This window comes from Schistocerca gregaria, chromosome 2 (assembly GCF_023897955.1).
Source record: "Schistocerca gregaria isolate iqSchGreg1 chromosome 2, iqSchGreg1.2, whole genome shotgun sequence".
Classification (NCBI taxonomy): domain Eukaryota; kingdom Metazoa; phylum Arthropoda; class Insecta; order Orthoptera; family Acrididae; genus Schistocerca; species Schistocerca gregaria.
The window spans coordinates 155,983,668-156,055,756 of record NC_064921.1 but is presented as its reverse complement, the minus strand read 5'-3'; positions in this window follow the sequence as shown (position 1 = coordinate 156,055,756).

Genomic DNA, 72,089 nt, shown 5'->3' with positions numbered 1-72,089 from the left:
ACCGAGGCACACAGGGCCAACACCCGGCATCATGGTGTGGGGAGCGATCTCCTACACTGGCCGTACACCTCTGGTGATCGTCGAGGGGACACTGAATAGTGCACGGTACATCCAAACCGTCATCGAACCCATCGTTCTAGCATTCCTAGACCGGCAAGGGAACTTGCTGTTCCAACAGGACAATGCACGTCCGCATGTATCCCGTACCACCCAACGTGCTCTAGAAGGTGTAAGTCAACTACCCTGGCCAGCAAGATCTCCGGATCTGTCCCCCATTGAGCATGTTTGGGACTGGATGAAGCGTCGTCTCACGCGGTCTGCACGTCCAGCACGAACGCTGGTCCAACTGAGGCGCCAGTTGGAAATGGCATGGCTAGCTATTCCACAGGACTACATTGAGCATCTCTACGATCGTCTCCATGGGAGAATAGCAGCCTGCATTGCTGCGAAAGGTGGATATACACTGTACTAGTGCCGACATTGTGCATGCTCTGTTGCCTGTGTCTATGTGCCTATGGTTCTGTCAGTGTGATCATGTGATGTATCTGACCCCAGGAATGTGTCAATAAAGTTTCCCCTTCCTGGGACAATGAATTCACGGTGTTCTTATTTCAGTTTCCAGGAGTTTAGTTACAGCAGATATTACAGCCAGACATTACAGTTTATCAATTTATTTAAGCGTTATGTAATATCATCCAACTGTGGATAGGCAGGTAGAGGTCAAATTTCTGCTCCTCAGGCAAAAAAAAAAGAAATTATAAAATTTATACCTTCATAAAGAAATCTGAGAACTAAAAATAGGTGTTTGTGCTCACGAAGAGATGAAGATTATGATATGATGTACATTATCTTTGTTGAGAATGATACGACGAGGTTTCCTGCTGAATGTAAGTAGGGGTTAGGATGTGAGAAAAATTGGGGAGGATTTTATGATGGAAACGACGCGTATACCCATGTGGAGACGAACTGAAAGGATGAATGTGAGCATGAAGGACAAATGGGATGTCAGCTGGGCAAGAAAAGGATAGTTTTATTATGATGGTGTGGCATGAGTAGGTTGTTGTTAAATCATGGTTCTCGAAGGAACTGCGACTGAAACTCTATGAAGAAGAAAATGTATTTGGAGATAAAAGAGAAGGCAGCATGAGTTGAGAAAGACGAGCAGCACGCCAGGGTTCTCAAGGACTCCGGAAATATAGCTTGTTGGGGCTCAAGTTTAAGGGAGATGTCGGAGAGTAAAATACGACATAGATGTTGGAGAAGATGAGGAATCTTTATGAATTGCTATGGTATACGAGGTGTGGGCTTAGGTAGTAGGACAAAGAAAGTGAGGCACGGCGCGTGTTTTTCAGGGATTTGAAGGCAGTGATAAAGCTTGCGAAGAGTGGAAGTATATGGTAGATTGACATACACTCCTGGAAATTGAAATAAGAACACCGTGAATTCATTGTCCCAGGAAGGGGAAATTTTATTGACACATTCCTGGGGTCAGATACATCACTTAATCACACTGACAGAACCACAGGCACATAGACACAGGCAACAGAGCATGCACAATGTCGGCACTAGTACAGTATATATCCACCTTTCGCAGCAATGCAGGCTGCTATTCTCCCATGGAGACGATCGTAGAGATGCTGGATGTAGTCCTGTGGAACGGCTTGCCATGCCATTTCCACCTGGCGCCTCAGTTGGACCAGCGTTCGTGCTGGACATGCAAACCACGTGAGACGACGCTTCATCCAGCCCCAAACATGCTCAATGGGGGACAGATCCGGAGATCTTGCTGGCCAGGGTAGTTGACTTACACCTTCTAGAGCACGTTGGGTGGTACGGGATACATGCGGACGTGCATTGTCCTGTTGGAACAGCAAGTTCCCTTGCCGGTCTAGGAATGCTAGAACGATGGGTTCGATGACGGTTTGGATGTACCGTGCACTATTCAGTGTCCCCTCGACGATCACCAGAGGTGTACGGCCAGTGTAGGAGATCGCTCCCCACACCATGATGCCGGGTGTTGGCCCTGTGTGCCTCGGTCGTATGCAGTCCTGATTGTGGCGCTCACGTGCACGGCGCCAAACACGCATACGACCATCATTGGCACCAACGCAGAAGCGACTCTCATCGCTGAAGACGACACGTCTCCATTCGTCCCTCCATTCACGCCTGACGCGACACCACTGGAGGCGGGCTGCAGGATGTTGGGGCCTGAGCGGAAGACGGCCTAACGGTGTGCGGTACCGTAGCCCAGCTTCATTGAGACGGTTGCGAATGGTCCTCGCCGATACCCCAGGAGCAACCGTGTCCCTAATTTGCTGGGAAGTGGCGGTGCGGTCCCCTACGGCACTGCGTAGGATCCTACGGTCTTGGCGTGCATCCGTGCGTCGCTGCGTTCCGGTCCCAGGTCGACGGGGACGTGCACCTTCCGCCGACCACTGGCGACAACATCGATGTACTGTGGAGACCTCATGCCCCACGTGTTGAGCAATTCGGCGGTACGTCCACCCGGCCTTCCGCATGCCCACTATACGCCCTCTCTCAAAGTCCGTCAACTGCACATACGGTTCACGTCCACGCTGTCGCGGCATGCTACCAGTGTTAAAGACTGCGACGGAGCTCCGTATGCCACGGCAAACTGGCTGACACTGACGGTGACGGTGCACAAATGCTGCGCAGCTAGCGCCATTCGACGGCCAACACCGCGGTTCCTGGTGTGTCCGCTGTGCCGTGCGTGTGATCATTGCTTTTACAGCCCTCTCGCAGTGTCCGGAGCAAGTATGGTGGGTCTGACACACCGGTGTAAATGTGTTCTTTTTTCTATTTCCAGGAGTGTAGATAATAAGCTATTTGTGAACAATTAAGCAATATTTACAATTTACAATTGCATGGACTCATACCCTGAGCTGTGGAAGATAGTAAGGAGTGCGGCAGAGTACCGGGGGAATATATTGCAACTCAAGTAATAAAGAAAGAAAAAGGGGAACTAGGTTACATGAGTGATTGGTGACTGCAAGGAGCAATAACGTTAAGTGGTTGAGGCGACTTTATGCGTTGTCTCGAAGATGACTTTTCAACAACACGTATGTCGCTCTTCGAGCTACAAACAGCTGCTGTTTCAGGCCTTGAAATTAGGTGCTAAGCAAGTCCAAATAAGAGTAGTTTTCAGTGATGTCATCTCCGTTAATGCTGATAAAAGAATAACGGTAAGTGATTTAGTAAAGTCGCCATTCCTTAAACAGTTCCGAACGCTATTGTTATGGCAACGTAAACAGCCACAGTTTCACAGCACTCCCAATATTGAGAATAAATTCGGTTTATTTAATAGCAATTTCGAGTTAGTGTTCAAGTGTTATAGCAAAGTTTTGGCTGTGATTAGTGACTCAGATAAATTGTCACCATTAATGTTGATCGCCTGTACAGCGTGAATGGCAATCCACCAGCGACTGCACAGAAAGGCTAATGCTGTCTGTAATCGGAGCAGACATAGCAGAAACCAGATGGCAGTTATAAGAGTCGAGGGGCATGAAAGGGAAGCAACGCTTGGGAAGGGAGTGAGATAGGGTTTTAGCCTCTCCCCGATGTTATCCAATCTGTATATTGAGCAAGCAGTAAAGAAAACAAAAGAAAAATTCGGAGTAGGTATTAAAGTCCATGGAGAAGAAATAAAAACGTTGAGGTTCGCCGATGACATTGTAATTCTGTCAGAAACAGCAAAGAACTTGAGAGAGCAGTTGAACGGAATGGTCAATGTCTTGAAAGAAGGATATAACATGAACATCAACAAAAGAAAAACGAGGATAATGGAATGCAGTCGAATGAAGTCAGGTGATGCTGAGGGAATTAGATTAGGAAATAAGACACTTAAAGTTGTAAAGGAGTTTTGCTATATGGGGAACAAGATAACTGATGATGGTCGAAGTAGAGAAGATGTAAAATGTAGACTGGCAATGGCAAGGAAAGCGTTCCTGAAGAAGAGAAATTTGTTAACATCGAGTATAGATTTAAGTGTCAGGAAGTCGTTTCTGAAAGTAGTTGTATGGATTGTAGGCATGTATGGAAGTGAAACTTGGACGATAAATAGTTTGGACAAGAAGAGAATAGAAGCTTTCGAAATGCGGTGCTACAACAGAATGCTGAAGATTAGATGGGTATATCATATAACTAATGAGGAGGTACTGAACAGAATAGAGGATAAGATGAGTTTGTGGCACAAGTCGACAAGAAGAAGGGGCCGGTTGGTAGGACATGTTCTGAGGCATCAAGGGATCACAAATTTAGCGTTGGAGGGCGGCGTGGAGGGTAAAAATCGTAGAGGGAGACCAAGAGATGAATACACTAAGCAGATTCACAAGGATATAGGTTGCAGTAAGTACTAGGAGATGAAGAAGCTTGCACAGGATAGAGTAGCATGGAGAGCTGCATCAAACCAGTCTCAGGACTGAAGACGACGACAACAACAACATGTATTCCTTGCATTTGTGGCATGTCATACAGAGACCAGACTATCAGGACCGTGGAGGAGCGCTGTACTTAACATAAGCGTCACATATTAACACACGCTTACAAATGGTTCAAATGGCTCTAAGCACTATGGGACTTAACATCTGAGGTCATCAGTCCCCTAGAACTTAGAACTACTTAAACCTAACTAACCTAAGGACATTACACACAGCTATGCCAGAGGCAGGATTCGAATCTGCGAGCGCACTACCAACGCGTTTCCGAACTGAAGCGCCTAGAAGCGCTCGGCCACAGCGGCCGACCACACGCTTACAACAGCCGGGCATATCGGCTATTGCAGAACACTGTCTTGGCACCGGTCATTGTATGAATACGAGGTCTGTTCAAAAAATTCCTAAACTTTGTCTATAAAATTTTTCTACCTGTAGCTATTGCTTACTGTGCATGGTCTCCTTCGAAATACTATCCTCCGCAATTGATACATCGCTCCCAACGCCGTTTCCACTTCCGGAAGCATTCTTGGTAAACTTCGACTGACACGCACAATTCTGTTGACGTTCCTTTCTTGAACTTCGTCGGTAGACATCGAAGGGCGTCCTGAACAAGTTGTTTTTCCGTCCGGCCATTTTTAAACCATGTGACCCATTCCTAACGCCGAGTACGGCTGAAGCACTCATCACCGTAGGCTCCTGCATCATTTGGTATGTCTCTCTAAAGGTTTTCTTGATTTTCACGTAAAATTTAACGTCGACGCATTGCACCTCTAACTCTGCCATACAGAAATTCGCAAACTGTGCGACACAAAGTTCCACTCGATACAGAACTTAATTGTAACTAACAGACATACAACAATGAAACTTCAGGCAGTTACACATTAAATACAGGCGTGTGCACGGATGCCAACTGCATTTCGCTCCAACACATCATTGGCGCGAAATTACGAATGTTCTGCAATTTTTTGAACTGACATCGTATAACAACGTGTAGATCCTGACATCCATTACCAACTACTGGGATTGGTTATTAAGGAGGCAGTTCAGGTTAAATTAGCACGTAACGTTGCAAACAGTTTTGGAAAGGTTTGCTTAATTCTGCGAGGAATCCAGCTCGCTCTCCTGTCAAAAAACAGAGGAACAGAGTTTATGCCATCACATCCACTCTCTATAACTTCTGGCGTGATCATCTCTGGTTCTGTGATTACGTAAGTGTTTAGTGTGTATGTGTGCGTGCGTATTTTATCTTTCCGGAATCGCTCTGTTAACCGAGATTTCAAATTCACTTTTGTCAACTTGTGTTGCAAGTCTCACAAGATCTAAAGTGACCGTTAACTTCCCTATGAAGAAGCCGAGATTATACAGAATGACAAATGGTTCTGCTCCTTAAACATAGAACTATTAAGTCACAGTCGCCCTTACTTTACCCAGTTGAAAATTTACTGTCACTCACACTCTTTGAATACAAATAACACACGTCTACCGAAACAAAAGTAATCGAAATCCATCTGTGTACAGATACGAGTTGTTGTTGTTGTGGTCTTCAGTCCTGAAACTGGTTTGATGCAGCTCTCCATGCTACTCTATCCTGTGCAAGCTTCTTCATCTCCCAGTACCTATTGCAACCTACATCCTTCTGAATCTGCTTAGTGTAGTCATTTCTTGGTCTCCCTCTACGATTTTTACCCCCCACGCTGCCCTCCAATACTAAATTGGTGATCCCTTGATGCCTCAGAACATGTCCTACCAACAGACCCCTTCTTCTGGTCAAGTTGTGCCACAAACGTCTCTTCTCTCCAATCCGATTCAATAGTTCCTCATTAGTTATGTGATCTATCCATCTAATCTTCAGCATTCTTCTGTAGCACCACATTTCGAAAGCTTCTATTCTCTTCTTGTCCAAACAGATACGAGTATTAAAAAAAAATATTTTCATTGTATGTGTTGAGTGGTGGCACATCAAAATGCTGAAAGAATTATACTAAAGTGAAAAGGATTTATATTCGAACTATCCGGGGCCTGGCGGTTCCCAGAATAGGAGCTTCCTGCAGAGTACCAGGGTATTGCGATACTGTGCTCCTCATCATTGTTCACACGCAGTGCACCTCCCAAGTGCCAGTGGACACACGAAGTTAACAACAATACACAATAGCCTCCCATCATTTAGGATGCCAACGCGTATGGCGCCTCTTCAAAGGAGCTTGGCCCGCATACAATATATGGTTCCCAAGTTCTACCTGGTTCCCCTCCCCCTGACGTAGTGGTTGTGCCTGTCCTTTGAAGAGGACTGCTCGCTTCCCCCCTCCCCTCGCCCGCCAAATAGCCGGTCACGGTCTCTCTCTCTCCTGTCCTGCTGCCCTCCGCACAAGTGCAGTCAATAGGATTCCCAACGAATGCCGGACATTTGCCACGCCGGACATTTGCCCCTTCGACGGTTGCGATCCTTCAGGGAAGGGACGCCCTTCCTATTTCTGTCCGCTTTCAAACGGTCGTCTCCACATCCTACTTGATACAACCAGTACGTAAGGGATCTTCTTCTTCGACATCTTGGCCAAATACAGAGCTCCTTTTCCGAAACAGAAATATTTATAACTTATGGGAAACAAAAGCAATACCGACGATTATGTCACTATGTAATTAGTTCTGCCAAGTATAAATATAGGTCCCTCTGTCTGTACGGTAGCTTCCTTTCACGTTTAATGATTGCGGTAGAAACAGTCTATCGCCATGAGAGCAACAAGAAAGGAACGATGTAAAGCGAATGCGAATGTACGCTAATCATTTCTTTTTGATCACTGCATTAGTGCCTACTTTAATGACTACAACTGCTTGCTCAAAAGACAATAAAGAAAGAAGAAATGGGTATGTGAATGTTTGAAAAGAAGAACGACATACTCCATATTAATATACTCTCTCCTCCTAAGAGAATACCTATCCTACGTTACCATCAGGCAAAACTAAAGTAAAAGGAGCAGTATCTCGTAAAGGAGTAGATGTAAAATTACAGACACACTTATCATTTTGTATTGAAGGTCATACGTTCCAGTCAAATTTTTGGATTGTTCCCTTATTGACAATAGACGTTATTTTAGGTACGAGTTTTTTGGTACAACATGAAGCAATTATTGACTTTCAAACTTCCTGTTTAATGTTAAAGGATGAAAATGTACAACTGGCATTAGAATTTCAGCACTTTTTATCTGCAGAAGAACAATCAATTAATCGGACAGAGGTCATTTCTGCATCACGTAACATAGACTGTCATTCCTCATTGTTCACAGATACGTATGTTCACAACTACAATACACCAGACGAAGCCGACTATGAAGTTATGGAAATGAATTCTGATTAAGTTAAACAGAGCAGTGCAAATACAGACTACGAACGTACAGAGCTACGCAAAATTCTTTTACAGCAAGCTCCAGTTTTTGACAACGTCCCTGGTACTATGTCCGGTTTTATGTATGAATTTCAAGTTAAACAGCATGACACATTTAAAGCCAAACATTATCATATTCCGTATATCTACAGAGAACAAGTTAAGAACGAACCACAAGCTATGGTAGACCAAGGAATTATTGAACCGGCAGTTAGTCCGTACATAAACTCGCTCCACATTGTTAAGAAAAAGGATGGCTCACTTCGCCTCGTACATGATTCGCGTCACATCAATGACATTATTATTAATGAAACAGATCGCCCGCAGACACTAGAAGAACTTCTACAGAAATTTCATGGTACTGCTGTTTATTCCACATTAAATTTGAAATCGGGATTTTGGCAAATTCAGCTCCATCCAAACAGCAGTAAGTACACAGCATTTCTCTGTTTTGGTGACTGTTACCAGTTTTGCAAATTACCTTTCGGTTTAACAATTTCTTCAGCAGCATTTATTCGCGGTTTGAATACTATACTTCCGACAGAACTTACAGACAGAATCACAACATATGTAGACGACATCCTTATTGCAGAAGCTAACTGGTCTGAACACAATTTGATTCTGGAACAACTGTTGCAAACTTTTCGTGCACAGGTACTGACAGTTAATGTTAGCAAATCACACTTTGACAAAACGTCTATAAAATTTCTTGGACATGTAATTTCAGCAGAAGGCATAACGCCTGACCTGGAAAAACTTCAAGCTTTACGTGACATTACTGTTTCAACGACAAAGAAACAATTACGCAGCTTTTTAGGATCAATTAACTTTTTGCGCAAATTTATTCATTACTCTGCTTTAGATACACCTAGATTATGCCAGTTAACGGGTGAAAACGCTATTTGGTCCTGGGATAGCCAAGCACCGTTTGAATTTGCTAATCTGAAACATGTCTTGTTGAAAGCACCTCTTTTATCACACTCAGATCTTACTAGAAATTTTTCCATTGCCACCGACAGTTCTAACACAGCTTTAGGCGTACACACATTTCAGGAAATTGAAGAAGACGGCACTACAGTAATTAAAAACATCGCCTTTGCAAGTCGTATTCTGTCACCTGCTGAACGTAATTATTCTGTCACAGAACTTGAAACATTTACGAGATTTAGGCATTTTCTTTATGGAAGACATACGACCGTTTACACAGATCATAGAGCTATACATTTTTTACTTTCCGCAAAATTTACACACGACAGGTTAAGCAGATGGAAACTTTATTTACAAGAATTTAATTTTACAATTACTCACATTCCCGGTACACAAAATATTGTAGCAGACGCACTATCCCGCTCTCTCAGCAACAATCAGCAAGACATCGCAACCAACTTCTGCTAAGCAAATTCTAGCGTCATGTATATTCAACAAGTCACATTTGAAAATTTCATTTCATCGTCATTACGAGACATAGCACAAGAGCAGAGCAAAGACAACGCGTGGAAAGAAATTAAACACCTTTGGCAAGAGAATAATAACGTTACCATTAGAAACCATAACACTGTACGCAATAACATTCTGTTCCGCCGTTCTCACCCTGACAGCAACAACTGGTTATTATCCATTCCTGACGAACTTGTTAACAAATTAATTTGGTATACTCATTTGAGTTACGCACATTATGGAGCCAGAAAATGTTTTCTTATACTGTGACAAAACTGTTATTTTGCCAACATGGAGAAACGTATTCGAAGACTTTTAGCCTCATGTAAAATCTGCCAGAAAGCTAAATCAGACACGACTTCACATATTCCTCCGTTACATCCCATTGTACCTGTTAAATTGAGACACATGGCCGCTGTAGACATTTTTGGACCTATTCCCAGAGCTAATAGAAGTTTTTGCTACATCTTTGTCGCTGTTTAACTCACTTCGAAATTTGTTACCTTCATTCCGTTGCGCAAAGCTACTGCTAAATCTATTTCGAATGCATTTGTAAAACATTTTTTGTTTCATGTAGGGCATATGTTGAAAGTAATTTCCGACAATGGACCGCAATTTCAATCTGCGATACGGACATGTATGTTACGAGCTAGAAACATTTCTCCAATCTATATATCCAGGTATCACGCTTCTTCGAACCCTTCCGAACGACTAATGAAAGAAATTGGTAAACTGTGTAGAATATACTGCCATAAAAGACATATTGATCGGGATACACACATACTCTCATTGCAGGATGTAATTAACTCCATACCAAATGAATCTACTATGCTATCTCAGACTGTTATATTGAAAAATGTTGAACCACCTAACAAAATTAAAGAATTAGTATCTTTTTCTACATCTCGTCGACTACGTCACCATGAAATAATTGACATTGCGCTCAACAACATCAAACGTGCCGCAGAGCGCCGGAGACGACAGCAGAACCAGGTTTGTACACGCCGTGACTTTCACATTAGTACGCACGCATTATTTATCCAACAAAGGAAGGAGTAGATGTAGTAAATTTGAGCTTCTATACGCAGGTCCGTATAGAATACGAAGCATTCCTCACGCTAATCTTGTGCACGTCGAAACTTTGAGAACCAGAAAAAGCAAGAGCAATCACCATGTCTGCAATATTAAACCCTTTATTGAATGAACATACTTTTTGATTTATCACACTGTAATGCCATGTCCAGATATTTATATAACCACTTACTGATGATGATTATACTTTTTTGTTGGCAAGTGCCCGGCAAGGAAAAGTTAGCAGGTCGTTAGACATCAGACCGTGGACATTTTTCTTGTCGTTAGACATTTTTCATCTTTTGTGTGTGTATGATTGTTTTCCTATTGAAAGTAGAATTTTTGTCTGTATGTAGTGTGAAATCTCTAAGATATAACAAACACCAGTTGACTTTGACATGTTGCCTTATGATATCCCAATATCTTGACTAGTCTATATTTTTGCTACTGCATTATAATATTGTGTGTGCATTTTCGCACTTACAAACTGTCTATGTTTTTGACATATTACGTTTTCTGTCATGCTATGCTGTATGCTTAGTTACATCACTAGAAACGAGTTTTTATTTAATGGGTATATGAATTGAATGCAAGATATTAATCCATATTCATCATTTTCAGAAAGCAATAACGTGTAAAAGAAATAAATTAAACAAAACACACTGGCTTACTATGAAATGGAAGTTTAACCATCAGAATGAACGAAAGAAAATGCAATACCTTGTCATGAAGAGTAACTGGATCAGAATTAACAAGCATTTACAAGAATACACTGTACACATCGTATGATAGCAGTCTTGACTAATTATTTTTCTTTCAGAATACAAGGCGATTGATGCAAGCTGTCAGATAGAACTATACATGTTAATTTTAGTGATGAAATATGCTAGAAATAAGAAACTCGATAGTATGAATAGTTGTATGAAGGAAATGGTAGTATGAATGTGAATAATGAAGTGTCTATTTTTTACAGATGATAATAAATGATGATGAATAGTTATATGAAGAATATGCTAATATGAATAATGAAGTTTTTCTTTGCAGGCGATGATAGTGATGAAGTTATGGTAATATGAATAATGAAGTTTTTCTTTGCAGATGATGATAATGATGACGTATATATATATTTACTGTTAGTTAAGAAATGCTATGTAGTTATTTAAGTATTTGTTGCAGTTCCTTTTGACAGCATGTCTTATGTCACATAGTATAATGACTGAATGTTTTGGAAAAGACAGCTACAGTACATTCATATTGAGTACACGTTTCATTACCTGTTAATTCGAATCTCACTACTTTTCAGCATAATATGCATTTCTTCTTTCAGCTCAATAATCCATTTTGTATTTTTTCCAGGAGAAGCTTTTCATGATATTAATATGCTATAAACACTTAGTTATGAAACCTGTTCTAATACTTGAATTTTTTTTTACCCATTTGTGTGTATCATTCATGAATGTGATCACATATACTCTACTTGTTTCATAACCTTGCTACAGCTGACACATGACGAATGATGTTATTAATCCTTATTTCCAGCAATAACTCAAAAGCAAATATTTTCATGCCCTAGCAATTAATTATCGATCCCAAAGCAATGCATTGCTAGCAAAAAAAAAAAGAAAGCTTATTCCCAGTCCCAGCTATTACCGATATACAACTGAATAATGCTACCAGTTGAATATATATTTCTAGTCCTAAATATAATGCAAATTTCTCAGATATATTGAATCCATTATATCTATGTATTATTGGACTACAGACCTTGAGTAATAGTTACTGTGTGTTACATTTTAAATATGTCCTATGTCACTTGAATGATGAGTTCTGAGTAATACTGATTGATGTTTTGTAATAATGCATAAATGCTATGCCAGTGATTACTGTAATGAGATGTAATATGAATGATGTTATGTAACACTGCATAAATGCTATACCAATGATTACTGTAATATGATGACTTGTGCATAAATGCTATGCCAATAATTAACTCTTGTTTTGAATGATGACTTGTGAATAATACTGAATAATGTTTTGTAAAACTATATGAATACTTTGTAACTGGCCAATGAGTGCAAATAATTACTGCAATCAGATGAGTTATGAATAGTGTTTTGTAGTACTCAATATGTGCTACATGTTTAGTAACTGGCCAATGAATGCCAATAATTACTGTAATGAGACGACTTATGATGCCAATAATTGCTGTAATTAGATGACTTATGAAAATGTTGTTTAAAAATGACTGTATTGAGATGCCATTAATTACTGTAATTAGATGACTTAATGAATAATGTTCTGTAATAATTACTGTCATGAGTTGTCTTATGAATGCTAATAATTACTATAATGTGATGACTTATGCATAAATGCTGTGCCAATAATTAACTCTTGATTTGAATGATGACTTCTGAATAATGTATAAAAATGCTTTGTAACTGGCCAATGAGTGCCAATAATTACCGTAATGAGTTGTCTTATGAATGCTAATGATTACTGTAACTATATGACTTATGCATAAATCCTATGCCAATAATTATTGTAATTAGATGACTTTTGAATAATGTTCTGTAATACTCCATACATACTACTTAAATGCTGTGTAAATAGCCAATGAATGCCAATAATTATTCAGATCGGTAGATACACTAGTGTAATTCTGAATGATGACTAGCATAAGACTTAATGTCCCTCACCTTCTGTCCTATTTACCAGCAATTACTGCAATATCGTATGTCCTGCCCATCCTCATGATCACGGAGCACTATATATGGTTTTTGCACTCATTCTACGTTGCTGTAAGAGTATGGATTCTACAATAATGTGCTGTTGACATATCAAGCTGTCCACCACCGTGAACGATGGAGATGTTATTATGGTCCTACTGTTTGGTATACCTAATGTACTACCAAAATGATAACATTGAATATTAATACAACATCTCAGAGTCTTGGCTACACTGATAAGTACTTCGGGGAAGAGAAATTCAGATTGTCTCACTTGGTGTTGTGCTTCTGTAGAATGATATGGACTATGGAGCTATATGCAACCTACTGTGCTACAACCATGATGCAATCCTTCCCATTCCTTTCCTAGTTCTTGAAAATGGTAAAGACTTATACAGTGTGTTTAAATTCTTGTAATATGATAAAGACATATAGAGTGCGTGTGCAGTTTATTTCATTTCTCGATATGGTTAAATTCTTGAAAATGGTAAAAATTTATGCAGTGCATATGCACTTTATTTCATTTCGCAATATGTTTAAATTCTTGTAAAATGGTAAAGACTTTTACAGAGTGTGTGCACTTTATTTCACTCCTTGATGTGTTTAATTCATGTAAAATTGCTAAAGAGTTTACAGTGCGTGTGCACTTTATGTCATTTGTTAATATATTTTGTACTCAGTGTGTATACTTTTTGTCATTTCTTAATATGTTCTGAATTCAGTGCGTGTGCACTCTATTTCATTTCTTAGTATGTTCTGCACTCATCAATAATGTATATACTCTGTGACTGTAGACTTAGTTACTAAATAGATTATAGAAAAATTTGTTGCTCGTGGCAAGCCCAATTGACTCACCATCACTGCCAAATTTTTGTGCCCCCAGTGGAGGGTTATGTAAGAGATCCATGATTAAGAAATTCGTTGCTAGCGCACTTGAGCAGATGTAATTTCGATGGATTGCTCACGCGCTCCCTGCGATATGTAAGGTATAAGAGAATCTCAGACCAGAGAGCAGTGTTGTATGCAGTAGGAACTGTGTGGTAGTTGGAGTAAGTAGTTGCTAGCGAGCAGTCTGGTGTATCGTGTTGGCTGGGCCGGTCGTGGTGGAGAGATGGCGGAGCCTGAGCGTTGCAGCATAAGGTAAAAGCAGCCTCACGCATGTGTAGTATTGTTATATCAAGTTCCATGTAAATGTTTTAAAAATCTCTTAATAATAATCTTTTCCATAAAAAGTAACTTTTACAATCATTCATTTCAATTTAAAGAATTTACTAATTTCTCCAATCCATGGTCATCCCGATTATTGCAAAGAAAAATCAGTTGTTCTTTTTATACATGACAAATGTATCAGCCAGCATTGCACTCGGCTGTGCCAGAAAATTTTCTTATAGGAGCAGATATATATGCTTTATCCGGCGACCTTATTGAGGTAAGAATTTTCAATTTTCTTTTTCTTTTATTCAGAATGATCTTTCAGGGCCATGACGCAACACTGCTGACGTCCAAAATTTACCAGGTTAAATTGACAGTAAATTATTGAAAGGTTATAAGTGAGTCACATTTTTATTATCGAGAGATTAGTCACATTTTATTATTGATAGGTTACGCAATTTTTCTGTTGGTAGGTTATACTGAATGTGAACGACGTGGTTATATTTTTTACTGTTGGGAGGATTAGGAATTTTTCTATTGGTAGGCTACCCTAAGTGTCAATGCTATACATATTGTCACTGTTGGGTAGTTACGCTAGATGAGAAATTATTTATATTATTTTTTGCTGTTGGGAGGTTACGGAATAAATCTGTTGGAAGCTTACACTAAATGTCAATGTTATGGCTATATTTTTTACTGTTGGGAGGTTATTACATGAATATCTTTAACTTTAAACCAAAAGTTTTAACAGTTTACACAAGCACTCAAACTATGCACCCCCCGTAGGAGGGATGGAAATGGTTGGCGAAACAATTGTTAAGATGCTCTACAGTACACAGATACCGCCTCTCAAGATCATAGGCAATAACCGATCGATCCAACCGCCAATGACCATTGTCTGAGCAAACTCGAGCAGACTGGCGGCCTAATGCGCAGATTCAGATGCAGGAACTAAGCCCCGACCGTGCGACCACTCGCTGAGTTCTCTTACAGGCGGAGTGGAAAGACTTTCATTTTGCCGGCTTATTTTTTTAGGTTGATTCGAACAACAAACATACTAGCACTCCGAACGACTGATAGGCACTAACTGCCTAACAAATGCGGACGAATGACCGACCAGCAAGCTGGGGACGAGAGACTGACCCAGACTGTCTGACTGGCGAGCTCATAGCGCCCCTTAAATGCACGTGAACAGGCAACCTTTCCCCTTTCCACCAGAGGGAGACACCAAAGCTGCGACTGCCACAGCGGCGCCACCGCCGGAAACGAAGGCGACTGCTTCACACTACGCGCCTCGGCGCGCTCTTCAAAACAGCAGTTTTTACCACGGCTCAGGACATAGCATTTCCGAGGTAGCGATGAAATGGGGATTTTGCCGTAAAACCATTTCACGAGTGTACCGTGAATATCATGAATCCGAAAAAAACATCAAATCTCTGACAGCGCTGGGGCTGGAAAAAGATCCTACAAGAACGTGAACAACAAGGACTGGGAAGAATTGTTCAACGTGACAGAAAGGCAACCTTTCCACAAATGCTGCAGATTTCAATGCTGCATCATCAACATTTTCCATCGTGCGAACCTTTCAACGAAATATTATCGATACGGGATTTCGGAGCCGAAGACCTGCTCGTATACCCTTGATGACTGCACGACACAGAGCTTTACGCCTCGTCTGTACCCCTTAATACCGACATTGGACTGTTGATGAATGGAAACATGTTGCCTGGTCGGACGAATATTATTTCAAATTGTATCGAGCGGACGGACGTGTACGGATATGGAGACAACGTCATGAAACATTGGACCCTGCGTGTCAAGCTGGTGGAGGCTCTATAATGGTGTGAGATGTGAGCAGTTGGAGTGATATGGGATCCCTAAATGTCTAGATGCGACTCTGACAGGTGACACGAATGTAAGCATCCTGCCTGATCACCTGCATCCACACGCGTCCATTGTGCATCCCGACGGACTTCGGCAATTCCAGCAGTACAATGCAACACCCTACACGTCCAGAATTGCTACAGAGTGGTTCGAGGAACACACTTCTGAGTTTAAAGACTTCCACTGGCCACCAAACTCCCCAGACACGAACATTATTGAGCACATTGTGGATGCCTTGCAACGTGCTGTTCAGAAGAGATCTGCACCCCGTCCTACTCTTACGGATCTATGACCGGTCATGCAAGATTCATGGTGTCAATTCCCTCCGGCACTACTTCAGGCATCAGTAGAGTCCGTGACACGTCGTGTTGCGGCTCTTCTGCATGCTCGTGGGGACCGTACACGATATTAGGCAGGTGTACCAGTTTCTTTGGCTGTTCAGTATATATATAGTCGCGGTTATGAGGGCAAAAAGAGGGACACATACGAGAAGAGGTGTTGTAAGATCGAAATCGGTTGACCGTGTGATGGCCTGTAATTCTCTCCTTCACAGTACATGCTCCTTAACCAATAGGTCACTCTGTCTTGAAACCCAGTGTGTAATGCCGATATTCAAAGTCGATGGAAAACCCGATTAGTTCAATCTGTTTCTGATTTCGTTCCGACGTAAACTTGCATTACTGTGTCGTCAACTGAGAAGTGGCCATGTCACACTTCAAAGGCGTATTAGAGGCAGCTTGGGCACCTCGGTACTTCTGGCACCGTCGAAAACAAAGATCATCGTTCTGCACCAATCTTCGTAACCTCACCGTTATTCAGTGGGACATTCAGTGCGGTGATAAAGTTCCACTGGAAAGACGATAAGGTATAACGACGAACGAAATGAGTGACATAGAACAATGTAACAGGTAAATCATGCGAGCATAGACAATGTTGCAAAAGCATATAACCTCGGTAGAGCTGAGTTCCTCAACAAACGCTTTAGTTTAATGAGTTAGTAAACATGAGGTTATGCAGTCGTTTGACGTTCCCTTGTCATCGTGCTCCTCTACTGTATGTCTGATGAAGGGTAGGTGTCAACAGTTATCACGAAGGCGAGGTAACTATGAGGTTCGAGAAGTGGGCGTGAGATGCTTGTAGCTGTGGAATATTTTCAAGGAAGATGAACTCACGGATTTTCCTCGAGAACTGTCCAAGCGTCAAGGTTATCCTGTTATGCACCGTGCTGCAATTGCTTACCAAATGATCGTCACGCTACCCTTAGCGCCGAAGCAGAGCTGGCTCTAACGCAGTTGCACCACGAACTGGTACCACACCACGCCCTGCCAATAGTCCACCGCTAACCCAATGCAACGTTATCACAAAGAAACAAACAGCATCTATAAACAAATATATTTTCTGCGGTTATCGTTTCAGGATATTCCGCGTCATCGACTTCACCTATGCCAATAAGAGACTGTTTTAAAAGCAGAATATCTAACAGTAAACAAATTGTTTCTTAGAGTGACGAATTGGATCTGTCGACCTGTGTCCTTGTGAGCGCTAATTTGGGATGATGGTGAGACGAATGAGCCGGCCGAAGTGGCCGTGCGGTTCTAGGCACTTCAGTCTGGAACCGCGTGACCGCCACGGTCGCAGGTTCGAATCCTGCCTTGGACATGGATGTGTGTGATGTCCTTAGGTTAGTTAGGCTTAATTAGTTCTAAGTTCTAGGCTACTGATGACCTCAGCAGTTAAGTCACATAGTGATGAGAACCATTGGAACCATTTTTTGAGATGAATACGATCCATACGTTGTTACATCCACTGGGATCTGACACCCGATCTTGTATTAGCAAAACTGTAGGATAGCAATGGTGACATGGTAGCAAAAGCCGTCAGTGTGATGATTCTTGCTGAGGAAAACTCCAAAAGTAATTTGGAAAAAATAATTTCATCATCTGGATAAGGGCGTCATATAATCTGCCATGGTTGAAAAGACCATACACTTATACTGAAAGCGAACACTTCAACACTTTCAGTAGTGAAATTAAGCAAACTGGTCCACAATAAGAAATTCTGCCGTCAGATACCTAGTCATCCTTTAGAAAGACCTACAAAATTATGGTGTGTATACAGAGCAAGTGTGCACTATTGGTGTGAATGTGTAAGTAGGCGGTTTAGGTTTTTTTATTGGTAACGCCAACGCCACTTAGCGCTCTGTAAGAAAATCACTGGCTGTGCTGTGTGCAGTCTGTGGCTGGTTTGCATTGTTGTCTGCCATTGTAGTGTTGGGCAGCGGCAACTGGATGCTAACAGCGCGTAGCGTTGCGCAGTTGGAGGTGAGCCGCCAGCAGTGGTGGACGTGGGGAGAAAGATGGCGGAGTTTTGTAATTTGTAAGACTGGATGTCATGAACTATCATATATATTTTGACTATTAAGGTAAATACACTGTTTGTTCTCTATTAAAATCTTTCGTTTGCTAACTATACCTATCAGTAGTTAGTGCCTTCCATAGTTTGAACCTTTTATTTAGCTGGCAGTAGTGGTGCTCGCTATATTGCAGTAGTTCGAGTAACGAAGATTTTTTGTGAGGTAAGTGATTTGTGAAAGGTATAGGTTAATGTTAGTCAGGGCCATTCTTTTTTAGGGATTATTGAAAGTCAGATTGCGTTGCGCTAAAAATATTGTGTGTCAGTTTAAGCACAGTCGTGTATAATTTTTCTAAGGGGATGTTTCATATGGCGACCCTGCCAGGATACCTCACTGGAATCTTCTGATTTTTTCCTTGTAGTTTGTGTAGTTAGTGTAGCCTTTGTTTATTGCTAGCGCGTAATTGTAGAGAGAATTTCCTCTTTAGCTGTAGTTTTTCATTGTTGTACAGTAAATCAGTTGTGGCATGCATGTAGATTTGCACCAAGCGTTTCGCAGCTGCGCTTGCAATTAACTAGATATTATTTTCAGTGCTATGTTAATGTGTTCTCTTATTTTTGCTCTTCAAATTGTTTTTCTGTGTTGTCGTGTGAAATATTGTGACAAAAATGGCGTGTGAAGAACGGAATACTAGGCTCCAAAGTAAACTGAGAAATGACAGTGAAGACGAAAGCAGTGTGTCTGCACCACCGAGTAATGAATTAACTAATGTTCAAAGTAGTAATTTGGTAATTGTAAATAGGGAAATGGAGCGGGCTGCAAACAATGGTGTAGACAGTGAAATAATTAGTGAACAGGGAAGCATTATCGATCGATCGGTTGGCAACCACTCGCCTCAGGAGTCCGAAATGACAGGACACATTCTTGCAAATACTGTAGATTCAAGTTTTGCGTCCTCACCGGTTTCTCAAATAAGTAAAGACACATTTTCTGTTTTTCAAACTGCGAATATTGCCAGTTCAAATACATTGCCGAATAGCACTAAGGAATATGTTTCAGACACCAGTGCATTGTTATTACAATTAATGCAACAAATGGGACAAAAGCTTCAAAAGTTAGACACAATGGAACAAAATCAGAGACAAATACAGCAACAGTTGGACACAATGGAACATAATCTTCAAAAGTTAGACACAATGGAACAAAATCTTCCGAAGTTATACACCACACTTGAACAAACACATGAAGATTTAACTACTGAGTTACATAACATTGAATCGAAATGTCAAAAAATCTGTAATGACTTAAAAACACAAATTTGTGAGCATTTTCAACCTATTTTTTCGCGGCATGTAAACGCATTACAGAATCACGAAGCAGCCATAAAAGAATTGCAAACTGTTGTTCGTGAAAATCACGACATCTTGCAAGCTAAAATGGACTCAGTTGCATCCACCGATTCGGTTACGCAACTTGCAAGAACTCAGGAAAACTTAAAGGACACAGTAGATTCGATTTCAACACAAATGGACATTCTGAAACTTGGTTCAGAAAAACACACTGAGGAAATGTGTTCACTATCGGAGAAAGTAGCCGAACTTTCGGATCAGTTCACTAATTTATCTACGAAGGTAGATGATAATCTGAATGACAGAAAACCGGTAGTCTTTAATGACACAGAAGAGTTCGAACAAATTAGGAAATTCAAACAAAGTCTGAATCAAATTAGTACGCAACACCAAAGAGAAATCCGGGAAGTTCAAGATCAGCTGACACAGGTAATACAACAATTACGTATTTCAGAGGACACTCGCGCTCCAATACAGGAAGAGGGACATAGAAATACGGAACAGCCACAAAATAATAACACAGGGCACTTCGGAAATTATGAAAGAAATTGGCAAGGTACACCGAATTTTGAGATTGAACCGGCGAAACGACGTAACCATGACCGACATGCGACTCGCCGATATGATGATTTTGACTATAAGCTGTTCATTACTACACGTAAATTCAAAACATTTAAGAATTCTGGCAACGACATTCATCCACAAGCGTGGCTTCATCAATTCTCTCATTGTTTTCCTCCCAACTAGTCATTAGAGCACAGATTAGAATTTATGTGTGGCTATTTAGAGAATGAACCAGCTGTAAGAATGCGATCGGTCATTCACGATTACCACAGTGAAGGAGAATTTTACCATGCCTTCCTCTCAGCATACTGGTCTCAAGCCACACAAGACCGAGTAAAACATGGCATCATAATGATGAAAAATTTCGAACAATCTGAATTTTCAAGTCTTGTGAAATATTTTGAAGACATGTTACATAAGAATCAGTATCTTTCAAACCCATGCAGCCCGTCAGAACTAATCCGCATTTGCTTAATCAAATTATCTGAACATTTACGACATATTATTTTGGCAGGACGTTGCAAAGATGACATTGAGGCTTTTCACGGATTGTTACAAGAATTACAAATTGACACTGACAATCGCGGAACGCGAAATCAGGCACACAAGAATTACAGGTCACATCTGTCGCAATTCCGCGATGAAAGAAATAATAACTGGACACGACAAGCCTGTTCTCACAACACAAATCGTGACCAAAACAGACACCACCCGTATGACAACCACTGGCAGAGTAATAGTTACAGAGAAAAAAGATCGCATTTCCGTAGTAATGAATATGACAGAGACAATCATAGAAACAGACAATTTGTCAACCAGAACTATTAATATCATGGGAGACAATAATTTCAGACGCAAGGGTCCACCGCGCAGTGATAATTCAGGGAGAAATTCTCCACCACTTAACCGACAAGAAAGAAACTACAGGAACTACCGACATGACGACAGACAATATAATCATAACGACAGACCGGAATTTCATCAAAACTGGCAGGATTCAAACAGGGCTCGGCCCTCTCGGCAAGTTACGTCTCCTAATCCCAATAACGACGCGAGCCAACAAAGAAACAGACAATGACTCGCACCGCAGGCAGCCGCGTGCGCCGGCTGGCTCAGAGAAAAATAACATAAGCTAACCTTGAGCAAAATTCCTGTGTTCTTTACTGCCGTATACCACATGATTATTGACTTCAAGTTGATTTGCTGCATACTGAGGAAGAGTAAAGGTTTACACCACATTTCACATGTAAAACCGTTTATTGAAATATAATCTGCTTTTTAACTTTGTCTTTGCCATAAAACATTTCACTTCACATTTCTAGTATGCTTTGTCACACTGAGAAACTGTTAACATGCAACAATGTTTTGAAGTTAACTATACAGTCTAGAACCTAGGGAACATTTTTAAACAGAAATTACGAATGCATTGTAATAGTGAACAGACGACACAGTGTTGTTATTTGTACATTCATGCTTGTTAGTTGCACGATTACGTAACGACTATAAGGCTTACATACTTAGAACATATACTGTTAATGAGGTTTTAATGCAACATTTTGGTTCAGTTGAAAAGACATTCTTTATTTGAAGTACTTTCTGTGAGATTAAAGATGTCTTAGCATTTGGTTTCTTTGATAGCTACCCGATTATATCACGACGCTGCTAATGTGTGACACAATTTACATTGTGCTTTTGCGGTGTATCTGTTTTATATCTGCACAGTTTTTCTGAATTATTCTGGAAAGTAAAACATGTTTTAGTGGTAACTTTTGTGGTATAGCTACAATTACACAGCCTTTTCCATAGCACAGCAATACGTTACAGCACAGCACTTTCTTCATCACGGCAATAAGCGTAATAACTAAGATATTTATAAGCAAAGCAATTCACTTCATTTATAACGAGGTAAGTACATTGACTTCAGCAGAACTTTGCTTACAGAGGACGATAACTACGACACTTCCACATAATTATCTTACAACAAGACGCACAGTTTATCGCTACAGTACAGGTATTTGAGTGATTAATTTTGTTCTTAAAACATTTATTTTTAAAGATATTTGAAGTACAATGATACAAAGGTTTTCCGTGATACATTTCATTCCATTGCTGTAATCTGTAACACCTGAGGATATAATTACATTAATCCTCAGGGGGGTACACGCTTACTTTGTGTACCATGTGTTTGGCAAGCACAAGGAGCAGTAGCTAATATGGTATTTACTTATACAACTTTACACATCGGTACCATATTTCTCTAACACATAAATTACACAGCTATCTGATAATTTAACTGAGAGACAAACTTTTTTTTTACTACATCAGTGACAGATGTTTTCGTAATTACACAGTTCGATAACTTCACACTTATGAAATTGTATTTGTCTGTACTTGGTGAACTGTTCATATTTTTTTAGAACCATTGTGATACTATGAGAGCTGCGAATGATGTATTTGGTATGGGATCACGATTTTTAAAGTACGTTTGAGGTAGATGACACTTTTGACATGAACAGAGAATTTTTTTAGGTTTTGAAATTATTGGAGAAAGCTATGACGTTTTTGAGATTTGACTGAGGTGTTATGATGTTATTATTACGATAACTATGTGTATTATGCTGTTGTGGTATGTTTATGGTCAATAAGCTGATGCTATATGAGTTATTTGATTATGCTATGTATCTGTTATGATGAAATATTGAAGAAATGTCGACGAATAAGGTAAGAAATAAAGAGTAGTGGTTAGGGACTCTGGTTTGTGAAAAAGGATGTCGGAAACCGAGAATCGTACTTTAAGAGTTATGAAATGTATGTAAATGCGTGAATGTATTAGAATGCCGACGAAAATTTTTTGGACACTGTTATATCAATAGGATTTTGTTTCTACGGATGTGTAACGCAAATTCTTGACCTATGAAATATTTTTTATATGAGACTGTCACTGTAGCGGAAACTACTGTCGTAAATATTTCGGTATGAAAGGTAAGTGACCGTGAGGTAATGCGTCGTGGGCACCCAACTGTGCGATAGTCGCCTGGGAAAAAAACCATTAGTGTGTGCCTTTCAGAGGCACAGGTAAAAAAAAAAGCCATTATCCTCGCTATTGACATTACTTTGTAGAAAGCATAGTAAATACGACAACTTCAAACTTGAAAACATGATTACACTGTAGAGTTCTTAATTTATGATATTTACTGAAATGAAATGATGAGAAACGTTTCATGTCTATTGTCTTGCTAGTTGAAAGATTGTTTACTGCACTATGAAACGCCATATGGCTAACGAATGACTTTTCACGCCTTGCTTTGCCTATTTTGTTTTAATATCTAGTTTATAGCTGCACTGCAGCATTGGTTACTATAAAATTTAATGGATGTACTAATATAAATATTTTATGCCTATAGATCCAGTAAATAATAACTTTATGATGCACATAAAAAAAACGAATGAGCTCAAAAAGACATTTCCCTTGACAGGAATTGCAAAAATAATTTTTTTACGATTTGGTAACTTATCTGCTAGCGTATGTTCTCGTGATGCATCGCTCTAGTGTTAAGATGTGACTTAGGTATTAAACATTTTACTGTAATTTTTTTTCTGCTTGTGGGTTTGTCATGTTTAGATATAAGTTATTACATCTACTGCTGCTTGCTTTGCCAATTTCTATTTTTTTTGTTATTGCTGTTTGTATTAATTGTTTTGTGCTGCTGCATTGCCTCGTCCCTTAGTTTAGCATCTGAGCTCAGTAGGTTTAAGTTAGCTTAAGAGGGGGTAGACTATATAAGAAACTAACTATGATGAATTGGAAGAAAAGCATTGAGAAGCTATAAGAAAATGGTTTGGCCAAAAAAAGTAGTGTACAGTGGAGGAAAACTATTTTTGAAAGAGGATGAGAACAGAATACAGAAAGCATGCTTGGATAGGATTTTTTTTGGCTGGATCAAATGTTGAAATAAGAGGGGCGATCTATGGAATGAAGTTTTGGGTTGGACTCCAGTACCAAATGTTACCCTGAAAATAAACCCTGTCCTTTCCTTTTGTGTTATCCCACTATGTGTTTGTGTACCCTTGTGTAATTATTTTCTTCCTGTCTCTGTGTACTCTTTCATAGAATTTTTTCTCTTATAATACTGAGCTACATTCACTATGGTGAGGAATACTGTTATCTTCAAATATAATTTGCATTAATAACATGTTATTTACTTCATAAAGATGTTTACACATTATTTATTCTGTTTTCTTCTAATGCTCATCTGTGAAGTTGAGGTTTCAAAAGTTATTCTGATCTTTTATGTATGTACTTAGGTCGTAATTTTTGTAACACTGATGTATTTGCTATTTCGATTCTTTTGTAAAGCCTGTACTACTGCAAATGTTATCTGTATTGTTATTTTCTTTAAAGATGTATTTTGTACCTTTGTTATTGTGTTCTTATGTTATAAAATTGTAATTGACACCAGTTCATCAAATTAAGTAACTTGTAAATTATATTTCACTGCACACGTTTCTGTTGGTCATAGTATATGGACAATATGTGAGAAGTAGGGACTGATAGTGTTTGCACGAGTGTTAATAATTCAGTAAGGGACTCGATAGCAGCATTGCTGGTTCTAAGGACATTTCAAAAACAATTTTTGTGAGTGCACAAGTGGTGGTTATGGACTTGCTATATTATCTGCAAGACTCTTCAATGGTGATTGTGCGCCTGCACAGTCAAACAGATGGCTGCTGGCCATCTCTACAAGGACTACAGTGGGTCTACACCTTTGATGACCGACCAGTACCATTATTTCTACAAGGTCTACAGTGGGTCTGCATCTCTGGTGGCCCACCAATACCGTAATGTCTACCAGGCCTACAAGGGTTCTACTCTGTGATGACCTACCTACCAATATTCTTCAAAACTTCGACTGACTCTGCTGTGGGTTTGCTCTGTTGTGGCCCATTACCTGTCTGCATGTCAATAGTCAGCACTGTCTTTCCGTTGGAAGGACAACACTACTTCTTCAAGACTGCATGGAAATCCACTACTTCCATGTGCATTTCCTTCTACTACTCAGACTTTGAGAAAAACACTGCAATTTTACTTTGATGAATGATCAGGACTGTCTTTATGGACTGTGAGAAAATTTTAGATTTTGACCAATATTGTATTAAAAGTGTGTGCATTTGATATGTTTCTTACAGTAATTATGAAATTTTTTTAAATCTGTATTGGCCACTGCCCAAAACAATTTGTAAAAATTTTTGTGGGGAGCATGGGGGCTATGTAAGTAGGCTGTTTAGGTTTTTTTATTGGTAACGCCGCCGCCACGTAGCGCTCTGTATAAAAATCACTGGTTGTGCCGTGTGCAGTCTGTGTTTAGTCTGCATTGTTGTCTGCCATTGTAGTGTTGGGCAGCGGCAGCTGGATGTTAACAGCGCGTAGCGTTGCGCAGTTGGAGGTGAGCCGCCAGCAGTGGTGGACGTGGGGAGAGAGATGGCGGAGTTTTGTAAGTTGTAAGACTGGATGTCATGAACTATCATATATATTTTGACTATTAAGGTAAATACACTGTTTGTTCTCTATTAAAATCTTTCATTTGCTAACTATACCTATCAGTAGTTAGTGCCTTCCATTTTTATTTAGCTGGCAGTAGTGGTGCTCGCTGTATTGCAGTAGTTCGAGTAACGAAGATTTTTTGTGAGGTAAGTGATTTGTGAAAGGTATAGGTTAATGTTAGTCAGGGCCATTCTTTTGTAGGGATTATTGAAAGTCAGATTGCGTTGCGCTGAAAATATTGTGTGTCAGTTTAAGCACAGGCGGGGACGTTTCAAATGTAATGAACAAAATTATTATCACAGGCTACGGAAGCAACAAAAACAATCTATTAAGTGCACAGCTGCATACTGCGTCAGTGCTTGGGCGCAAAAACTGCTGTTTTTAACACCAGCACGGGCAGTTAAGAAGCTGGAGAGCAGATTTCTTCTTAGGTTAACAGGTACTTTTGGTATAGCATAAATGAGACTTCCGCTAATAATTGGAATATATCCACTCTGTCTATAAATGCGAAGGAAACAGTGTATTGGCTGAAGGTGGAAGAGTACCATCAGGGCCAGAACGCAACAGGAATATGGGCCCCATACAAACAGCAATATCGCAGTCAAATGATCCTCCACTTGCATAGACGATGGGATGATACACAAACAGCGAGGCTCACTTGCAGCTTCTTCTTCGACATAAAACAGATGAGGCAGCAGAATCTGTCAGCAGCACTCACTCTGATATTGACGGTACACTGTGATTAACCCACCTATCAGTATCCAACTTGGAGAGGAAAAACCTTCGGGGTATGTCTCCTGTATGCCTATGTCGTCCATGCAGTTTGGCAGCAGCTGAATCGTTATGAACTACCTTACGTCAGGGAGTTAGAGCATTGCAGCACAATATTGCAGATCGAGAGCAACATTGCCCACGCATTTCAAAAATGTGTGTGAAATCTTATGGCACTTAACTGCTAAGGTTATCAGCCCCTAAGCTTACACACTACTTATCCTAAATTATCCTAAGGACAAACACACACACCCATGCCCGAAGGAGGACTCGAACCTCCGCCGGGACCAGCCCGCACAGTTTATGACTGTCGCGCCTTAGATCGCTCGCACGCATTTCAAGAAAGGCTTGCATAGCGACATAGTATTTATCAAGTCACACCTGCACCATTTCCGGAAGATTCCATGAAAGACCAACGAACAGTGCAGTAAAGGCTATTGAGGTCAATATGCACTGCAGACGAACAGCCAACAACACACTATCGGTCGACGCAACGGCAACATTAGATCGGTAGCCAAATCGTGGACCTTTGCCTCAGTATCCAAGGGTACAAGGTTGGTAGGCGGCGCTTTACGTAATGACACTGCTGTGGAATTGGGTAGTCATCCCCTGCAACCAGTGAGGCAGAAAACAAAACTGAACAAGCAGATAACACTATAACATCCTCTGCAGTCCTCAAGAAACCCTCAGGATGTTCCTTCCAGGGTGCGATGGGATGCTTTGTTGTATCTGGTGCGAATAATCTGTTTTTGTTAATTCCAAAATATGTTTGTTACGTAAAGATACATAAAAAAGTTGCAGATTGCTATGTTTCTTAAGGCAACTTATTTCAGAGCTACGGAGCCCAGCCACCATTATCATGGATAAATTAACAATGTATTTCAATTAGACACAGTGTGCAGTGTAGATAGACGGTAGTGAAAATATTTGTAGTGCAATAGTAGTCGTAGATATAGATAACTGTAGTAGTGCCTGTTGTCTTAATTAACATTACGACTGTCATAGTGATGAGGAATTGAATCAAGTTAGTTATAGTAACATGTATGAGTAGTTTCATTAGTTGCTGATGTATGGAAAATAATATTAACCTTTGAATATAATACGAGGGCGTGCTAAACAGTAACACGTACGAATTTTTTATGTGGAAACTCATAAAGGTTTTTAAATAAAACAAACGTTGTGAAAATTCCACATCTTTATTGTTCATGTGTACGTATATATTTTCAACACAGTTACCCTGCCGACGAAAGACCAGTTTGTTGACACCGTCACTGTAGAATGCTTGTTGGCGGAGCCACAACGTCACCTCTGCTTGCACCGCATCATCACGATCAATATGATGTCCTCGAAGGTATTCTGGAAAAAGGTGAAAATCGGTTGGGTCGACGTCGAGATTGTATGGAGGATGATCGCTGTCAGAGAATCCAAGGTGTCGTACTGTCACAGATGTCCTAGCTCTCGTGTGTGGTCTAAAATTGTCATGTTAAGGGAGTGGGGGCTCAATGTGTGGACGAGCTCTTCGAATTCGTAACTTGATTGCAGAGCACTGTATTTCACGTACCGATACAGGTACGATACACAACGCCATGTTACACGCTACAATTAGGAGAACTGTAGTGGCACAAGGCTGAAGACACACTGGTGAACCAAAACATTTTGACCACTGCTCATTGCGAGGCTAAATGCCTCCTGGTGGTGTTGCAGGCGCAAGACGCAGAAAGGAGAGAATGTAAGCGAAGGAGACACGAATTGGCAGTTATTATAGCGACGATACGGTCCACAAATGCTGGAATTCACTGGTAAAAGCGATTTTGACAATGGGCCCATTAGTGTGGCGCCACGACTGGAAACGAGAATCTCCGAAATGATGAAGCGGGTTTCCTGCTGGCGTACTGCTGTCGTGAGCACCTACAGAAAGTGGTTTAAGGCTGGTGGAATAACGAGTAGCCTGTATGAGACGAGGGTTGCCCAGAAAGTAAGTTCCGACCGGTCGCGAAATGGAAACCACAGTGAAAACCGGAAACGTTTTATTTGCAACAGTTACGTACACATTCCACCTACTACTCTAGTCGCCGCTTCAGCTTCGAGTGTTGGCGTAGTGTTGTATCAACTTCCCAATATCCTCGTCATAGAAAACAGCCGCCTGTGCTTTCGGCCAGTTATCTGCACTGGTCTGCAGCTCGTTGTGTGTGGAAAAACTTTGTCTTCATAGTCAGCGGTTCTTGTGAGCAGAGACGAGACTCATGGCGAACCAATTACTGACTGTATCGTGGGTGGTCAAACACGATCGACGGGCATACTAGAGACACGGCCCAACACATCAGTGCAAAGCTTTACAAGATCGACGGACATGCTAGAGACACTGCCCAACACATCAGTGCAAAGCAGTGGTTTCCATTTCGCGGCCGTTCGGAAGTTACTTTCAGGACAACCCTCGTATTCAACGACCACGTCTGATCATCAAACGCAGAGAGAGGAGGATCCCCCACTCTCCCATCCAGGATAGGCAGCGATCTAGGGCAGATTTCACGACAGAGTACAGCGCTGGTCCATTCACACGTATTTGGGGGCACGCCGAGAGGCAATTGTTGAACATGGAGCTTCACGTTACACGACCCCCTAGGTGTTCCTATTTTGACCCAACGACGTCGTCAGTCATGATTGCAATGGGCATAGCATCACTGTTTTCATCGTGCATCGATAGAAACGTGTCGCCTGTTGAATGAAACGCATTTCTTCTTACACCAGGTTGGTGGTTAGGTCCTTACATGCCTTCATCCAGGCGAATGGCTGCACGTCACACATGCAGGCCGGTGAGGGCAGAATTATGCTATGGGGCACATTGAGTGGGGCTTCCATGGGATCTGGTGTGGTACTCGAAGGCATCCTGACAGCAGTAAACTACGTCACAAGTACTGAGGACCACCTGCATCGCTTCATGCTTGAAGTCTCCCCCTACATCTACATCTACACGGATACTCTGCAAATCACATTTAAGTGCCTGGGAGAGGGTTCATCGAAACACCTTCACAATTCTCTAATATTCCGATCTCGTATAACGCGTGGAAGGAACGAACGCCTGTATCTTTCCGTGCGAACTCTGATTTCCCTTATTTTATCGTGGTAATCGTTTCTCCCTATGTAGGTCGGTGTCAACAAAATATTTTCGCATTCGGAGGAGAAAGTTGGTGGTTGTAATTTCGTGATAAGACTTCTTCGCACCGAAAAACGCCTATCTTTTAATGATGTCCAGGCCAAACCCTGTAACATTTCTGTGACAATCTCTCCCATATTTCCCGATAATACAAAACGTGCTACCCTTCTTTGAACTGTTTGGATGTACTCCGTCAGTCCTTTCTGGTAAGGATCCAACACCGCGCAGCAGTATTCTAAAAGAGGACGAACAAGCGTAGTGTAGGCTGTCTCCTTAGTAGATCTGTTACATTTTCTAAGTGTCCTGACAATAAAACGCAGTCTTTGGTTAGCCTTCCCCACAACATTTTCTCTGTGTTCCTTCCAATTTAAGTTGTTCGTAATTGTAATACCTAGGTATTTAGTTGAATTTACGGCTTTTAGGTTAGACTGATTTATCGTGTAACAGAAGTTTAACGAATTCCTTTTAGCACTCTTGTGGATGACCTTACACTTTTCGTTATTTAGGGTCAAATGCCACTTTTCGCACCAGTCCGATATTTCTTCTAAATCGTTTTGCAGTTCGTTCTGATCTTTTGATGACTTTATTAGTCGATATACAAAAGCGTCATCTGCAAACAACCTAAGACGGCTCCTCAAATTGTCCCCCAAATCGTTCATATAGATAAGGAACAGGGAAGCGCCCATAACACTACCTTGAGGAACTCCAGAAGTCACTTCTGTTTTACTCGATTACTTTCCGTCAGTTACTATGAACTGTAACCTCACTGACAGGAATTCACAAATCCAGTTAGCCGGCCGGAATGGCCGTGCGGTTCTAGGCGCTACAGTCTGGAACCGATCGACCGCTACGGTCGCAGGTTCGAATCCTGCCTCGGGCATGGATGTGTGTGATGTGCTTACGTTATTTAGGTTTAATTAGTTTTAAGTTCTAGGCGACTGATGACCTCAGAAGTTAAGTCGCATAGTGCTTAGAGCCATTTGAACCAGTTTTGAACAAATCCAGTTACATAACTGAGACGTTATTTGATAAGCACGCAATTTCACTACAAGCCGCTTGTGTAGTTCAGTGTCAAAAGCCTTCCGGAAATTCGGAATCGATCTGAAATCACTTGTCAATAGCATGCAACACTTCATGTGAATAAAGAGCTAGTTGTGTTTCACAGGAACGATGTTTCCTAAACTCATGTTGACTGTGTGTCAATAGACAGTTTTCTTCGAAGTAATTCATAGTGTTTGAACACGACATACGTTCTAAAATCCTGCTGCATATCGACGTTAACGATATGGACCTATAATTTAGTGGCTTATTCTGACTACTTTTCTTGAATATAAGTGTGACCTGTGCAACTTTCCAGTGTTTGGGTACGGATCTTTTGTCGGGCGAACGGTTGTAAACGATCGTTAAGTATGGAGCAATGCATCAGCATACTCTGAAAGGAACTTAATTGGTATACAGTCTGGACCAAAAGACTTGACGAATTCTTGAATATTTACTTCGTCTTCTTTTGTGAAGGCATTTCGGAAGGCTGTGTTTAGTAACTCTGCTTTGGCAGCACTGTGTTCGATAGTATCTCCATTGTTATGGCGCAGAGAAGGCATTGATTGTTTCTAGCCGCTAACATACTTCACATACGACCAGAATCTCTTTGGATTTTCTGTCAGGTTTCGCTGTGGAAACTGTTATCAGAATCTCGCATTGAAGTCCGCGCTAAATTTCGAGATTCTGTTAAAGATCACCAATCTTGGGGATTTTGCTTCTGCTTAAAGTTGGCATGTTTGTTTCGTTGTTTCTGCAACAGTGTTCTAACCCGTTTTGTCTACCAAGGAGAATCAGCTGCGTCGTTTGTTAATTTATTTGGTATAAATCTCTCAACCGGTGCCGATACTGTTTCTTTGAATTCAAGCCACATCTAGTCTACACTTATATTATTAATTTGGAATGAGTGGAGATTGTCTCTCAGGAAGGAGTCAGTTATCTGATTTTTTGAATAGGTCGATGACATCTTCCAGTAGGATAACTATCCTTGTTGCAAGGTCAGATTATTGCTACAGTAGTTTGAGGGGCATTATAGTGAACTCACATAGATGTCTTGGCCTGAAAATGTGCCTCTGTACCTATTGGAACATATATCGGGCACCAACTGCGTGTCTGTGAACTACCATCCAGTAATTGCATGACCTGAGTGTAGAAATCTGGAGCCACATTCTTCTGGAATCCTTTCAGGGACTTTTAGAATATATGCCTATCAGAATCTCTGTTATACTGTGTTTGAAAATGGAACAATATGCTATTAAACGGGAGTTCATAATGTTGCTCATCGATGTATGGGGACATGAAGAATACAGATATACAATGCACAGCCAAAGAAACTGGTACATCTGTTAATACCGTGTAGGCTCCCGCGAGTACGCAGGAGTGCCGCAACACGACGTGGCATGGATTCAACTAATGTCCAGAGTAGTGCTGGAGGGAACTGACACCATGAATCCTGCAGCGCCGTCCATAAATCTGTAAGAGTGCGATAGGGTGGAGATCTCTTCTAAACAGCACAGTTGTGCTCAATAATGTTCATGGATGGTGAGTTTGGTGGCCAGCGAATGTGTTTAAACCCAGAAGAGTGTTCCTTGAGCCACTGTGTAGCAATTCTGGACTTGTTGGTTGCCGCATTGTTCTGCTGGAACTGCATGAATGAATGCAGGTGATCAGACAGGATGCTTACGTATGTGTGACCCGTCAGAGTCGTATCTACACGCATCAGGGGTTTCATATCACACCAACTGCACACGCTCCACAACATTACAGAGCCTCCACCAGCTACAAAACTTACCTGCTGACATGCAGGTTCCCTGGATTCATGAGGTTGTCTCCGTATCTGTACACGTCCATCCTCTCGATACAATTTGAAACGAGACTCATCCGACCACGTAAAATGTTTCCAGTCATCAACAGCCCAGTGTCGGTGTTGACGGTCCTAGGCGAGGATTAGATTAGATTAGATTAATACTTGTTCCATAGATCATGAATACGACACTTCGTAATGATGTGGAACGTGTCAGGTTAATGAAAGATGTCTGTGCAAGATATTACATTACACAAAATATTGCATGACACTAATGCTTAAGTTAGTTTTTTTCCCTCCCTTAATTTATATATAAAAATTCAGCCAATGAGTAGAAGGAGTTGTCATCTAGAAAGTCTTTTAATTTATTTTTAAATGTTGGCGTAAAGCTTTGTCTCGTGAGGTCGCAAGGGTACGCGAGTGGGCCTTCGGCTCCTAAAGCCCATATCGATGATGTTTTGTTGAATGGTTTGCTCGCTGACACTTATTGATGGCCCAGAATTGAAATCTGCAGCAATCTGCGGAACGGTTGCGCTTGTGTCACACTGGAGGATTTTCTCCAAACGTCGTTGGTCCCGTTCTTGCAGGATCGTTTTCCGGCCGCAGCGTTGTCGGAGATTTGACGTTTTACCGGATTCCTTATATTCATGGTACAGTCTTGAAATGGTCGTACGAGAAAATCCACACTTCATCGCTACCTTGGAGATGCTGTACTCCATCGCTCGTGCGCCGAATATAACACCTCCTTCAAATTCACTTAAATCTTGATGATCTGCCATTGCGGCAGCAGTAACCGATGTATCAACTGCGTCAGACGCATGATGTCTTATATAGGCGTTGTCGACCGCAGCGCCGTATTCTGCCTGTTTATGTATCTTTGTATTTGGCAACAAGTTTCTTTAGCGCTTCCGTGTAGAATGTTAGTAAAGTTTGTTTTATTTAAAAAGGTTTAAGAGTTTGCTCATAAAAGATTCGGAGGCATGAATTTTCAGCACGCCCTCGTAATATAAGCAAGGATGAGTACAGCTTGTGTTTTAATTATAGCCAACACGCTACAGTGTATGAAATAAATAAATAAAGAAATTCTGTTCACAAGTATTTTGCCACTCTAAGAACGCTTTGCAGGTAGGAGAACGTATTATTTTTATGGACTAAGCAAACGCTCTCATAGACATTTATACACATAGCATCAAGTGTAAGTTTCTTGTTTAGTGTAACTCATAATCGATGTTTACCACGTTTGTGCTGTATTATGCTTAATGTTTTATTCGTGTTTGCCGTATATCTGACGAAGAGCAGCAGCAAATATTTCTTTTAACTATAAAATTTATTACAGTCAAATACTCACATACAATGTATTTCTGGCCAGACCGGTTTCAACTTAGGTTTTTTTCAAAAGTCCTAAGATAATCAAATAAAAACTGTGTCACAAGCAGAAAAAATGTGTGTTAGTCTTTAAACATTTTAGGCGTATTGTAAATGATATAGTTTTAAAGCCGCTTAGCCTCGAAAATATCTTATATGCATATTTAATTGTAAAAACTGTACGTTTTATCGCTGTTGATGTTAGTTCCAGTCTTGGATCACAGTATTTATTTGTAATCAGGTAATTAGTTTCGTCCGGTACCATCTTCAGAGGAAACGTGTGGCAGTATACATATCACTCCATTATATGTGGTGATACACACGTCCAAATAATTAACCATAACATGTAATGGCGTGATATGTATTATGCAACACGTTTCTGCTCGGGTCTGAAGATGGTCATTACCGACCGAAATAAATTATCTGATTACAAATAAACATTGTGAGCGAAGACTGGAAGTATAATAAAGCAAATATTTTCCCTGTTTTCTGAAGCCTCTTTCGTGAGCATGTCACAACTTGTAAATTTCAATTTCTTGTTCTTGGCATTATTCTAGATTTATGGAAATGAATATAACTATGAGGGCGCATTCAAATGATTGATTCCAGTTCGCGAGGACTCTTCTCCTGTGATCTGAGGACGTTTGCTGGTGTACAGCATAGGAAGCATCAACAGCGATGGTATGATAATAACCAACGCTGTCCTTAGTATAGCAGCCGCGTTAGGTCGTTGTCTTTGCAGGGTCACCGAGCCGTGCGGACGGCCCTTCTGAAGGGCAGAGCACGGAAGACAGCGCCTCCGACAGTTACTCGTCTTCCTCGGTGACTGAGGTCGTCGGGAGCACTGTGTATCTCCAGTGTCGCCTGCCCAACATTGGCGGCGATTCACTGGTGACGTTCTGTCTAACATAAATACTCGCTACACTCATTTTTATGTATGTTGTTACCATCCGACAGCTAAGCTGTGATAAAGTCGCCTGTCGCTTAACAACATATGCGCGCTGTTGTTGAAATCAGTTCTCTACCTTCACAATTTCCGACATAGTTACTACACTGACGGAAAAAATCGCAACACCAATAAACAGTTGTGTGATATTACCGAAAGTTGTTAGGCGTTTTTCTACATCTCAGAGATGATGTCTATTCAGATTTCACACCTGTCGCATGAAAATGGTGTTATAGTAAAACTTCGTTAACACGAATCCGAAGGGACCGAAAAATCAGGAGTTCGTGTTAAAAAAATTCGTGTTATGTGAGAAACACAGATTTTAATAAGTATACACGTACAACAGTACACTAATGTGTAATACACTACACTACCAATCACGTTATTGTAGACTTATGACACTATAAACAGATTGTACAATCCAAGTCCTCACAAATTATGTACGTTACTTTCTTGGAAAGAGTTCGGTCATGGTTCGCTGACGTTCATGGGAACGATAATATTTTGTAATTTCACTGTAAAGTGTCAGGCAAATCCTACACCTTCCATGAAAACCCTGACATGATAAGCAAATCCAGTAGTATGTCACATAGCTCGGAATAAATCGTGACATTAAATTAACCAAGTAATACGAGTAACGAGTGAGCAAATGGAATACCACAGACTAACACAAGAATGCCTAAATGCAAGTCGTACCTTCCCACCGTGAGGCAGACGCAGTTCCGAGGGGAGAAACGAGAGCAGAAGCCGAGAGCAGAACCGTGTTAAGCTAGAAGGCCCTACGATAAGGGAGGACGGGCCAGACTACCTGTACGACTACCACCCGCACGTTTTAGCGTGAGGCTGTTTCGCGTCTCAGGTACGTCAAGGACAACCCCCAGCCCATGTTAAAAGCTAGAGCCCTCCAGAAAAGCAGTATAGATCTTACGATAACACAAAAAGGGCCACTACCACCCGCAAGTTTTAGCGTGAGACTTTTTCGCGTGTCTATTACATTAGGACAATCCTCCAGCCCATGTTAAAATATAGAGCCCTCCAGAAGAACAGTATAGATCTCACGATAACGCTAAAAGGACCACACCAGCTGCAGGTTTTAGCGTGAGAGTTTTTAGCGTCTCTGTTATGTTGCAAACTTTAAAAAACATTGCCCCACCACGAAAAGTATAACGTTTCTCATTGGATAGACAGAATTTTTGTAGGCGGAGCTTAAGGTTAACATTGAGACCCTGATTGGTCAGATGAAAACACAGCCAGATAGTTTTTTTAAACCAACTTCGGTAAATTGTAGTAAGGAGAAGTCAGGAGAGTTGGTTCCGAGACGGCGAGCTGGACGGCTGGTGCGCCGGCCGCTGTCGCCCTGACGCTGCCTAAACACCGACAAGGTAATGAACGCACGCGATGCCGCATTTTTGAGCGCGTAAGGCTTCACTCAGAACTGCAGAAGACTCATCTGTTACACCCCCTTTTTTGCGTAACACTAGTGTCGATCGTTAATTAAAACTCATGGTGTTCACATTTGCCACTTGAAGTAAGGATGTGAAACGCGATGATTTTTCTATTTTATAGTTATTGAGAAGCCACATCAGCCACTGTAATTTACGACAGGTTAGATAAGTAAATAAAGATAATTGAGGGTCACTGTAGACCATTTTGATAGTTTTCTCTTTTGTGAAACTTAATTTAAACCAAGATTATAGATGTGATATGGCATAGGTCATCCTTCGATCGATTGTAGAACTTGGAAACCCATTTAGGGAATATTCGTTCACATTTTTGTTGAACGCAGTTGGTTTTTACCATCCTGTATTAAAACATTTCCTTTTATCAATAGTGCAATTTATAAACGATGTTTTGTGAGTAGAATAAAATTTCCAATGGTAAACTTAAGTGCTTTTTCGACGTTATTTTACCAACTAACTAAAAATAGGAAAGCCTTGAACCCTTTCCACTAAATTTAGTTAGTATTAAGATTCTTTTACAGGGAGTGCAGTGGAGCTGACGCTGAGATCATTTAGTATTTGGTTATATCATCGCTAGTCTCACTGAACTCTTCTGAATTCTACATGTATTGTGTGGTCTGGCGTCTCCTTACCAGCAACAGGTCCCAGGTTCAAACTAGTTAATTCCCTAAAAAACACGCTCAGAGCGTCGTTGCGCGAAAGTGGTAGGGAGACCCGATATAGAACAAACAGACACCACCATGAATGTTTAGATCACAACCAAATGTAATGATAGCGTCCGTAAACCCAGCATTGACGTCGGATGTTGAAGCGAACCGTTCTAAACATCCAAGGCTGTAAAAATCTCCTGATAGGTAGGTATTCTCTTCCTCTTCACTTTCTTCTGATGGCCCTTCTTGCACCTCGATCACAGCTTTGGGCACATCTGATTCCACAGAAGCACATACGGCAACATCGTCGTCTACACTAATGAATTCTTCGAAACTAATCCCAGGCTTCGCAACGTCCTGCAGAACTGTCCATTCATCAGGTGAAGTGACATCTTCTAACTCGTGGACATCGTCAGTGTTGCTATGTCTCCAAGCTCTGCTAAAGCACTTCCGTATACGATGTGGCGATACTGAGTTCCAGGTTGCTGCGATGGCTTTTATTGCGTCAAGCAGATTCCAATCTGAGGTTGCAGGAGCACGAATTGCAGCTCTTACAAGTCGCTTACGATAAGCTCTCTTTATGAGAGAGATTATGCCTTGCTCCAAAGGCTGAAGGCGGGTTGTGGCGTTGGGTGGAAAAACTGAACTTTTATGTTTGATAGGTTCAGATCATGAACGTTATGGGCAGTACATCTGTCCAATGTAAGAAGAACATGTCTATTTTGAGCAACGATTCGACTGTTGAAACGAAGAAGCCACTTGCAAAATGATGTGCCATCGATCCAAGCTTTCTTGTGGTGAGAGTAGATGCAAGCTAAAGAGTCCAATTTATGTTTTAAAACAACGTGGTTTCTGGGATTTATCGATAACCCAGAGGCGAACTTCTCACCGCCGTCAGCATCGCAGCACAGTACAACAGTCACGCGTTATTTGCTTCATGCTCCACCTTAACACTTATCACCTTTTATCCCCAGGGTATGATTTGGAAAAAGATTGTAGAAAAATCCAGTTTATCCAGTTAAACACATCACACGAGGCATACTTTTCCCTCACTCGGTTGAATTCATGCAACCAGCTGTTCGCACTTTCTTCATCAACTTTATTAGCTTCACCACAAATTTGTACAGATGAAATTGTATGTCTCTTTTGGTACCGATACAACTAACCAGCAGAACAACGGAAGTCTTCGATACCCATATCTTTAGCAGTCTCATTTGCTTTTGACCGAATCACAGAGCAAGTTAAAGGTATGTTAGATGCAAGCATGTGACTGAACCATTCTAGCAGTAACGTCTCGATGTCTTCATACTTGGCGGTACGAAGTCGTTTCCAGAACCTGATGCTGCAGCAGTAATAATTTTTTCTCGATTCATAATAATCGTAGATAAAGTAGATTTAGGTATTCTAAACTGCTCTGCAATTGCTGCTTTCTTGGTACCACGGTCCACTTCATCTACAATCTTAAGCTTTAACTGTACATTTAGAGCTGTCTGTTTCCTCTTTGCCAGTTTCGCATGCTACGGTTGTAATTGTGGTTTTTATTCAGTATTCCAACTCGATACGGCTACAACTAACAGAACACCTGTCGAATCTGGCACTGAGTACATTCCTAAATGCTGGTGCACACATTATTGAATGTCTTACAATGTACAGCATACGCTGATTGTTGAGGTGATAATCGCGGCTACCGACCTACAATACGTTAAAAACAAGTCAACAATAAGTAAATTAGCTTTGTAGCTACATTTCCTACATTCATTTCGGAAAAAAATTACGCTTTAGGATACTCTAAGGTCGTAAGTTTGTGTTACAGTGAAATTTAATTGCTCTAGGAACTGAAACAGAGTTCGTAATTCGCCTTAACCGAAATTCGTGTTAACCGATAAAACATACCATCAGAACTAATGTATTCCTGGCGGGACCAATATTTTTTTCGCGTTAACCGCGAGTTCGTCTTATGCGAGTTCGCGCTAACGAGGTTATACTGTAGTAGCGCCACTATGAGGATGCTAATAAGGTTTGCTTCAAATACACACCGTAACGGTCGTGAGTGTTAGTTACCTTTGAGACTGGAAGCGACGAGTCGCCTTTAAGGCTAAAAAGACCCTATAATCAACACCCTACTGAGTTTGAACGAGGTCGTTTAGTGGGGCTACAGGAAGATGAATATTCCTTCTGCGGTACTGAATAAAGATTAGAAATGTAGCTACTATACATGATTGCTGGCAGCGATGATCACAAGAAAGTACGGTCGGAAGAAGCCAAGCTCCGGATAGCCACGTGGCACTACCGAGGGAGGAGACCACCGTGTCCGGCCAAAGCCTTCTAGATACAAGGCTTACGCACAGCGGCCATATTGGCACGCGACGTCACAAACTGTTGGCCATCTTATCTTCAGTCGGCAGTCCTGTTGGCGTGTATGTTGTGTTGAAAGTGTGTGACACTTGAAAGTGATATATATTTCATACAGTATTCGCCTACAGTTTTTCGAGGTATGGGAAACAAATGCTGCGTTCCCTTTTGCCAGGGAAATTATAAATCCCAAAAAGCCATGTTTCGATTTCCCAAACGTATGAAGTTCAGAAATCGCTGGATTGCAGCTATTCCCACACAGGAATTTGTGTCTACGCATCATTCAAGAGTAAGCAAATGACAAAAAAATTTTAGCGTGTTATTTGTTTCCATTACACCACATTTGCCAATTGTTTTTAAAAGCAGTTATGAATCACGTACCAGTATCATTTGTTTCTTAATTCTGGAGCATTGCTGCGAGGTTTATACGAAGCTGGCTGTGAAATGTCTCTCATATCTGCAACTATTGTCATACAGATTACTTATATTAATTAGTGTGACTCGAAAATGTTTAGTATTCCTTATCAAACCTACCAGATTATTGAGATTCCAGTAATTTTATTTGGAAGAGCTACAGAATGATTTTGTTCAGTTTTACATATACAGCTATTCGGAAATAATTTTAATTTCAGTAAACTACCTTAGAAAATTGCTTTACTGGATTCAGTGTTGGACAGATTAAGCAGTATAGAAAGCAGAATTTCGAGGTAAGTGAATTATGATTAAATTAACAGCACTCTGTGACGCAAATTTCCATCAAGGATATAGGATAAACGATCTTTTTATGTTTAAGGTTCTAAAGTTCTGAAGAAACAGGGAAATACTGTTTCGGGTTTTTTGAATTATTAAATATTATGTCAGGGTGTGCTCCATTTCGTCGAATGATCTGAGTTTCGTGTGAGATCAGCAAATTTTCAAGTGGGGAGGAAAATTTAGGAAAATAACCAGGGAAATAAATTCTTAAATTCTGTAGGAGCTCAAGCTGCTTTATTTAAAACCGAAAACGTCTGCTAGTTGCTGCATATTGCCGATTTTTTACTGCAGGAAAGCGTAGCTCCTGAGGTAAAAGACAGAATTTGAAATTGCAGTTTGTATTCAAGCCTAGAAACGCGTATTTAGGGGAAATCGCGAAAATGATTGTACATCTTGCAATAATATAGGACAGTTTTGTTCAGTTACTTTACGCACTGATATAAATTTCCATTCTTTCATTACAAGGACATGTAGAAGAGGAAAGCACGAGAATCTCTATGCGGTCTCAGCTCTAAAACTCGTAAAGTTCGTATAGCTGCAGAGTGCTTAACACGAGCGTTCGATACAGACCCGGCCATCAGTATGTGACGTCACAAGTGTGCGCGCAGGCCGGTAGTCTATGTGGTGTTGGTCCGGCATAGGGCTCTGGCGAATTGTACCGCATCTGCAGTAGCAATGTGAGCAACAGTTGGCACCACAGTGACATAACGAAATGTTACAAATTGGTTACTTCAAGGACAGCTCCGAGCCAGACGCCACGTACTGTGCGTTCCACTGACCCCAAACAAACGCCATTTGTGACTTCAAACGAGAGCTTATTGGAGGACGGGTTGGAGGTTCATTGTGTTTTCTGATAGAAGCTGGTTCATACGACAGCAGGAGCACTCTCGTATTATTCGACGCGCTCTGACTGCAAATTTGAACCCCACTCTAGTTATTCTGCCTGTTGTTCCAGTAGGTGTTCTCAAACAGGATAACGCTCGTCCATACACCGCTGTTGTAACCCAGTATGCTCTACGGAGTGTCGTCATGCTGCCTTGGCCTACTCGATTACCAGATCTGAGTCCAATCGATCACATACATCATCGGACTACAATTCCAGGATCATCCTCAAATTGATTTTCCATCGATGTACTGAATGACAAAGTGCAACAGGCTTGTAACTCTATCCCACAAATTGATATCCAACACCATTGCAACACAGTCCGTGCACGTTTGCATCCTCGCATTCAATATCTTGGCGTTTACGCTGGTGATTAATATACCAGCATTTCACATTTGCAGTGGCCTATCTCGCCCTTACATTAATCCGTGATCTTGCAATTTTACTCACTTAAATATCATACCTAGACAAATGTGTTCCCGTAATTTCATTACTCTACATTGATTATTTTTCGTTGTTGCGTTTTTCTTTTCCGTCAATGTATGTTTTTGCGTGCCAAGCATAAGTAAAAGGTCAGGAGACAAATGGTTCAAATGGCTCTGAGCACTATGGGACTTAACATCTGAGGTCATCAGTCCCCTAGAACTCAGAACTACTTAAACCTAACTAACCTAAGGACGTGACACACATCCATGCCCGAGGCAGGATTCGAACGTGCGACGGTAGCGGTCGCGCGGTTCCAGACTGAAGCGGCTGGAACCGATCGGTCACAACGGCCGGCGTCAGGAGACATGAATGATCGTAAAATTAATGCAAAGAGAAATTGAAATTCCTTAATGCGATGACATAAGGTACAATATACCTCTAAAGAAATGTTTCTGAACTCTCTGTCATGTCCATGTTGATATATTTTCGCAGAAAACGCGACATTCTCGTGAACATTAATTCGCTGCTGAAACACTGTTTAGCAAAGTACATACAAATATGGAAAATAGGGAAAACATTGCACTGTATAACGGCTATTATCTCTGTTACTAGACAACTTGGAGCATCTTAAATGTTTGACAGCATGAGTAGTGAAGAATGTCAGCATTTATAAATCCCTAACCCCTTTTTCTATTTTGTATTCAGGAGGTGGAAACTTAATATTTTCTGTAAATATATTGCAGTGTTTTAGGTCACCTTGGCTGTGCACCATTTGCATATAATGAAACGCTTTTGTCCAGCAGGAAAACGTGTATCCGTGTAAGATTTTTCTAATGAGGAAGTGACAAGTGACTCAGTGCTTGGACTCGGTAACGTAAGACCGGATGAGACATAACGGTAATCGATTGTACGAGTGTAAGGTGGCGGAGTTTGGCACCTTACATGAGATTTATTCTGAAAATAAATGAAAAATACCACGCGGACAGGTATAGCGGTTAGACAGAATAATACTAATACCAACACACCAAGGTTCATACTGTTACCTTGGATTTGAGAACTGTGCGTATTATCAATGGGAAGGTGGTTTGGACGGACACAGGAAAGAGCTGTTTTGAGCTGTAGAACAAGCGAGGTGGCCGGTGGCTGGAACTTCACACGGCAGCTTCTTTGGCGGCAGAGAGACACCAGTGACCGCAGGGGTCATCGGGCGGGCCTGAGACCACACAGGTGGAAGGAGAGAGAGAGAGCGTACATGCGAGACAGAGAGAGACTGCTTCTCGCCGTTGCGGCAATACAGCGGTTGGAACGGGACACAAACACGGCGCGCCCATGACAGGTGGGAGAACAGCGCCAAATTTCAGAGTCCTGATTGGCCGAAAACGCGTAGGGATACAAGAGAGAGGAACTGGAATTTTGGCGGCAACAAGAGTAAGGACTCTGAAATTTCCTGGAAGATCAGAAAGGCAAAGGTCCCGAGTTCGAGTCTCGGTCCGGCACACAGTTTTGATCTGCCAGGAAGTTTCATTTCAGCGCACACTCCAGTGCAGAGTGAAAATCTCACTCTGGAAACATCCCCCAGGCTGTGGCTAAGCCATGTCTCCGCAATATCCTTCCAGGGGAGCTAGTACTGCAAGGTTTGCAGGAGAGCTTCTGTAAAGTTTGGAAGGTAGAGGACGAGGTACTGCTAGAAGTAAAGCTGTGAGGACGGGTCGTGAGTCGTGCTTGGGTATCTCAGTTGGTAGAGCACTTGCCCGCGAAAGGCAAAGGCCCCTATTTCGAGTCTCGGTCCGGCACACAGCTTTGATCTGCCAGGAAGTTTCATATCAGCGCACACTCCACTTCAGAGTGAAAAATCTCATTCTGGTAAGGACTCTGGTGTCTGGTGTGGTGCTGGGCAGACACGGAGTGTCTGGTCTACGAGTGGGAGCCTAGTCATAGATTTGGAGATATTGCTGGCACTGCGACCAGTGATCCTTCTCCAATTGTTCAGAGTTAGTGCATACGTCTCCACAAAAGCAGAATCATCTGTTGCACTGAGACGAGGAAACAGATTTGTGCTCACTTGTGGCGTTCGAATGCAACATCAAGTGTTTCTTTGGTACCGCGCATTTGAGTTTACCAACTACTCCTCGCATTTGTGCAAGTAGATTGTGTATCGACTCGTGACGGACTCAGCAACTGAGCAACTTACGGCCAGGAGTTTTCGGACGGAAATCACGTGCACGTCTTTAGATGAAGTCGACCTTTCGCAGAGGAAAGACGACATCACGCCGGTGCCTGAGACGACCGTCGTAATCTTCGTACTGAATTATGGTGATATTAGCGGAAACAGCTGGCAAAGTAGGCCACTGTAATTGTAAATGAGTACGTATTTCACTATTTCTTTGCTTGAGATGTCTGATTCTGTGTCCGTCTAGGTGGAGCTACAGTGGAACAGCGATTTGCGTGACCCGTATGAACCAACGTAAGTTAGGAAAAGGGGCGCGATAGCGAATAGAGTTTCCATTGCGCCTATGGTAGGATAGTTACTTTAGGGAGTTAATTTAATTGGTGTTGGAATGTGTTAAAATGGTTCAAATGGCTCTGAGCACTACGCGACTTAACTTCTGAGGTCATCAGTCGCCGAGAACTTAGAAACAATTAAACCTAACTAACCTAAGGACATCACACACATCAATACCCGAGGCAGGATTCGAACCTGCGGCCGTAGCGGTCGTTCGGTTCCAGACTGTAGTGCCTAGAACCGCATGGCCACTCCAGCCGGCTGGAATGTCTTAGGTTAGTAACATTGGTCATCCTGTGTTTAATTATTAAACTTGTTATATGGGCCGGCCGGAGTGGCCGTGCGGTTCTGTGCGCTACAGTCTGGAACCGAACGACCGCTATGGCCGCAGGTTCGAATCCTGCCTGGGGCATGGATGTGTGTGATGTCCTTAGGTTAGTTAGGTTTAATTAGTTCTAAGTTCTAGGCGACAAATGACCTCAGAAGTTAAGTCGCATAGTGCTCAGAGCCATTTGTTATTTGGTTACATACTGTAATTAAATTTATTATCATTTCCGTAGTTTGCAAACCACTTATTGAGAATAAAACTTTTAATTAAGAGAAATTATCATTCAAAATTGAGGCAAACGGTATTGTAGGTATTACTCGCGCACGTAACAAAGCCAGAGTCGGATAGCACTAAATAAGTAAGGATGTTTGATAAACATTATATCCCTGTATGTTTCACGAGTGGTAATTTCGCATAATAGAAGGCACGTAAATTGTTGCTGAAAGTGAGAAGATTGTATACAGAAGGCAGAATTACAGTAGGGAACCGCAGGAAAGAGTTTGAATGCACAGAAAGTAGCAGAATGTAGAAGCTTATAATAACAGCTTTGTCACACTGGAAAATTAAGTCTGGAGAGAAAACTTGGCTTGCCATTATCAACAAAGGAGGTCAAACCCAAGAAGGAAGGATTAAGGCAACAAGATTCAAGAAAGGTTTGTTAAGATATCGGAGTAGAAAACAACGGAAGGTCAAGATTGACAATACGCTGGGAAGAAAAGAATTACAAGCAATTTCATCACGAAAACGTGAGTATACTGTCATTACGTGTAATTAACAGCTACCAGTTATATTTTGATTGAGAAGAGAACGTGTATGACGTCGGCACCATAGGCTGTCTTAGGAGAAGTGACTGTTACAGATTATTTAGAGCACAAAAAGACTGGACAGTGAATAGTTTCGCTATAGTTAAAGTTCTAGGAGTGAACATGAAACAGTACATTGATTTTGAAGGACAGATATCAATAAAATGACGACTCTCCTGTTAAGTATATCATTCGATGGTCGTCCATTGGTTCTGTGCGTGAAACATCGTCCATGCTTCAGTCTGAGCACATCAAAAACCTCAAAGACCTTTATCGAATAATTTAAGGAGATAGGGCTTCTACGAGTAGATGGCTCATCGGAGGAGCGCGGGAATTTATTTTGTGTTTTTAAATTATATCTTCCACTGATAAGGTAGCACCCGCCACACTGTCTCTGTTCGGTGAATCTGAGAACATCTGCCACATGAAGATGCCAGCGATTGTCAATAATAGTAACAAGTTCCCATGTGAGCAAAGCAAAAATTACAATGATTAACATCTGAGGCGGAACATTGTTTTGTATCTCCATAAGGAAAAATGTAATACTAGATTGTAGCCTGCAAATTAACTAAAGGTCAACATAAGTCATGGATGGTGAAAATCAAAGATAGTTATCTAAGAGAATGATAGTTAGCCTAAATAGATTTATTTTCCCACTCAGACGTAAATTTTCCCGCAGTTAAAAGTTGTTGCCGCACTACTGAAGTTGATTGTGAAAGCAAATATGTCATACTAGACTTACAGTGCAAAAACGAACTGCTACTTCTGTAGATAACATTGCAAGCGTAAAATCTCCTATATTTTTTGCGATAGTTTATATTCATATGTACGTAATAAAAACAGTTTGAGCAATACGCCCATACCATACAATAAAAGTTTCATAACAGGCGTTCCATGTTACTACTTCGTTTCTATCTACAAACTGTCAAGGAAATAATTCTGTAAATAACAGTAATTCTTAGCTCTATCCTGGGAAAGCCGTGTACATTTATCTAATATCAATATTTCGCTAGAAACGCATATTGCTAAGCTCATACCTACCGTCACTTTGACTTCTATACTCTGAGTTCCATACGGTAAGAGACATGCTAAATATATTCACACACAACAATTCCGAAGAATCCAGAGACCACTTTATCTGCCCAAGTTCAACTATGTAGAATATTTTCTCTGCTATTTCGAACGTACTACACTCCTGGAAATTGAAATAAGAACACCGTGAATTCATTGTCCCAGGAAGGGGAAACTTTATTGACACATTCCTGGGGTCAGATACATCACATGATCACACTGACAGAACCACAGGCACATAGACGACACAGGCAACAGAGCATGCACAATGTCGGCACTAGTACAGTGTATATCCACCTTTCGCAGCAATGCAGGCTGCTATTCTCCCATGGAGACGATCGTAGAGATGCTGGATGTAGTCCTGTGGAACGGCTTGCCATGCCATTTCCACCTGGCGCCTCAGTTGGACCAGGGTTCGAGCTGGACGTGCAGACCACGTGGGACGACGCTTCATCCAGTCCCAAACATGCTCAATGGGGGACAGATGCGGAGATCTTGCTGGCCAGGGTAGTTGACTTACACCTTCTAGAGCACGTTGGGTGGCACGGGATACATGCGGACGTGCATTGTCCTGTTGGAACAGCAAGTTCCCTTGCCGGTCTAGGAATGGTAGAACGATGGGTTCGATGACGGTTTGGATGTACCGTGCACTATTCAGTGTCCCCTCGACGATCACCAGAGGTGTACGGCCAGTGTAGGAGATCGCTCCTCACACCATGATGCCGGGTGTTGGCCCTGTGTGCCTCGGTCGTATGCAGTCCTGATTGTGGCGCTCACCTGCACGGCGCCAAACACGCATACGACCATCATTGGCACCAAGGCAGAAGCGACTCTCATCGCTGAAGACGACACGTCTCCATTCGTCCCTCCATTCACGCCTGTCGCAACACCACTGGAGGCGGGCTGCACGATGTTGGGGCGTGAGCGGAAGACGGCCTAACGGTGTGAGGGACCGTAGCCCAGCTTCATGGAGACGGTTGCGAATGGTCCTCGCCGATACCCCAGGAGCAACAGTGTCCCTAATTTGCTGGGAAGTGGCGGTGCGGTCCCCTACGGCACTGCGTAGGATCCTACGGTCTTGGCGTGCATCCGTGCGTCGCTGTGGTCCGGTCACAGGTCGACGGGGACGTGCACCTTCCGCCGACCACTGGCGACAACATCGATGTACTGTGGAGACCCCACGCCCCACGTGTTGAGCAATTCGGCGGTACGTCCACCCGGCCTCCCGCATGCCCACTATACGCCCTCTCTCAAAGTCCGTCAACTGCACATACGGTTCACGTCCACGCTGTCACGGCATGCTACCAGTGTTAAAGACTGCGATGGAGCTCCGTATGCCACGGCAAACTGGCTGACACTGACGGCGGCGGTGCACAAATGCTGCGCAGCTAGCGCCATTCGACGGCCAACACCGCGGTTCCTGGTGTGTCCGCTGTGCCGTGCGTGTGATCATTGCTTGTACAGCCCTCTCGCAGTGTCCGGAGCAAGTATGGTGGGTCTGACACACCGGTGTCAATGTGTTCTTTTTTCCATTTCCAGGAGTGTATAAGTCCCTCCTGAGATGCACATTTTTTATCGATAGTTATTGAAACAGTCATAGCCAAGCATCCAATGGATCCAAACGAAAAAAATCTCCCAGTAAGATAGCAAGAATCTTGCGGATTGAAAATAAATCATGTAACTCACCATTACTCATACTATCTTTGTTCACTTCTTGCATCAAATCTGTCCTCAAATCTTTCATTTTAAATATCTCGGTAGTAATAGCATCACTGGAATTTTTCTTAAGACAAAAGAATGACAAAAAATGGATCCACGCAATTCCAATTAAAAATACTTTTATCACACAAATAACGAATGTATTTCTATCAACTTTGAGAAATGTTACTTGCCGGTTTTTCCGCCACACTTGCATCTTCTGCAGTTGTATTTATATTCAGTAACCTAATTCCAACTACATAAGTGCTCCCGACATGCGTCCCAAGCAGAAAATCAAAAACCTTGCTTCTTGCCTTCATGTATCCCATTAGGTTTCCCTTTAAGGTAACTGACATCAATGAGCATTGTATCCATTTCTGTGGCGGTATCGAAAATCCGTTTTTAAACAAATTCTGAAATAATAAAACACATTTAGACAGTAAGTACTTTAAAGCAACAAGTGATAGTGCCCATAAAGTGTCGAGGTCTTCGCACAGAAAACACCAGTTATTTGAGACCGGCAAGAGACTCTTTAAACGGGGCACAAAATAATCCGAAAAACAAAGAAAAAACACCGACTGTGGAGCAGATAGTAATCAACATTCACGGAATTTGTAATTACACAAGAGACATTAAATAACAGAAATGTCTTGAAACATGCACAACCTCACGTTTTACCTGCCGTGGCATTCTGATGTTGCATAGCAAAATATCTAAAGCGTTTTTTTTTTAATACCTGGAGCCAGTACTTTTTACGGCGTGGTTGCCTTTCTGTACTCGCTTTGAATGACGTTCCTCTTGCTCTGTACTGTTATAAAATTAGGTACTGTTCTTCTCCCGTAAAAATTCTACAGAGATTTTCATTAATTGCACATGCTTACGCTTCGCTCTATGTTCCAACACATGAATAATTTTAGTTAATCTAACTACACCACCTTCAAGAGAAACCTAATTAACGAGTCAGATGTTTGTGGCTCTGATGTAGCCACAACAGTGGGATTGGTTTCTTCTGTGTTGGGATACAATTTTATTGCTTTCGACATTTTACTGTCACGTTTGTGTGGCAGCTTCTCTTTAAGCACAGATGTGGAAGCTTTCTCGCTGCGTTAAATAATTCGCATATTGAGTGTCCTTTTTTTCACGTTCATGACTTTGGTGTGGCTCGCAGTGCAGCAAACAGAACATCGCGGTGTTTTGTAGATATGCAAAACGCCATGTCCTCTACTATTTACTTGTTATTTCATTCTCCGAAAAGGAAACCTTATTCTTTACTAAATATTTGCAGGTTTCAAGATAATTATAACGAAACAGTCCTCCAGAATTAATTTTCACTCTGCAGCGAAGGACGCTGATTTGAAACTTCCTCGTAGATTAAATTATGTGCTTGAACCGATAACAAAACCTATAACCTTTACCTTTGCCGGGTAAATACTCTACTGCAACGGTTCTTTGATGTAGCGATTCATGAATCTCATGGTCCCTAGAAACCTGATGAGCAAGAAATGTGTAATTAATAACTGATACAATCTTACATTTGATTTCATTACGTGGCAGCCTAGGCTATGTAGATATTTATCGTTATTCAACAGATAACGGTGTCTTCAGTGGCTCTTCGGCGATTGCCACTAACGTTGCTAAAAGATAGTATTTCGAAAGTGACCATTAGCACATCATAATTTGCTTTTGTGTAAGTTGACGGTTTCCCATGCTGGATAAGGTTATACCTGTCAAGAAGTCCCTAATCTGGTGTGAAACTAAGGTAGACGTACTACGCCAATGTCTTTCTTTAGCGGGCATTGCTGCGTAATTGAATCGAAACCTTTGTGAAAACCTAAAAATAATGAAACCATTGGGCTACCTCTATTTACATTCCAGCCTCAAGAAACTAATTCAGCTTAGAAACAGCCAATAATGTCTTACACAATTTTCAACACTCGAAGACGATATAGACTTCTAAACCAGCGGTCGGGAGGATATGAGCACCAATCGCCCGCATTAGCAAACGATTGCTATGTTTACAATTGCCAACACAATGTTTCAAAAGTTTTAAGCGAGTGATATGTTAAAATTCAACAACTTTTATAGTTTTATACTAACAGTCTTAGAAAACAGGTCAAAATGAAACTTGTTTATTAATTTAGTGGAAGAAAAGTGTTAACTGTTTTAAAGCAGTATTTTACACTAAGAAGAAAAAAATCATATTCATATAGGTTATATAGCTACGATATGCAGTATTATTGTAGTTTAAGGGGGAAAAAATAGGGCAATATGAGGAACTGGAAAGAAAGTTTGGCTGTATTCTGTTGTAGTTGATTTACGATCTTATATTTCTGGAAGTATTATCCCATCTGTCATTGCTTAATGTTACCAAGAGCAGTTTATGCGTCTTGATTCTAGAATGAGATTTTTCACTCTGAAGCGGAGTGTGCGCTGATATGAAACTTCCTGGCAGATTAAAACTGTGTGCCGGCCGAGACTCGAACTCGGGACCTTTGCCTTTCGCAGTCAAGTACTCTAACATCTGAAGTACCCAAGCACAACTCATGCGCCGTCCTCACTGCTTTACATCTGCCAGTACCTCGTCTCCTGCCTTCCAAACTTTACAGAAGCTCTCCTGCGAACCTTGCAGAACGAGTCTCGGTCCGGCACACAGTTTTAATCTGCCAGGAGGGTTCATATCAGTGCACACTCCGCTGCAGAGTGAAAAATCTCAATCTGGAAACATCGCTCGGGTTATGGCTAACCCATGTCTCCGCAATAACCTTTCTTTCAGGAGTGCTAGTTCTGCAAGGTTCGCAGGAGAGCTTCGAAGTAGGCTGTTCAGGTTTTATTGTTGGTAACGCCACGTAGCGCTCTGTATGAAAATCGCTGGCTGTGCTGTATGCAGTGTGTGGCTAGTTTGCATTGTTGTCTGCCATTGTAGTGTTGGACAGCGGCAGCTGGATGTGAACAGTGCGTAGCGTTGCGCAGTTGGAGGTGAGCCGCCAGCAGTGGTGGACGTGGGGAGAGAGATGGCGGAGTTTTGAAATTTGTAAGACTAGATATCATGAACTGATATATATATTATGACTATTAAGGTAAATACATTGTTTGTTCTGTGTTAAAATCTTTCATTCGCTAACTATGCCTATCAGTAGTTAGTGCCTTCAGTAGTTTGAATCTTTTATTTAGCTGGCAGTAGTGGCGCTCGCTGTATTGCAGTAGCTTGAGTAACGAAGATTTTTGTGAGGTAAGTGATTTATGAAACGTTTAGGTTTATGTTAATCAGGGCCATTCTTTCGTAGGGATTTTTGGAAGTCATATTGCGTTGCGTTAAAAACTATTAAATGTCAGTTTAAGCACAGTCATGTATAATTTTTCTAAGGGGACGTTTCATATGTCGACCCTTAGCCAAGGATACCTCACTGGAATCTTCTGATTTTTTCTTGTTGTTTGTGTAGTTAGTGTAGCCTTTGTTTATTGCTAGCGCGTAATCATAGAGAGAATTTCCTTTGTAGTTGCAGTCTTTCATTGTTGTACAGTAAAACAGTTGTGGCATGCATGTAGATTTGCACCAAGTATTTCGCAGCTTCGCTTGCAATTAACTAGATATTATTTTCAGTGCTATGTTAATGTGTTCTCTTGTTTTTGCTCTTCAAATTGTGTTTTTCTGTGTTGTCGTGTGACATATTGTGACAAAAATGGCGTGTGGAAAACGTAATACTAGGCTCCAAAGTAAACTGAGAAGTGACAGTGAAGACGAAAGCAGTATGTTAGCGCCACCATGTAATGAATTAATTAATGTTCAAATTAGTAATTTGGTAATAGTGCATAGGGAAATGGAGTGGGCTGCAAATAATGGTGTAGACAGTGAAACAATTAGTGAACAGGGAAGCATTATCGATCGATCGGTCGGCAACAGCTCGCGTCAAGAATCCGAAATGACAGGAAATACTGTACATTCAGGTTTTGCGTCCTCACCATTTTCTCAAATGAGTCAAGACACATTTTCTGCCTGTCAAAATGTAAATGTTGCTGGTGAAAATGCACTGCCAAAAAGCATAGAAAAACAGATTCCAGACACTAATACATTATTATTGCAATTAATGCAACAAATGGAACAAAATCAGAAACAAATGAGGCAAAATCTTCAAAAGTTACACACAATGGAACAAAATCAGAGACAAACACAGCAAAAGCTTCAAAAGTTAGACACAATGGAACATAATCTTCAAAAGTTAGACACAATGGAACAAAATCAGAGACAAACACAGCGAAAGCTTCAAAAGTTAGACACAATGGAACAAAATCTTCGGAAGTTAGACAACACACCTGAACAAACACGTGAAGATTTAACTACTGAGTTACATAACATTGAATCGAAATGTCAAAAAATCTGTAATGACGTAAAAACACAAATTAGTGAGCATTTTCAACCTATTTTTTCGCGGCATGAAAACGCATTACAGAATGAAGCAGCCATAAAAGAATTGCAAACTGTTGTTCGTGAAAATCACGACACCTTGCAAGCTAAAATGGACTCAGTTGCATCCACCGATTCGGTTACGCAACTTGCAAAAACTCAGGAAAACTTAAAGGGCACTGTAGATTCGATTTCAACACAAATGGACACTCTGAAACTTGGTTCAGAAAAACACACTGAGGAAATGTGTTCACTATCGGAGAAAGTAGCCGAACTTTCGGATCAGTTCACTAATTTATCTACGAAGGTAGATGATAATCTAAATGACACAAAACCGGTAGTCTTTAATGACACAGAAGAGTGCGAACAAATTAGGAAATTCAAACAAAGTCTGAATCAAATTAGTACGCAACACAAAAGAGAAATCCGGGAAGTACAAGATCAGCTGACACAGGTAATATGACAATTACGTATTTCAGAGGACACTCGCGCTCCAATAAGGGAAGAGGGACATAGAAATACGGAACAGCCACAAAATAATAACACAGGGCACTTCGGAAATTATGAAAGAAATTGGCAAGGTACACCGAATTTTGAGGCCGAAACGACGTAACAATGACCGACATGCGACTCTCCGACATGATGATTTTGACTATAAGCTGTTCATTACTACACGTAAATTCAAAACATTTAAGAATTCTGGCAACGACATTCATCCACAAGCGTGGCTTCATCAATTCTCTCATTGTTTTAATCCCAACTGGTCATCAGAACACAGATTAGAATTTATGTGGGGCTACTTGGAGAATGAACCAGCTGTAAGAATGCGATCGGTCATTCACGATTGTCACAGTGAAGGAGAATTTTATCATGGTTTCCTCTCAGCATATTGATCTCAAGCTACACAAGACAGAGTCAAACATAGCATAATGATGATGAAACACTTTGAACAATCTGAATTTTCCAGTCTTGTCAAATATTTTGAAGACATGTTGCATAAGAACCAATATCTTTCAAACCCATATAGCCCTTCAGAACTCATGCGCATTTGCATAATGAAATTGCCTGAACATTTAAGGAATATTATTTTGGCAGGGTTTTGCAAAGACGACATTGAAGCTTTTCAGGGACTCTTACAAGAATTAGAAATTGACACAGACAGTCGCGGGATGCGAAAACAGGAAAACAATCACTACAGTTCACATCCGTCACAATTCCGTGACGACAGAAACAATAACTGGACACGACAAGTCTATTCTTACAACACAAATCGTGACCAAAACAGACACCACCCATATGACAACCACTGGCGGAGTAATAATAGTTACAGAGAAAGATCGCATTTCCGTAGTAATGACTATCACAGACACAATCAGAGAAACGGACAATATGGAAACCAAAATAATTATTATCAAGGGAGACAGAATAACTTAAGACGCAACGGTCCAGCGCGCAGTTACGATTCAGGGAGAAATTCTCCACCACGTGACCGACAAGAAAGAAACTATGGAATCTACCGACATGACGACAGACGATATGGTTGTAACGATAGACCTGAATTGCAGCAGAACTGGCGGGATTCAAACAGAGCAGGGCCCTCTCGACAAGGTGAATTTGTAGAAGTTAGGTCTCCAAATCCCAATAACGACGCGCGCCAACAAAAACACAATAGGCAATGACTCATACCACTGGCAGCCACAAAACGTACACATGAAACTGACGACTCAGCTGCCGTAGCTAGTAATTACGTAAAAATGGAAGACATTAGGGACATCTTACTCCAGGAACACGACGTAAAACATACCGACATTGCATATCCTGTGATTCATATTACTGTAAATGACGTAAAATTTACGGCAGTACTTGACTCAGGCAGTCCCATTTCAGTAATTAGTGAAACAGCATTTAGCAAATGCAACAAATCGAACGATTGCCCCACGCTTCCGTTACGCATAGAATAATTTCTTGTGGTGCACCACTTTAATGACATAGATATTAATATGTGAATAGACATTTCCCTTTTCTGCATTGTTGTCTTTACTGTAATATTTTTTCTGCTTGAGCTTTGTCATCTTTAGTTATAAGCTGTTGCATTTGCTGCTGCTGTGTGCCAGACATAGTGCTACTGAATTTCACTTTGTATTACTCTGTTAAGCCAGTTTTACTACTGATTTATTTTTCTTTTTTGCTACGCATTGCCTTATATTAGTTTTAATATTGCTGCTTGCTTTGACAACTTCCATTTTTTTCATTGTTGTTTGTATTAATTGTTTTGTGCTGCTGCATTACCTCGTACCTTAGTTTAGCATCTGAGCTCAGTAGATTTAAGTTAGCTTAAGAGGGGGGACTATATAAGAAACTAACTATGATGAATCGGAAGAAATGCATTGAGAAGATATAAGAAAATGACTTGGCCAAAAAAGTAGTGTACAGTGGAGAAAAACTATTTTTGAAAGAGGATGTGAACAAAATACAGAAAGCATGCTTGGATAGGATATTTTTTGTGGGAACAAATGTTGAGATATGACGAAAGATCTACAGAATGAAGTTTTGGGTTGGACTGCAGTACCAAATGTTACACTGAAAACAAACCCTGTCCTTTCCTTCTGTTATCCCACTATGTGTTTGTGTACCCTTGTGTATTTATGTTCTACCGGTCTTTATATGTTTATCTGATAAGACTTATGTTGCAGAATTTTTCTAATACTCAGCTACATGAACTATGATGAGGAATACTGTTATCCTCAAATATAATTTGCATTAATAATATGTTATTTACTTTGTGAAGATGTTAGACATCATTAATTCTGATCTGTTTTAATGCTCATGTGTGAAGTTTATGTTTCAAAAGTTATTCTGATTTTTATGTATTTACTTATGTCGTAACACTGATGTATATGTTAGTTCAATTCTTTTGTAAAGCCTGTACTACTACAAATGTTATCTGTATTATTATGTTTTTAATGATGTTTTCTGTATCTTTGTAATTGTATTCTTATGTTTTAAAATTGTAATTGACACCAGTTCATCAAATTAAGTAATTTGTAAGTTACATTTCGCTGCACACGTTTCTGTTGGTCATAGTATATGGACAATATGTGAGAAGTAGGGACTGATAGTGTTTGCACATGTGTTGACAATTCAGCAATGGACGGGTTAACAGCATTGCTGGTTCTAAGTATAATTCCAGAAATTTGTGAGTGGACAAGTGGTGGTTTATGGACTTGCTATATTATCCACAAGACTTTTCAATGGTGATTGTGCGCTTGCACAGTCAAACAGATGGCTGCTGGCCATCTCTATAAGGACTGAAGTGGGTCTACAGCTTTGATAACTCACCAATACCATTATTTCTACAAGGTCTACAGCGGGTCTGCATCTCTGATGGCCCACCAATACCATTATTTCTACAAGGCCTGCAGTGGGTCTGCATCTCTGGTGGCCTACCAATACCATAATCTCTACTAGGACTACAGTGGGTCTGCTCTGTGATGACCAATCTTCCAATATTCTTCAAAACTTCGACTGACTCTGCTGTGGGTTTGCTCTGTTGTGGCCCATTCACTTTCAGCATGTCAAGAGTCAGCACTGTCTATCCGCTGGAAGGACAACACTACTTCTTCAAGACTGCATGGAAATCCACTACCTCCGTGTGCATTTTCTTTTACTACTCAGACTTTCAGAAAAACACTGCAATTTTACTTTGATCAGGACTGTCCTTATGGACTATGAGAAAATTTTAGCTTTTGACCAACATTGTATCGATAAGTGTGTGCATTTCTTTGTTATTGTAATTATGAAAAAAAATTTCAAATCGGTATTGGCCACTGCCCAAAACAATTTGTAATTTTTTTGTGATGAGGATGGGGGCTATGGAAGTAGGCTGTTTAGGTTTTTTTTATTGGTAACGCCACGTAGCGCTCTGTATGAAAATCGCTGGCTGTGCTGTATGCAGTCTGTGGCTGGTTTGCATTGTTGTCTGCCATTGTAGTGTTGGGCAGCGGCAGCTGGATATGAACAGTGCGTAGCGTTGCGCAGTTGGAGGTGAGCCGCCAGCAGTGGTGGACGTGGGGAGGGAGATGGCGGAGTTTTGAAATTAGTAAGACTAGATATCATGAACTTTATATATATATATATATATATATATATATATATATATATATATATATATATATATATATATATAATGACTATTAAGGTAAATACATTGTTTGTTCTGTATTAAAATCTTTCATTTGCTAACTATGCCTATCAGTAGTTAGTGCCTTCAGTAGTTTGAATCTTTTATTTAGCTGGCAGTAGTGGCGCTCGCTGTATTGCAGTAGCTTGAGTAACGAAGATTTTTGTGAGGTAAGTGATTTGTGAAACGTATAGGTTAATGTTAATCAGGGCCATTCTTTCGTAGGGATTTTTGGAAGTCAGATTGCGTTGCGCTAAAAACTATTGTATGTCAGTTTAAGCACAGTCATGTATAATTTTTCTAAGGGGACGTTTCAAGCTTCTGTAAAGTTTGGAAGGTAGGAGACGAGGTATTGGCAGAAGTGAAGTGAGGACGGGGCATGAGTCGTGCTTGAGTAGCTCAGATGTTAGAGCACTTGCCCGCGAAAGGCAGAGGTCCCGACTTCGAGTCTCGGTCCGGCTCACTGTTTTAATCTGCCAAGAAGTTTCGTCTTGATTCTGTTTGAAAACAGAATAAAATCTACATACACTAGCGGAGAATGAAAGAAAAAGAACACCATGAATTATTCGACTCAGCAGAGGAAAATTTTATTGACACTTTCTTGAGGATATATTCAAGAAACGATAGAACCGATAGAACCGTACTAGTCTAAGTACAGTCGACAGGGAGGGCGAAATGTCAAAGCTAGTGCCATGTATACGCTCCTTTTGCAGCAATGCAGGCTGCAGTTCTCACATGGAGACGATCGTAGGGGTAACATAGTCTTCGGGAATGGCCTGCCATGCAGTTTCCACCTGGATCCTCAACTGGACCTTCTTGCCGGTCTTGGAGACCGCGAAAGATGACGTTTTATCCAGTCCTAAACATGCTCAATGGGGGGGATCGTGCTGGCCAGGGCAATTGAGGCACGCTTTGGAGTGCAAATTATGTGGCTTGGGATATATGCGGACATGTGTTGTCATGTTGGAAAAGCATATCGCCTTGTTGGTACCGAACGGTAACACGAGGGCTTGAATGATGTTTTAGATGTACGGTGCACTGCTTAACCAGAGGAGTTGCAAGATATGGCTCTCCACACCGTAAAGCCAGAAGCTGACCCTGTTTGCCTCTCTTGTATACACTCCAGACGTTGGCGCTCACTTGCAAGACGCCACATACGCTTGCGACCATCGTTGGCACCAATGCAGAAGCGAATCTCATCACCGAAGAAAACAAGTCTCCATTCGTCCTTCTATAAGCACCTACTGCGAGATCACTGGAAGAGAGCTGCATGATATTGGGGAGTGAGCGGAAGACTCCCAAACAGCTTGCCAGGATCCTAGCCCTGCTTCACGGAGACGGTTGAGAATGGTCATCGCAGCGACATGCCCCCCCTCCCCCCCCCCTTCCCCCCCCCCCCCGCAGTAACAGTTTTCCTACTTTATTGTGAAGTCGCGATGCGGTCCGATACGTCAGTTGCGACGGACTGTGCTTAATCGATCCCCGGACTCAGACTGACGGGCATGCGCACCTGCGGCTTTTCAGTGGTGACAGTATCGATACTCAGTGCAGACTTCTCACCCCACGTGTACTACAATTCTGCGCTGTAACCGTTGTAAGATACCGCAGACTCAGACTCCGTCAGTCCGCAGCTCGTGGTCTCGCGGTTGCGTTCTCGCTTCCCGAGCACGGGGTCCCGGGTTCGATTCCCGGCGGGGTCAGTGATTTTCACCTGCCTCGAGATGCCTGGGTGTTTGTGTTGACCTCATCATTTCATCATCATCCAGGAAAGTGGCGAAATTGGACTGGGCAAAGGCTGGGAAATTGTACGGGCGCTGATAACCGCGCAGTTGAGCGCCCTACAAACCAAACGTCATCATCATCAAACTCCGTCAGCTGCACAAACGGCCCATGTGCATGCTGTAGCGGCACGCTAACAATGTTGCAGTAACACACGGAGCTCCGTATGCCACGGCAAACCAGCTGCTACTGGCTCTGGAGGTGAACAACTGCTGCGAAGCTTGCAACATTCCACGACTGCTATCGCGGTTGATGGTTTGTCCACAGTGCTGCGCGTTCGATCATCTCATTAACTGCCCTCTCGTAGCGTCCTTTTCAAGTACGGCGTGAGTTAATTACTTGCGTCAGTCATTCTTCTTCATTTTCTAGTAGCGCATCTTGGCCATCGCGGTGTAACTTGCTGTCCAGGTTTCGAGAGGGTGCGTTTCTGGATGAGGTATCGAATATATTGATTCCCCTACTTATACCTCCAGAGGAGATCATGAATGTAAAATTAGAGGGATTCGAGCGCGCAAGGAGGCTTTCCAGCAGTCGTTCTTCCCGCGAACCATTCGCGTCTGGAACAGGAAAGAGAGGTAATGACGGCGTCACGTAAATTGCCCTCTGCCACACACCGTTGTGTGGCTTGCGGAGTATAAATGTAGATGTAGATTTTTTTAAAAAGTTGGGTGAAAGAGGTTCACTATACAGGAAATAATTTATGATATTCTTGTTCTTAAACATGTTTCGGTACCAGTGCATACATAGGTCACAAAGCTGATTAAGGGCAGGATGTGGGTCTACCTTGACAATGACGAAAGCATGAAATTTCGATTTATAGTTGATTGTTATGCTTTGAAGGATGCTTTGTTTCGCACAAAGCAGTCTTCAAACAATCATAATCACATATAAATCGAAATTTTGGACCAAATCTTCGTTTAAAGGTCCCAGATGTGGGCATAAATGGCAGCTTGTACTTCGTCATGGAAATTTTCTCGCGCTCATCTGAGCTTTCAGGGCTGGCCGTGGTGGCCCAGCGGTTCTAGGCGCTACAGCCTGGAACCGCGTGACAGCTACTGTCGCAGGTTCTAATCCTGCCTTGGGCATGGGTGTATGAGTTGTCCTTAGGTTAGTTAGGTTTAAGTAGTTCTAGGGGACTGATGACCTCAGAAGTTAAGTCCCATTGTGCTCAGAGCCATTTGAACCATTTTTTGAGCTTTCAGGAATTAACTACGCTGTTATCTTGTATTCAGGTATTTCCTATAGTAATAACGAAACACGTGTCAATTTTGTTTCTTGGCAAAGAAATACCGTGATTGGCCTCAAAAACTCTCAAGAAATGCTCTATAGGACATGGAAGAAGGAAAAAAAAGTGATTATAATGAAGACAGATTAGGATTAAATATGGCACATGTACTATTGGAAAGAGGTCAACAGTAGGGAAAACCTTTTTCAACAGAACATGCTAATAAATCGTAGGAAGATATAAAATTAAATACAAAGAGGAGGTGGCATCATAGCAGCGGTCAGAAAATCTATCAGACGAGTATAAATTTCTTTGTCCCATTTTGTTCCGTTGTACACAAAGAACGGTTATGAGGTAATACCATCTTAAATAAAGTCCATGAAACTGTAACTGAGTACCCACATATTCCAAACATGGCTACACAACATTATTCAGAGTAATATGAGATAATTAAACATACTCAAACTAACCGGTTGTGACCATAACTGTCTACATAATTATCTACACAGCATTATTTCAGTTGGTTTGTAGTGTACTCTATCACTCATTGGCAACTGTAACAGTAATTAGAATCATAAGGACCTGTACAAAATATGTGTCTTGGAACAATATGCTGATCATGTGTCGACCTGGCTGCACGAAAACAGTCTTTGAGTACAGGGAATACGTAAGGTAATCTCACTACACATCCAAGACTCATAGTCCTAATCAGTAACTGTCAGGCAATATCAGAGAATCAAAGCCTTAATTCGTTGGATATATAGGCAAAATCGGTCATCAGTAATGAAACAAATTTTATTACACCACCACACACAACTGACAAATATAGTCTATGGTTTGGCAGCCACAGATCTCAGACTACTTCACTAAAATTAAAAACAGTTATTACTTAGGCACAATCATAGAAAATTATGGCATCATCATTTAAATAAACCCACTTCTCAGACAGATAGAAATGAAAGAACAGAATATGATATATTGTACTTCACAATTATCCAGTACATAACTGCGAAGGAAACTACCTGGTAAATATTCAAGATCATCCTGAAACTGTAGATTAGCCTTCATTTTATAACATCAATTCGGTGCGTTGCCTCATAATCAACAATGAACTATACTTGGTCCAATCAATGCACACCTTCACTCGTCTATTCACCTCTCGACTTCTTGGTTATTTAAAGTGGTAGTTCAGATTGGATGGTCTCTTGCCAGTCTCAAACAGGTGGAAATCATTATACATTTTGTCAGTGCTCCAATTTCACCCATTTTCTTGTCTCCAAACAAAATTCTAATCACCTACATTCAGTATTGGCATCGCTTCATCTCATCTAATTTTTAGTACATCAAAGGATTCCAGAATTCTAAAGTACCTCATCTAGTGGATCGGTCCATTCAGCAACAGACAAAACGCAATATCCTCATCGGTATCGTCAAAGCCTTCATTACAGTAACTTCAATATAACTAAATCTTCAATCAACATGGTGCTCCCTAACATCCAACAACCACAATACACTCCAGGATAAGTTCAAATACTGGTTGACTTTTTCTTCAATAATTGGCCTATTTCAACCAATATAAAAACAAGAAGGAGCCAGCTCTATAACAGCCTCGACCTGGAGGGAACCAGTAAACCACACACTTCATTTCTGAACAGTTTATAAGAAAATTGACACCACAGCTTCGAGTATAAACCTATAACAATAAAACATAAGAACTGAACTGGACAACCACAACACAAGATTTCGGTGACAAAACATTCCTTCCCTGACACTCAACACAGATCACCTAGTACGATTCATAACCAATCTTTGTAACATTTTAACCTCTCGTTATCCAATATTATCACATCACAATTATTTTCTGTTTTGCAATACAAGATAGACTGGTAATAGTAGACCTATATTGATATATAGACAAAGGTAGGAAGCAATACAGAAAGATAGACAGTGAAATAGTAGTGTCAGAGTTTGGGGTCCTGTGTTCGCCTCACACATGCACACATGCCTATAAAAGAATATCAGTAATTCCTGAGGATTGCAACAATTGCAATTGTCAAACTAGCCTTACATGATCCAAATGCCAAAGCAATATCTCCTATCCACCGAGTAAATAATCATCCAACTAGATCAGATATATCAGGAGAAAGAAGTACACCTATACATTTACACGTAAATGAGGGTCAATTCTTAATATCCAATGTCATATTCTGTTAAGCTGCACAGCAAAGTATCAGGCGAGAAGCGGTATCTCCTAGCATTGCAGCACCGGTCCCTGGGCGTCTGTGCACGCTTGTAGCACGAGAGGACACCGTTCATGTGTAGTCTACGTTTCGCGTATTATTTAATACAACTCCAGAAATTCCTCAAAACTGTTAAACGCTATCTACACAAAAATTACCAAAACTGCTCGTACCGAACTCGCAGACGGTTATTTCAACAACTGCAATAATGCAAATGTTGGATAGCCAGTTGGGAAGAATTTAGTTCGGAAGCAGTATACTGGTTGACTATATCAGGAAAGCACACTCCCAGTGACAGCTCTTCTTAGGTTGTCCGCTATTTCTTTTATCAATAATTTCTGTTAAGGGCCCTAGACTGACGAGTAATATTTAAGCATCGCTCGAACGAAGGTTTTGTAAGGTAACTGCTTCGTGGGTGGGTACCACTCCCTGAGAATTCGTACAATGAATATCAGGCAATCTGCCTCTCTTAGTTTTATGTGGTCGTTTCATTTTAAATCGCGCTGGACGCATACTCCCAGATATTAAACGAATGGCTTCCTGTGCTTGTCGGACAATTGTGTAATCATACAGCAGGCAATTCCAGTTATTTGTGCACTGGGAAGATTAGTCTGGATTCCGTATAAATGTTGGAACACGTGAGGCAATGCTGACCCTACGACCTATCCTAGAAGAAAGATTAAGGAAAGGCAAACCTACGTTTCTAGCATTTGTAGACTTAGAGAAAGCTTTTGACAATGTTGACTGGAATACTCTCTTTCAAATTCTGAAGGTGGCAGGGGTAAAATACAGGGATCGAAAGGCTGTTTACAAATTTGTACAGAAAGCAGATGCCAGTTATAGAAGTTGAGGGGCATGAAAAGGAAGCAGTGGTTGGGAAGGGAGTGAGAAAGGTTTGTAGCCTGTCCCCGATGCTATTCAATCTGTATATTGAGCAAGCAGTGAAGGAAACAAAAGAAAAGTTCGGAGTAGGTATTAAAATCCATGGAGAAAAAATAAAAACTTTAAGGTTTGCTCATGAAATTGTAATTCTGTCAGAGACAGCAAAGGACTTGGAACAGCAGTTGAACGGAATGGACAGTGTCTTGAAGGGAGGATATAAGATGAACATCAACTAAAGAAAAATGAGGATAATGGAATGTAATCGAATTAAGTCGGGTGTTGCTGAGAGAATTAGATTAGGAAATGAGACACTTAAAGTAGTAAAGGAGTTTTGCTATCTGGGGAGCAAAATAACTGATGATGGTCGAAGTAGAGAGGATATAAAATGTAGACTGGCAATGGCAAGGAAAGCGTTTCTGAAGAAGAAAAATTTGTTAACATCGAGTATAGATTTAAGTGTCAGGAAGTCGTTTCTGAAAGTATTTGAATGGAGTGTAGCCACGTATGGAAGTGAAACGTGGACGATAAATAGTTTAGACAAGAAGAGAATAGAAGCTTTCGAAATGTGGTGCTACAGAAGAATGCTGTAGATTAGATGGGTAGATCACATAACTAATGAGGAGGTATTGAACAGAATTGGGGAGAAGAGAAGTTTGTGGCACAAATTGACTATAAGAAGAGATCGGTTGGTAGGACATGTTCTGAGGCATCAAGGGATCACCAATTTAGTACTGGAGGGCAGCGTGGAGGGTAAAACTCGTAGAGGGAGACCAAGAGATGAATACACTAAGCAGATTCAGAAGGATGTAGGCTGCAGTAGGTACTGGGAGATGAAGAAGGACAGAGCAGCATGGAGAACTGCATCAAACCAGTCTCAGGACTGAAGACCACAACAACAACAACATATTACATTTGTTAGCATTTCGCAATATTTTTCTGGCGTTGCAATTTTTCTGTTCACAATGGCGTCATCGGCGAACAGCTTCATGGTGCTTCCACGTTCTGAATGTCCGTCCTAAGAGTTGTCAGTCGCATTTTCTCTGGTGTTTCGAGAAATATTTGCAACTTGGAGCTGGAGACTGGCTATCAAATACAGCTCATTACGTCTCTTAGACGACGCCTAATGTCACCGGAAAGTGTCGGTTCGTTTCCATTACAAATAAAAATATTTTTAAAGCGCGTTTTTACATGCCCATTCGATAGAGCAGTACCAGATTAGTTTAGTGCGGTATTCGTTTTATCGATTTTATGGATATGTGTTAACAAACAGTAGAACACGAAGAATAAGCAACACACCAGCAGTGACAGGGCCTACCTGGTCAGCACTGCTACTGAGTTGCAGCAGTGCTGCTCAGTCGCTATTGGAGTACTGGTTATTTTTCGTGTTTTGCTATCCCTGTTAACATATATCGATAAAATGGAAAAAATGAATGTCGCACTAGAATAATTTGGAATGCACAACGGCCTAGCCGCAGTGGATACACCGGTTCCCATCAGATCACTGCAGTTAAGCGCTGTCGAGCGTGGCCGGCACTTGGATAGGTGACCATCCAGGCCGCCATGTGCTGCTGCCATTTTTCGGGGTGCAGTCAGCCTCGTGATGCCAACTGAGGAACTCCTCGACCGAATAGTAGCGGCTCCGGTTAAAGAAAACCATCATAACGACCGTGCTAACCACACGCCCCGCCTATCTGCATCCTCAATTGAGGACGACACGGCGGTCGGATGGTCCCGATGGGCCACTTGTGGCCTGAACATGCAGTGCTATAGAATGCACACGTTGAACAACGCCATTTTACACGCTACAATTCGGAGCCCTCTAGCGGCAGTAAGCTGCGAATATGTAGACATGAAAAAAAAATGTATAGTATTATTAAGGTTTATTTTGTTTAAAAGCTTTTATTACACATAAAAATTTGGACACATTAGTTCTTAGCATGCCCTCTCTCTATTCGAGAAATGAGACTGTCGGATTGTGAAAACTATTGTTGTGTAAGCATTCAGAAGAGCTTCTATAAAGTTTGGAAGGTAGGAGACGGATACTGGCAGAAGTAAAGCTGTGAGTACTGGACGGGAGTCGTGCTTCGGTTGCTCAGATGGTAGAGCACTTGCCCGCGAAAGGCAAAGGTCCCGAGTTCGAGTCTCGGTCGGGCACACAGTTTTAATCTGCCAGGAAGTTTCATATCAGCGCACACTCCGCTGCAGAGTGAAAATCTCATTCTGGATTCTTTATACTGTCTGCAGAGTGTACTCCAAAAACATTACAAGAAGAACCAGCACAATTGCTGAGATTGAAAATATGCTGTCCTTTTATTAAATTTAACCTAATAGTTTATATAAGATCACTCCATGGTTTTACAACCTAAAATGTTACCCATTTGTGTCAAATCTGACCAATATGCAAATAAACGCAATAACGCAATGTGACAATGATGACTGAAGTTTCGGAGTGACAAGCTATTTCGCAAAGTGCAGCAGAAGAGCGTGAATAACCAGGGTTAATGAAGACGCAACCGAAATTCGAATCGACACCATAGACCTCACACATCTACTATACCGTACAGATACGATCTGTACAATGCAAATGTTTTTGACATCTGTTTCTCCACGCTACCTAATAATAAGAAAAACTCTTATTATTTATGGTAACAGAAATTATCATGCATGCATGGATCTCGAAGCTCCACAGTGACACAGACTTAATTGTAAGGATGAAATTGATTGTGATCACTCCTTAAAGCAGACTATTTCATCCCAGATTGAAATAGAAATAAAAACGAATGGGGTGGTTTCGAAAACGTAATACTTGAACACATCCATTGGTGTGGGACAAGTGGAAAAATGTGTTAAACAATGAGCAGGTAGAAGAAATATAAATTCGTAAGATCGCAACTGCACTCAAATTTAATATAATGATCAGTGTTCCTATGAAGGGCTTATTTCAATAGTGGTACAAGTCCATTACATCCACTTTTCTGTCTATAATGCTTCTGCAACTAATGATCCAAACAAACAGAAAGAAAGGTTCATCTCTAGCAAGAAGCCATATGCTTGGATATTTCTGGTATCTCAACTGCAGATTTTTGAGCGCTCATTAGCTTTAGGACTCTGTATCTCACAATGATAAAAAATGGACTTGTACCTCTATTGAAATAAGCCCTTCATATATGGCGTAACATACTTTACAGATAGATACTGGAGAACAGACCATGTCCTTATACATTCCCCACTGGATACGATAGGCAAAAGAAAATTACAGAATGTTGTTCCTGAATCTTCTTCTTACCAATGCAGTAGCGTTGAAATAAGTAACTGGAACCAGTGAAAGGTTAAATAAGAAACGGATGAAGATTCCCACATTGAAAGTGGCGAAAAACATTCTTAATGTCAAATACGACTGAAAAGAAAACTAATCCTTCATGACGTGAAAGGCCTATGTAATTTACACTGCTGGCCATTGAAACTGCTACACCAAGAAGAAATGCAGATGATAAACGGGTATTCATTCGACAAATATATTATACCAAAACTGACATGTGATTGCATTTTCACGCAATTTGGGTGCACAGATAATGAGAAATCAGTACCCAGAACAACCTCCTCTGGCCGTAATAGCAGCCTTGATACGCCTGGACATTGAGTCGAACACAGCTTGGATGGCGTGTACAGGTACAGCTGCCCATGCAGCTTCAACACAATACCACAGTTCGTCAAGAGTAGTGGCTAGCGTATTGTGACGAACCAGTTGCTCGGCCACCATTGACCAGACGTTTTCAATCGGTGAGAGATCTCGAGAATGTGCTGGCCAGGGCAGCATTCGAACATTTCCTGTATCCAGAAAGGCCCGTACAGGACCTGCAACATGCGGTCGTGCGTTATCCTGCTGAAATATAGGGTTTCATAGGGATAGAATGAAGGGTAGAGCCACGGGTCGTAACACATCTGAAATGTAACGTCCACTGTCAAAGTGCCGTCAATGCGAACAAGAGGTGACCGGGACGTGTAACAGATGGCACTCCATACCATCACGCCGGTTGATACGCCAGTATGGAGATGACGAATACACGCTTCCAATGCGCGTTCACCGCGATGTCGCCAAACACGGATGCGATCATCATGATGCTGTATACAGAACCTGGATTTATCCGAAAAAATTACGTTTTGCCATTTGTGCACCCAGGTTCGTCGTTGAGTGCACCATCGCAGGCGATCCTGTCTGTGATGCAGCGTCAACGGTAACCGCAGCCATGGTCTCCGAGCTGATAGTCCGTGCTGCTGCAAACGTAGTCGAACTATTCGTGCAGATGGTTGTTGTCTTTCAAACGTCCCCATCTGTTGATTCAGGGATCGAGACGTGGCTGCACGATCCGTTACAGCCATGCCTATAACATGGCTGTCATCTCGAATGCTAGTGATACGAGGCCGTTGGGATCCAGCACGGCGTTTCGTATTGCTCTCCTGAAACCACCGATTCCATTTTCTGCTAACAGTCATTGGATCTCGACCAACGCGAGCAGCAATGTCGTGATACGATAAACCGCAATCACGATGACAACAACGTTTCACAAGGCAACGCCGGTCAACTGCTGTTTGTATATGAGAAATCGGTTGGAAACTTTCCTTATGTCGGCACGTTTTAGGTGTCGCCACCGGCGCCAACCTTGTGTGAATGCTCTGAAAACCTAATCATTTGCATATCGCAACATCTTCTTCCTGTCGGTTAAATTTCGCGTCCGTAGCACGTCATTTTCGTGGTGTAGCATTTTTAATTGCCAGTAGCTTACAATCATATAAAAGCAGCGACAATTTGCAAAACCAATAGCAATCTCATCATAATCCAGAACTAAGTGGGTGGAATGTGTACATTTCACTATCACAAATGAATGCATTACAGTAACAGGATCAGATGCACAGTGTCCGTTTGTGCTGTGGCTACGAGGCTTCCAAACCGAAATACAGGGTGAAGAAGAAATACTGCACTTGGCGATTGGCATGACATTCCTCATCTCAGATCAAAACAAAAGTGTATCTAGCAAAACCTAGTCCCGCCAATAGGTTCAATAGAAATGCGATTTAAAGTGGGAGATTCTTGCAACGCTATAACAGCGTGCAGCATGGCCAAGAACAGGTAGGATGCAGTGTGCCATAACTGTCCCATTAGTTCACTCAGACGAGGCAATGCTGTGGAGAATGGAAATGTAGACTCACTGATGTTCGAGTTGCGTTCACACCAAACATTTTTTTCATTTAAATGATCAATTTGCATTCAATTTAGACCATCACAATGAGATACCTTGTGTATTTCTTTTTGTTACTATTACCATTATTTGAACATTAAGAGATAACTTCTTAGAGACATAAATGACCATTTTGTTTCGTCGTGACACAAATAAAGCCAATAGAAAATAATGACAGATACAGTAAGAGCGTCTCTAGTTAATGAGGCACAAAATGCACAATAGGTAGGCTACACTAGACTGAACATTATGCTACGGGCAAAAATTCCATTTTATACATTTCACGTTCAAGCTTGTCTTCAAAGAGCCGACACATATGGGTAGAAGCAATGTTCACCTTAGAGAATATGTTCGAAGCAACCATCCTTGCATTTGCAAACACTTTGCCACTCGCTAGGTGATACTTCTCTGGACCCTCCGCAGCAAACCTGCATCTACAATTGCTGAAGTGACACGCACGCAAGCTGTTGGCTCGTGTACATCTATGGCTGGACTGCTATAAGCTTCTTCCTTTAAGTGTCCCTATAAATAAAAGTCTAATGGATTAAGGTCCGAGGAAAGAGGGGGCCAGAGTGTTGCACCTCTATAAACTTGTTCGTTTAAGTGTCCCCCCAAATAAAAATCTAATGGATTAAGGTCCAAGGAACGAGGAGGTCAGAACATTGCACCTCCAAGACCAATCTGCTCCTCTGGAAACTCTTTATTTAAATAGTTACGGACATTTATTCTAATGTGTGGTGGTGCACTTTTCTAATGCGTAAGGCAAAGTACTGCAAAGAAACCTGCAAGCTTGCTACTCACTGCTAGAATCTTTACTTTAATAAAAATGGCAAGGTACTGTTAATCAGAACATAGGGACAATGTGTGATCGAAATGACAATAGATTTATTCATCCTTAACACCACAAGACAACAAAAAATGATTAAAGAAACGTCAAACAAACATTTTTATTTGACAAACGCTTACACTAAAATGTGGTCTATGGTGGACCATGTGATCAGCTGGGGATCGACACACTACACTAACCAGAACAATAATCACTTTATCTGACTTCATACACGTAAATCCGAATTATGGCACAAAAACTATACCACCATCCAGCACCTATACTCTACTATTCCAAAAAAAGAAAAATATGGTTCGAAAGAACAGGGTGCTGAGAAACATACATTGTAGCCCTATGCTGCAGAAACGAATACTTTACCCACGTGCTGGTCAGGACAGCACGCTAAGATGTACTCACCGACTGAAGTCATGGACGACCGCAATCTATTATTAATGGCGCTTGCCCGAAAAATGCAAACACGCTGTCTCATTTTCGGTTAATTCAGAACGCAGGTACTTCTCTATGAGCCTCTGAAACCCCCAGCGGATTCCATTGTGCAGGTGGACCCGTTTGCTGGTTGACTCCGTCCCACGACTGTGCATGACGGAATATATCAAATGTTTAAACCGCCGACTCAAGGACAAATAAGTACACCCACGCATCACTTGTTGAGCATGATGATAGAAGCAGTACCTCTGATGGTTCAGAAGGTGACTGTCACAGGCTCTAAGTGGCATACTAGCAAAGGACACAAGTCTCACCATCTAGGTAGAGACCTGCAGTTCTTTACTAGGGAAGCGCCAGTACAAGTGTGTCCTCCTTTCTTTCTGTCCGCTTTCCTCCTCAGCTCAGTAACAAAGCACATTTACATTTTAGACTTCCCCCACTTTAGCATAAACCAATCACGATCTGTAGCGTGGCTTTCGAAGCTGAGAGAGCGCCCCTCGCTCTGCATACACCGATTTGCGCACTCAGAGACTTTAAAGATAATTGCAAAAAGAGAAAGATACAACTTCGTGGCCTCTTTCCCACGCGTTTACGCCGTGTCTTTTGCTAACAACACAACCGGGATGGAACCACAGTCCTCCATAAAAAGCTTGTTATCTCCCCTGTTGCGTCCATTTCGAAGTTTTCAAAGAATAGCCATAAACTCACTAAAAGCCTTGTGCTTTCACGAATATGTTTTGTAACAGTGTGGGCGTCTGGACGCCAGTGACCCGTCCCACGGAAATTGCCAGAACGCTCACAGTTGTCCCGTCGGCTTCATGCCTAACAAGGGCCCATCCTCTGCTTTAGTGCTGGTCTACAAGTCGCTGGCCATTGCAGCGGCGACTTCTCGGCGCTGGTCAGTTTACATGGGCGTGGATGCTGACTGTGTCTGCACAATGAGACTACAGAGCTCTGCCGTCCGGAAATGTTTCCACTCTGGTTCCGCAGAAAAAAAATGCGCTTTCCTCGGACCTTGTACGCTTTTACTGCAGCTGTTTAAATCAGCAACCCATTCCTTTGAATGCAGGTAAAGCTTAGCGGTATGCCTTTCAGCACCCCATTCCTTTGAAAGCAGGTAAAGCTTAGCGGTATTCCTTCACTAGCACACAAGCAAGAGCGTTAACTACTGCCCACCATTCTTCATGATGTACGAGGAGTGTATGAAGTCAGATCATAATACAGATCATCTTCCCTAAGAACATGAAGCGTCATGGCACCGAATCAGAAGTGAGAGGGCACTGCAATCTCTCAAACGTACAATATTGGAGCGCATTCAATGTGCTCGGCAACAGGTAATCGACCAAAGTATTTCTTCCCACGATTCCAGCTCACAGGTTTATGCAAAAGCTTGCCTGAAAACCATGTCCATGGATGATATGATGCCTTTCAGCACCCCATTCCTTTGAAAGCAGGTAAAGCTTAGCGGTATTCCTTCACTAGCACACAAGCAAGAGCGTTAACTACTGTCCACCATTCTTCATGATGTACGAGGAGTGTATGAAGTCAGATCATAATACAGATCATCTTCCCTAAGAACATGAAGCGTCATGGCACCGAATGAGAAGTGAGAGGGCACTGCAATCTCTCAAACGTACAATATTGGGGCGCATTCAATGTGCTCGGCAACAGGTAATCGACCAAAGGATTTCTTCCCACGATTCCAGCTCACAGGTTTATGCAAAAGCTTGCCTGAAAACCATGTCCATGGATGATATGTGGATTGAGTTCCTACCAATAATGACTGTTGTGAAGGTGGAAAGTACCTTTACGCATGAAGCTAGATCCATAGGTCCATATCACGTTATTTATTAAATGTTCGTTATCTGCCACTTGGTACAAAAGCCATTCACAAAACTGCCCTCGCCGAATGCTCTCTTGAGGCCGCTGGTGTTAAGTTAACGTGTAGTAATATGGATGTTCTTCATCGCGCAGCACTTCAACAACGTTTTTTTCAGTTTCAACTTTTTGCTGGCAGGTTAGATTATGTTGTTTCAATTTGAAACAATATTTCGTAGGAGAGCACTTAAGTGCATCTGTAATTGGATTGGCATGTCCAATTAGTAAATTATGCAAAATCATGATGTTTGTATCCGACTGGGGGCGCGATCGTAGGGCCACTATATGGTAAAGGTTGTTCATGCAGTCTGCATGACCTACAACGCAACATCGTTTAGAATTATGGAAAATGATTGAATATCCATATCTGAGTATTGTCCTCTGTGATGTATGGCAACAGGACTAGCATGAATGGATAAGCACTTTGGGTAGAGGACAAGGCTATTTCAAGGTGGTTGCGCATGACGAGATGTCGTAATGATTTCGTATCGTAAGACGCTGTTTTAGTAGGAATATGTAACTGCTTTTTTACAAAATTTATTGGTTAAACAAACGATATGTATTGCATTGTAAATGTTTTATGAATGTCAATTATTTAGGTTTGTAGACCTTTGGAAGACAACCATCTGTATGTATGAGGCAAAATTTGTAATGCAGCAACACTGCGATTTGTTTCACTGAACTTTATAACGAATGTGACTGGTTAATTAAGGCGCTGCAATGCCTCGTATTTCAATTCGTTGCGGCCATTGGGCGTGGACGTGCACCTAAAGCTTGTCTTATGTTCAAATATGTGACGTGTACATGCAACACTTGTAGCCCTTATTTGTATTTGTGTAATACTTGATATCTGTTGTTGTCGTTCACTGCACTGATTTGAAGTTTAATAAAGGTGCTTAGAGGCATCCCCATTTTCAAACGCGACACGCCCATTGGCTGAGGAAGTGCGCTTGTACCTGCGGTTCGACGCTAGCGCCATCGAAAGTTTCCTAGTGTTGTTGGTTATGTTGGTCTCCAATTTGTTTTTGACTTCGTAAGACGCACATATGGATTGTGGTATTCATTCTGCAAACATTT